Raw genomic sequence first — 72,089 nt, forward strand, 5'->3', positions numbered from 1 at the left:
CAGCAGACAATTCCTGCTCGTGTCTGCCGAGCATCGCTCCCTGGAACTCGAGAGTAGAGTAGAGAGAATCCATAGTCGCTGGGTCCATTCTTGGTCGGATCCTTCTGTTATGCAGGTGAATGAGGACCCAAAAGCGACTTGGCGAAAACAGAGTCTTTAATCCAGTAAAGTAAAAATACAATCAAATAAAACAATTTCCACTCGTAATGACGAGAACCGACTGGAGACTTGATCTTGAACTGCAGGTTGCCTCGGGAAGGCACTTGAACTTAGCAGACTCAGACACCTGCTCACCACGCAGCATCTGAGGGAAACACGACACGACAGGGCGATACATAGACACAGCACGGTGAACAATAGACAAGGATCCGACAGGGCAGAAACGGAAAACAAGGGGAGAAATAGGGACTCTAATCAGGGGGAAAGATATGGAACAGGTGTGGGAAGACTAAATGATTGATTAGGGGAATAGGAACAGCTGGGAGCAGGAACGGAACGATAGAGAGAAGAGAGAGAGGAAGGGAGAGAGAAAAAGGGGAACGAACCTAAAAAGACCAGCAGGGGGAAAACGAACAGAAGGAAAAGCAAAATGACAAGATGATATAAGACAAAACATGACATGCACCATCGTGAGCATCTTGACCGGTTGCATCAACGCCTGGTATGGCAGCTGCTCGGCATCTGAACGTAAGGCACTACACGTGCGGCCCATTACATCACTGAGGCCAAGCTTCCTTACATCCAGGACATATATATACTAGGCGGTGTCAGAGGAAGGCCCTAAAAATTGTCAGACTCCAGTCACCCAAGTTAAAGACTGTTCTCTCTGCTACCGGACCGGTACATTACAGCAATGTAATAATGCTGTCCCAATCATAACGGTGCTGAAATTATGGTTGACCACACACGGCTATTGCTTAAAAGTATTTAAACCGGTTGGATGACTTTGGGAGTTTCAGTAAGGGATTTACAGAATGATTACCTGGAGGGAAATGGGTGAAGGATCATGCTTAGGGTTTAGTTATTTTTGAAATGTAGTCCAGGGGAGGGTCATGTCATTTGTTATTGATGAAATGTCAATATTTCTCAGTGTTTTAGAATTGGTTGCTTATTAGGCTATATATTGATGTGTTCCCGATGCCCGTCTCATCTCTGATTCTCCGCTGGGCACACAATATCAAATGTGCCTATAGGCTATTTAGTGTGGTCTCAATCAAATGATCCATAGCCTATGTTTAGAACTGCCACGAGGATGGTAACAGCCTAGTAATGGGCGCTGCCTAGCAACCATCATTATGATGCCTCAAATCTCATGAAAGGGATAACGGGTACCTACGCATATTGCTTACATCGGACTTAGCTACGACTAGTCTTATTTTTGGTTGGTGCAACAGGTGTAAATTCTGATCCTAAAATCGGACATAGCTACGCCTGACCTAGCAATTAAGACTAAATGTTTTCCGCCCAACTGGTGCAAACGGTCATTGATTGTTAAAGTAAGGATGGGAGTAGGGTAAGCTGATCCTAGATCTCTGCCTATAGGATCACTTTCTACCCAGAGCCCATACTAAAGGGCTGCTTTCTCAACTGGTTATTGAAGCGCACTTCCCATTTGCCATTCAAGTGCATGAGCATCTAGGCAGGCTTTAGCGAGTCACACACCACTTTGCAATGAGCTGTTTTTTATATTTTTTAAATGTATTTTTATTTAACCAGGCAAGTCAGTTTTAAGAACAAATTCTTATTTACATAGACGTCCTACCCTGGCCAAACCCTAACCCAGACGTTGCTGGGCCAATTGTGTGCCGCCCTACGGGACTCCACATCACGGCCGGTTGTGATACAGCCTGGAATCAAACCAGGGTCTGTAGTGACACATCTAGCACTGAGATGCAGTGCCTTAGACCGCTGCACCACTCGGGAGCAGGTGATCTGGAGGCAGTATGCATTTTAAAAATATATACTTAATATATTTGAAACTTGAAAGCTTTACTACATATAATGAGGCATGTCTTACCTTGCTTCAAAGTAGCCAAAATCCAACCAAACGTGCAGGCCATTATTTTATAAAGACATGTTCTATCGCTATTCAAATCTACTTTCTTTCATTGTCCAGTAGACAAAGGCACAATCCTAGTCATATTAGCAACCCATGTTGTTGCATCTTTAGATCGCCAGGCTTTCTACATTTTGATCTCTGTTTCATGAAATCGCTCGCATGTGCGGTGCGCTTTTGACAACAGTGTTTTCTGGCTAATTGCATTATGGAATGAAGCCTACTGCCTTGTGCACATTGCTGCACATTTTAAGCTAAACATTCTGCTCTGTTGCATGAGCCTCCTTGGTTTTTAACGTTTATTTTTATGTGGCCGACTGGTTGTATGAATTTGGGATCTATCGTTCCACAAATGTCCCAAGAGTCTGTTTGGAATAGGCTAGCTTATCCCTTTCTCAAACAGAATGACAAGCTGACCAATAGAATAGGCAAACGTTTCTACTACGGGGGATAGTAGATTGACATAGGCTAGGGATTTTTCTGTGTGTTACTCATCTTGTTGGTTGAGGAAAAGTTAATGTGGACAGTTATTCTATCATCTTTGTGCATAGGAATTTGGTAAGGATGCATACGGGGCTGGTAAATTAAAATGCTGCCGGTCAAATGTCCAGAGCCACATTTTCCTAACAGAAACCCTGGTGTATGTGTGTGTGTGTGTGTGTGCATTTCATCAGAGCAGAGATGCTATTAGCTGATCAAAGCGTCATCTGATCCCAGGGATGTGCCCTTTGAGCAGACGCTGTGTTTGTCTACATAACTGACTATGACTAACCCACCAGCATGACCCAGTCTCCCAGCTCTGCTCAGACAAGATTGGTCTTGATGGACCCCATTGCAACAAATCATCTTCCAATTAACTGATCCATTTGATTACATTTTTGCAACTTCTCTCAAGTGGGCCCCAAAAATGAACACATTTATGAAATGTGTTGCCGAGACATTCACCCACATGTTGCTTAACTTGGTTTTTACACGAATGTCCCTTCAGGTCAATTACTTTGACCTTGTCACCCAACAAGGTCAGATCCCAGCAGGTTTCATGAGCTGTACGAAGACAACTCGATTGACTGATTGATTGGTTGGTTTAATTTCCTTTCGATGTAACACATGGGCATTGTCATGCCTGCTCCCGCTCTTCCCCCCTGGAGCTCGAGGGTGCCAGGCTCCCCAGCATTGCTCACTCTGCCCACCATCATTATGCACACTGGCCTTCCGCCCGTCACGTGCATCAGCGATTATTGGACTCACCTGGTCTTTATCACCTCTGTCATTACCATCCCTATATGTGTCTGGTCCCCGCTCTGTTCCCGGCTTCAGTAATGATTGTCGTATGTCCCTGTTTACCTGTGTGCCTGTCTTGTTAACGTTTTGTTCCTGACTAAATGTTGCCTCCGTGTACCTGCTTCTCATCTCCGGCGTCGGTTCTAATAGAATGCTGAAGCCACCATAGGAAGCATCGGGGAGGGCTGGCGTTCCGGTTGGTGGTGACGTCTCGTCCGGGGGCCGACACCGATGGAACCGAGGGTACCTAAGCCAGCTCGTCGGGATGTCATACCACCCTATATGGATCAAAAGGTTCTTGCCCCGGTTGGCTCCGAAGGCACTCTTCCCACGTCGGGCCTCAGGTTTTTACGCCCAGCCGGCTTGTCAGACTGCTACGTCTCCGCCAGTTCATTGGACTCCCACGCCGCAGCGGGATCGACAGCCATTCAAGTCTCATCCGGATTGTTGGGATCATATGCCTCAGCTGGCTTGCTAGGCTCCCATGCCTCTGCCGGTTCGTTGGGAGTTAACGCCCAGCCGGCTTGCCCAGCGGGATCAACAGCCATTCACGCCTCAGCTGGATTGTCGGGATCCTATGCCTTAGCCGGCTTGCCACGGTCCCATGCCTCTGCCGGTTCGTCGGGAGTTTACGCCCAGCCGGCTTGCCCCCTGGAGCTCGAGGGCGCCGGGCTCCCAAGCATCGCGGAACTGACCCAAACTTGGCAAGAGAGAAAGAGGTTGATAAAGCGTTCACAACAACTAATAATGTCAGGCTACATCAAGGGTTTACAGAAATGCTATTGACTACAGGAGGTTGGTGGCACCTTAATTGGGGAGGGCAGGCTCGTGGTAATGGCTGGAGTGAAATAATTGGAATGGTATCAAACATGGTTTCTATTCCATTTGCACCATTCCAGGCATTATTATAAGCCGTTCTTCCTTCAGTAGCCTCCACCGCTATTGCCGTAGACTGTAACTAAACAATCAAAACCACAACATTTTACAGATTTGTGAGGCGGCTGGAAGTGCTCCCCCTTTAAACAAACCCTCAGAGTGTGGAAATGACAATAATCCATCGCCAAACTCTATGGCGGGGTTAATCTATTAATAATGAGCATCTGGTTTGGGCTGTCTACCACATGATGTCCTGAATGCCAAAAACAATAATCAGTTCTTGCAGGGGTGTAAGGGGCTTTAGATAGACTTAAATATTCTAAACACCACAACATTGAGAACCCCTGGTGAGTAAGGTCACTTCCACCATTGAAATAGTGTAATTTATAATTGAGGTGTTCTATCGGTGCTGTCTGGGGTAACACTGGTGTTATGCAGGTGAAGGAGGACCCAAACGCGACTTAACAGAAACAGAGTTTATTAATGCTCAAAACCGAATAACTGAAATCCTCTAGATAGTAGAGGGGAAAACAACTGGAGAAGCGGCCACAGACTGCAGGTCGCTTCGGGTAGGCGCAGGCCGTAGTCAACTGAGACACCTGCTCACACGCAGCGTCTGAAGAAGGCACAAAACACGACAGGACAGGGTGATACACAATCACGGCAAAAAACACGACAGGACAGGGCGAAACGCAATTACAGCATGGAATACAAAACAAGGAACCGATGGAACAGGAACGGATCACAAAGGAATAAATAGGGAGTCTAATCAGGGAAAGGATCGGGAACAGGTGTGGGAAGACTAAATGATGATTAGGGGAATAGGAACAGCTGGGAGCAGGAACGGAACGACAGAGAGAAGAGAGAGCGAGAGAGTGAAAGGGGGAGGGGGAGAGAGAGGGATAGAACCAAACAAGACCAGCAGAGGGAAACGAATAGCATGGGGAGCACAGGGACAAGACATGACAATAAATGACAAACATGACAGTACCCCCCACTCACCGAGCGCCTCCTGGCGCACTCGAGGAGGAATCCTGGCGGCAACGGAGGAAATCATCGATGAGCGAACGGTCCAGCACGTCCCGAGACGGAACCCAACTCCTCTCCTCAGGACCGTAACCCTCCCAATCCACTAGGTATTGGTGACCCCGTCCCCGAGAACGCATGTCCATAATTTTATGTACCTTGTAAATAGGTGCGCTCTCGACAAGGACGGGAGGGGGGAGGGAAGACGAACGGGGGTGCGAAGAAAGGGCTTAACACAGGAGACATGGAAGACAGGATGGACGCGACGAAGATGTCGCGGAAGAAGCAGTCGCACAGCGACAGGATTGACGACCTGGGAGACACGGAACGGACCAATGAACCGCGGAGTCAACTTACGAGAAGCTGTCGTAAGAGGAAGGTTGCGAGTGGAAAGCCACACTCTCTGGCCGCAACAATACCTTGGACTCTTAATCCTGCGTTTATTGGCGGCTCTCACCGTCTGTGCCCTGTAACGGCAAAGTGCAGACCTCACCCTCCTCCAGGTGCGCTCACAACGTTGGACAAACGCTTGAGCGGAGGGAACGCTGGACTCGGCAAGCTGGGATGAGAACAGAGGAGGCTGGTAACCCAGACTACTCTGAAACGGAGATAACCCGGTAGCAGACGAAGGAAGCGAATTGTGAGCGTATTCTGCCCAGGGGAGCTGTTCTGCCCAAGACGCAGGGTTCCTGAAAGAAAGGCTGCGTAGTATGCGACCAATCGTCTGATTGGCCCTCTCTGCTTGACCGTTAGACTGGGGATGAAACCCGGAAGAGAGACTGACGGACGCACCAATCAAACGACAGAACTCCCTCCAAAACTGTGACGTGAATTGCGGACCTCTGTCTGAAACGGCGTCTAACGGGAGGCCATGAATTCTGAATACATTCTCAATAATGATTTGTGCCGTCTCCTTAGCGGAAGGAAGTTTAGCGAGGGGAATGAAATGTGCCGCCTTAGAGAACCTATCGACAACCGTCAGAATCACAGTCTTCCCCGCAGACAAAGGCAGACCGGTAATGAAGTCTAAGGCAATGTGAGACCATGGTCGAGAAGGAATGGGGAGCGGTCTGAGACGACCGGCAGGAGGAGAGTTACCCGACTTAGTCTGCGCGCAGTCCGAACAGGCAGCCACGAAACGGCGCGTGTCACGCTCCTGAGTCGGCCACCAAAAGCGCTGGCGAATAGACGCAAGAGTGCCTCGAACACCGGGATGACCCGCTAACTTGGCAGAGTGAGCCCACTGAAGAACAGCCAGACGAGTGGAAACAGGAACGAAAAGGAGGTTACTAGGACAAGCGCGCGGCGACGCAGTGTGCGTGAGTGCTTGCTTAACCTGTCTTTCAATTCCCCAGACTGTTAACCCGACAACACGCCCATAAGGAAGAATCCCCTCGGGATCAGTAGAAGCCACAGAAGAACTAAACAGACGGGATAAGGCATCAGGCTTGGTGTTCTTGCTACCCGGACGGTAAGAAATCACAAACTCGAAACGAGCGAAAAACAACGCCCAACGAGCTTGACGGGCATTAAGTCGTTTGGCAGAACGGATGTACTCAAGGTTCTTATGGTCTGTCCAAACGACAAAAGGAACGGTCGCCCCCTCCAACCACTGTCGCCATTCGCCTAGGGCTAAGCGGATGGCGAGCAGTTCACGGTTACCCACATCATAGTTGCGCTCAGATGGCGACAGGCGATGAGAAAAATAAGCGCAAGGATGAACCTTATCGTCAGACTGGAAGCGCTGGGATAGAATGGCTCCCACGCCTACCTCTGAAGCGTCAACCTCGACAATGAATTGTCTAGTGACGTCAGGAGTAACGAGGATAGGAGCGGACGTAAAACGTTCTTTTAGAAGATCAAAAGCTCCCTGGGCGGAACCGGACCACTTAAAACACGTCTTGACAGAAGTAAGAGCTGTGAGAGGGGCAGCAACTTGACCGAAATTACGAATGAAACGCCGATAGAAATTAGCGAAACCTAAAAAGCGCTGCAACTCGACACGTGACCTTGGAACGGGCCAATCACTGACAGCTTGGACCTTAGCGGAATCCATCTGAATGCCTTCAGCGGAAATAACGGAACCGAGAAAAGTAACGGAGGAGACATGAAAAGAGCACTTCTCAGCCTTTACATAGAGACAATTCTCTAAAAGGCGCTGTAGAACACGTCGAACGTGCTGAACATGAATCTCGAGTGACGGAGAAAAAAATCAGGATATCGTCAAGATAGACAAAAACGAAAATGTTCAGCATGTCTCTCAGAACATCATTAACTAATGCCTGAAAAACAGCTGGCGCATTGGCGAGACCGAACGGCAGAACCCGGTACTCAAAATGCCCTAACGGAGTATTAAACGCCGTTTTCCACTCGTCCCCCTCTCTGATGCGCACGAGATGGTAAGCGTTACGAAGGTCCAACTTAGTAAAGCACCTGGCTCCCTGCAGAATCTCGAAGGCTGATGACATAAGGGGAAGCGGATAACGATTCTTAACCGTTATGTCATTCAGCCCTCGATAATCCACGCAGGGGCGCAGAGTACCGTCCTTCTTCTTAACAAAAAGAACCCCGCCCCGGCCGGAGAGGAAGAAGGCACTATGGTACCGGCGTCAAGAGACACAGACAAATAATCCTCGAGAGCCTTACGTTCGGGAGCCGACAGAGAGTATAGTCTACCTCGAGGAGGAGTGGTCCCCGGAAGGAGATCAATACTACAATCATACGACCGGTGAGGAGGAAGGGAGTTGGCTCGGGACCGACTGAAGACCGTGCGCAGATCATGATATTCCTCCGGCACTCCTGTCAAATCGCCAGGTTCCTCCTGAGAAGTAGGGACAGAAGAAACGGGAGGGATGGCAGACATTAAACACTTCACATGACAAGAAACGTTCCAGGATAGGATAGAATTACTAGACCAATTAATAGAAGGATTATGACATACTAGCCAGGGATGACCCAAAACAACAGGTGTAAACGGTGAACGGAAAATCAAAAAAGAAATAGTCTCACTGTGGTTACCAGATACTGTGAGGGTTAAAGGTAGTGTCTCAAATCTGATACTGGGAAGATGACTACCATCTAAGGCGAACATGGGCGTAGGCTTATCTAACTCTCTGAAAGGAATGTCATGTTTCCGAACCCATGCTTCGTCCATGAAACAACCCTCAGCCCCAGAGTCTATCAAGGCACTACATGTAGCGCCCGAACCGGTCCAGCGTAGGTGGACCGACAAAGTAGTACAGGACTTTGATGGAGAGACTTGAGTAGTTGCGCTCACCTGTAGCCCTCCGCTTACAGATGAGCTCTGGCTTTACTGGACATGAATTAACGAAATGTCCAGCAACTCCACAATAGAGGCACAGGCGGTTGGTGATCCTCCGTTCCCTCTCCTTATTCGAGATGCGAATCCCTCCCAGCTGCATGGGCTCAGTCTCAAAGCCAGAGGGGGGAGATGGCTGCGATGCGGAGCAGGGAAACACCGTTGATGCGAGCTCTCTTCCACGAGCCCGGTGACGAAGATCTACCCGTCGTTCTATGCGGATGGCGAGAGCAATCAAAGAGTCCACATCTGAAGGAACCTCCCGGGAGAGAATCTCATCCTTAACCACAGCGTGGAGTCCCTCCAGAAAACGAGCGAGCAGCGCCGGCTCGTTCCACTCACTAGAGGCAGCAAGAGTGCGAAACTCAATGGAATAATCCGTTATGGACCGTTCACCTTGGCATAAGGAAGCCAGGGCCCTAGAAGCCTCCCCACCAAAAACTGAACGGTCAAAAAACCCGAATCATCTCCTCTTTAAAGTTCTGGAAATCGTTAGAGCAAACAGCCCTTGCCTCCCAGATAGCTGTGCCCCATTCTCGAGCCCGGCCAGTGAGGAGTGAGATGACGTAAGCAACCCGAGCTCTCTCTCTAGAGTATGTGTTGGGTTGGAGAGAGAACACAATCTCACACTGCGTGAGAAAGGAGCGGCACTCAGTGGGCTGCCCGGAGTAGCAAGGTGGGTTATTAACCCTAGGTTCTGGAGGCTCGGCAGGCCAGGAAGTAACAGGTGGCACGAGACGTAGACTCTGGAACTGTCCAGAGAGGTCGGAAACCTGAGCAGCCAGGTTTTCCACGGCCTGGCGAGCAGCGGACAATTCCTGCTCGTGTCTGCCGAGCATGGCTCCTTGGATCTCGACGGCAGTGTAACGAGCGTCAGAAGTCGCTGGGTCCATTCTGTGATCGGTTCCTTCTGTTATGCAGGTGAAGGAGGACCCAAACGCGACTTAACAGAAACAGAGTTTATTAATGCTCAAAACCGAATAACTGAAATCCTCTAGATAGTAGAGGGGAAAACAACTGGAGAAGCGGCCACAGACTGCAGGTCGCTTCGGGTAGGCGCAGGCCGTAGTCAACTGAGACACCTGCTCACACGCAGCGTCTGAAGAAGGCACAAAACACGACAGGACAGGGTGATACACAATCACGGCAAAAAACACGACAGGACAGGGCGAAACGCAATTACAGCATGGAATACAAAACAAGGAACCGATGGAACAGGAACGGATCACAAAGGAATAAATAGGGAGTCTAATCAGGGGAAAGGATCGGGAACAGGTGTGGGAAGACTAAATGATGATTAGGGGAATAGGAACAGCTGGGAGCAGGAACGGAACGACAGAGAGAAGAGAGAGCGAGAGAGTGAAAGGGGGAGGGGGAGAGAGAGGGATAGAACCAAACAAGACCAGCAGAGGGAAACGAATAGCATGGGGAGCACAGGGACAAGACATGACAATAAATGACAAACATGACAACTGGTACATGTAAAGCATTGAATGGAGAATGCAGGCCCTTAGTTGGGTACGGAATTCATACTGAAATGCAGTGTATTTAGAGACAGTGGTCAAATAAACATAATTTCTGTAAGTAAAGTTACAACAGACATCTTCTCACATGATCATCATTGGCTAGCAACATATAAAGTATGTTACCCAGCAGGAGATGCTGTACTCACCATATAAAGTATGTTACCCAGCAGGAGATGCTGCATTCACCATGAGCAGTATGTTACCCAGTAGGAGATGCTGTATTCACCATATAAAGTATGTTACCCAGCAGGAGATGCTGCATTCACCATATAAAGTATGTTACCCAGCAGGAGATGCTGTACTCACCATATAAAGTATGTTACCCAGTAGGAGATGCTGTATTCACCATATAAAGTATGTTACCCAGTAGGAGATTCTGTACTCACCATATAAAGTATGTTACCCAGCAGGAGATGCTGCATTCACCATATAAATTATGTTACCCAGCAGGAGATACTGTATTCACCATGAGCAGTATGTTACCTAGCAGGAGATGCTGTATTCACCATATAAAGTATGTTACCCAGCAGGAGATGCTGTATTCACCATATAAAGTATGTTACCCAGCAGGAGATGCTGTACTCACCATATAAAGTATGTTACCCAGCAGGAGATGCTGCATTCACCATATAAAGTATGTTACCCAGCAGGAGATGCTGTATTCAACATGTACATTATGTTACCCAGCAGGAGATGCTCTATTCACTATGTACATTATGTTACCCAGCAGGAGATGCTGTATTCACTCTTTACATTATGTTACCCAGCAGGAGATGCTGTATTCAACATGTACATTATGTTACCCAGCAGGAGATGCTCTATTCACTATGTACATTATGTTACCCAGCAGGAGATGCTGTATTCACTCTTTACATTATGTTACCCAGTAGGAGATGCTGTATTCACCATATAAAGTATGTTACCCAGCAGGAGATGCTGCATTCACCATGAGCAGTATGTTACCCAGCAGGAGATGCTGTATTCACCATATAAAGTATGTTACCCAGCAGGAGATGCTGTATTCACCATGAGCAGTATGTTACCCAGCAGGAGATGCTGTATTCACCATATAAAGTATGTTACCCAGCAGGAGATGCTGCATTCACCATATAAAGTATGTTACTCAGCAGGAGATGCTGTACTCACCATATAAAGTATGTTACCCAGTAGGAGATGCTGTATTCACCATATAAAGTATGTTACCCAGTAGGAGATTCTGTACTCACCATATAAAGTATGTTACCCAGCAGGAAATGCTGCATTCACCATATAAAGTATGTTACCCAGCAGGAGATGCTGTATTCACCATGAGCAGTATGTTACCCAGCAGGAGATGCTGTATTCACCATATAAAGTATGTTACCCAGCAGGAGATGCTGTATTCACCATATAAAGTATGTTACCCAGCAGGAGATGCTGTACTCACCATATAAAGTATGTTACCCAGCAGGAGATGCTGCATTCACCATATAAAGTATGTTACCCAGCAAGAGATGCTGTATTCACTCTGTACATTGTTACCCAGCAGGAGATGGCTGTATTCCAGGTCAATACAAAAGACCTGACTGTGATAGATCTTGAGCCAGTGGAGGAACCTGCCGAGATTAATGACCTATTGAGTATGTGTGTGTGTGAGAGAGAGAGAGAGAGAGAGAGAGAGAGAGAGAGAGAGAGAGAGAGAGAGAGAGAGAGAGAGAGAGAGAGAGAGAGAGAGAGAGAGAGAGAGTGTGTGTGTGTGTGTGTGTGTGTGTGTGTGTGTGTGTGTGTGTGTGTGTGTGTGTGTGTGTGTGTGTGTGTGTGTGTGTGTGTGTGTGTGTGTGTGTGTGTGTGTGTGTGTGTGTGTGTGTGTGTGTGTGTCGTACCGATGGATTCCATTCAGAAGCTGATCTGCTTAGCAGGCTCTTTCTCGCCTGTATTTCTGTCTCCTTCTCTTCGTCGACCCAGGGGTGTGTAGGAGGCTGATGGGCACAGCAGTCATAGACAAGGAGCAGGGCGCATTAATAATTCATGGACAGGGCTGAGCGTTAGCTGAGCATCAGCACTGCAGAGCGCTCATGATTGGGGGAAACCCTCTCCCACTGAGCAGAATGGGATGAATGCTAATAGGCTAATGTGCTAAGTTATTAGCAACGCGCTAGGCTATGCCACGCTAGCTGGGCTAGCATTGGTTTTCCCCTCCATTTTGGTTGTATTTCTCAAATCTGCCAAATATACTAGCTGCCCGTCTTGTGATATGAAGGCATGTGGGTGTTGTCAAGTTGCACATTTCCCCTGCAGAGTCCAATCAATACTTTGTTTCACCAGATCCTGCTGTAGCTTCCTACATTATGCGTGTTGCTGTGGGTCTGGGGGAATCGTATATCCATATGAGCGCTTGTGGGAATTAACGTGGCCAATGTGTGCATTCCTTCCAAGGTCATTGCAAGCATTGGCGATTTTGATGCCAGATAGTATGTCTAGACTATGTTGTAGCTCTTTCTGTCCGGAAATGATTTAATCGAAGGGGGTATATCAGACTATTACAGAATTGCTTCAGTAGTGTTAAATGATACACAGTAGATATCAATTAACTTTGAGGAGCACGAGCAGAAATGTGACCTGTTACTTACCACGTGTACATGGTCGGAGGAAGTCGTTTGGGGGTGGGGGTGCTGCAATTTTCTGCAATTTCTGGGGGGCGGCTGTATCAGACCACTAATACAGGTCTAGTAAAGCCCCAGGGCACAACTTCCATGAGATTTTTTGTTGTCCCTCTCATAGAATATTGTTTAATTAATATATTTTTTAAATTAAGATTTTTCAGGCTCAGCACCCTTACATCCCGTGGCACGTATAGCTTATCTTAGTCTAGCTACAATGGGCCAAAAGCTCTGGTCTTTAGTCAATATCTACTAAAGTGTTCTCCTCCTATTGCAAAAAGCAAGTTTTGTTTAGTAATGGTAGACCAGTGGCCTAGCATGAGTAATACACTGTATAGAATATTATTGCTGTCAATTGTTGCGTGTAAAAAAACGGGGTGGATATCCATCATACATCCCATACTGTATTGTACATGCAAGCACATTACTCTTCATATTGATCGAAACTAGTTAATGTAAATCAATATTATTGGGATTTTCACCACCCATATACCAACAACCCCTCCCCCCAAATAATACTATCTGTCTGGGAAGCATGCATGTTTGTCCCCTATGATAATCATTGATTAAACTATACTCTGCAAATCCCTGCATAATCCTATTTGAGGCAGATTATGCTCTTTGGTCCTGCCAGCGCTAGATTGACTGATAGTTCCTGAGAGGCCTCTTCACCAAGGCAGGCCGAATGGAAGAGGGGCATTGATCCTGTCCTGCAGCCGCCTCCATTCTACACACTGATAGCTCGGTGACTGCACAGCTGGCTTGCGCTAATGTTACTGGTGTATAGCCCATTAAGAATCCATCTGCATGTAGTTAGCAGGCGCTAAGGCTAAGCTAGTGGAGTGCAAACATGTTAAGTATCTATCTACAGGGATGCTATCTATCACTAATGCTAGCATGAAGCGTATTTTATTTATTTAACCTTTATTTAACTAGGCAAGTCAGTTAAGAACTAATTCTTACTTACAATGACGGCCTACCAAAAGGCAAAAGGCCTCCAGTGGGGACAGGGGCCTGGGATTTTAAAAAACAAAACAATATAAATATAGGACAAAACACACATCACGACAAGAGAGACAACACAACACTACATAAAGAGAGACCTAAGTGAACAACATAGCAAGGCAGCAACACATGACAGCACAGCATGGTAGCAACACAACATAACAACAGAATGGTAGCAACACAACATGGTAGCAGCACAAAACATGGTGCAAACATTATTGAGCACAGACAACAGCACAAAGGGCAAGAAGGTAGAGACAACAATACATCACACAAAGCAGCCACAACTGTCAGTAAGAGTGCCCATGATTGAGTCTTTGAATGAAGAGATTGAGATTAAACTGCCCAGTTTGAGTGTTTGTTGCAGCTCATTCCAGTTGCAAGCTGCAGCGAACTGAAAAGAGGAGCTACCCAGGGATGTGTGTGCTTTGGGAACCTTTAACATAATGTGATTGGCAGAACAGGTGTTGTATGTGGAGGATGAGGGCTGCAGTAGATGTCTCAGATAGGGGGGAGTGAGGTCTAAGAGGGTTTAAAAAATAAACATCAACAAGTGGGTCTTGCGACGTGTATACAGGTATGACCAGTTTACAGAGGAGTATAGAGTGCAGTGATGTGTCCTATAAGGAGCATTGGTGGCAAATCTTATGGCCGAATGGTAAAGGACATCTAGCCGCTCGAAAGCAACCTTAAGTACTGATCTATAAACTATGTCTCCGTAATCTAGCATGGGTAGGATGGTCATCTGAGTCAGGGTTAGTTTGGCAGCTGGGGTGAAAGAGGAGCGATTACGATAGAGGAAACCAAGTCTAAATTTATCTTTAGCTTGCAGCTTTGATATGTGCTGAGAGAAGGACAGTGCACTGTCTAGCCATACTCCCAAGTACTTGTATGAGGTGACTACCTCAAGCTCTAAACCCTCAGAGGTTGTAATAACACCTGTGGAAAGAGGGGCATTCTTCTTACCAAACCACATGAGCTTTGTTTTGGAGGTGTTCAGAACAAGGTTAAGGGTAGAGAAAGCTTGTTGGAGAGCATTTAACACAAAATCCGGGGAGGGGCCAGCTGAGTATAAGACTGTATCATCTGCATATAAATGGATGAGAGAGCTTCCTACTGCCTGAGCTATTTTGTTGATGTAAATTGAGAAGAGCGTGGGGCCTAGGATTGAGCCTTGGGGAACTCCCTTGGTGACAGGCAGCAGCAGAGACAGCATATTTTCTGTCTTAATACACTGCACTCTTTGAGAGAGGTAGTTAGCAAACCAGACCAAAGACCCCTCAGAGACACCAATACTCCTTAGCCGGTCCACAAGAATGGAATTGTCTACCGTATCGAAAGCTTTGGCCAAGTCAATAAAAATAGCAGCACAACATTGCTTAAACTCAATGGCAATGGTGACATCATTGAGGACAGTTAAGGCTACAGTGACACATCCAAAACCTGAGCAGAAACCAGATTGCATACCTGAAAGAATACTATAGACATCAAGAAAGCCAGTCAGTTGATAATTGACAAGTTTTTCCAACACTTTTGATAAACATCGCAAAATAGAAATAGGCCTATAACGTTAAGATCAGCTTGATCTCCCCCTTTAAATGAAGGACGAAGCGTGGCTGCCTTTCAAGCAATGGGAATCTCCCCAGAAAGGAGAGACAGGTTAAAAAGGTTGGAGATAGGCTTGGTGATGATAGGGGCAGCAACCTTAAAGAAGAAAGGGTTTAAACCATCTGACCCAGATGTTTTTTGGGGGCCAAGTTTAAGGAGCTCCTTTAGCACCTCGGACTCAGTGACTGCCTGCAGGGAGAAACGTTGTAGTGGGACAGTGGAAAAAGAGGGAGAAGCATCGGGGATAGTTGCATTAGAAGGGGTGGGAGATGAGGAAATGTTGGACAGGCAAGGAGGCATGACTGAGTCAAATAGGAATCCTGACTTAATGAAATGGTGATTAAAGAGCTCAGCGATGTGCTTCTTGTCAGTAACAACCACATCATCAACATTAAGGGACATGGGCAGCTGTGAGGAGGAGGGTTTATTCTCCAGGTCTTTAACCGTTTTCCAGAACTTCTTGGGATTAGACCTACAGAGAGAGAACTGCTCCTTAAGTTAAGGATACCCCCCCACTTTGTGCAATTTCCGCCTGAAGACATACCCTATTCTAACAGCTTGTAGCTCAGGCCCAGAAGCAAGGATATGCATATTCTTGTTACCATTTGATTAAAAACACTCTGAAGTTTGTGTAAATGTGAATTGAATGTAGGAGAATATAACACAATAGATCTGGTAGAAGAAAATACAAGGAAATAAACAGGCGTTTTTCAGTTATTTTATTGTTGTAGCATCTTTAAAATCAACTAGAACATCAACATATTCAGTTATGATACTCTGGATACTTTTACATGAGAGAATAACCAGGCAACAGTATTTCCCCAAAGTTTCAGACAGATGCCTCTAGGAATGAGTGAGGTACATGCCATTGGGTATGTAGTCACCCAGGTGTCCCTCACAAGTTTCCCAAATGTACCCAAGTGGCCGAATTGGTACATGGGTACATTGCTGAAAATAACTATATACAAAATTAAAAAAAAATATTCACACATACCCGGAAACATATATTTTGGAAAATTGAAGAAAAAAATGAAGATTTCCAAAATGTTTCGGTTAGGCTATAGAAATGGATTATATGAACAAAACAACCCTTTATTGTTTTGTGGTGACCTTTACTGTTGCCAAAAGAAGAAGATATTCAAAGGTAATTGATTAATTTTAGTGAAATTTTTTACTTTTGTGAAAAATGTACTTTGCTGTAACTTACCCAATGTGTTGTCTACTGATCAATAAGCAGATTGGCTGGAATTTTTTTTTAAATCTGACATGGTGACTGGATTAGCAAGAGGTTTAGCTTTCCTTTGGTGTGCTGCATTTCTGATTTAATTGAAGTTAAATATTTTTGATAATTACATATTAGGCAATTTATGTAGAAACGTTCCCAACTGGGAACGGGTTTCCCCAACAGGTTAAAGTAACTAACTTTGGCCTTCTGGATAGCCTGAATGCACTTTTTTTCTCAATTGCCTGAACGAGAGCCAGTCAGCCTGAGTATGTGTGTGCCGAGCCTTTCGCCAAATGCAATTCTTGAGGGGGAGTAACTCTGCAAGATCACGGTCGACCAGGGGCTGAACCTGTTTCTAATTCTCATTTTCTTTATGGGTGTGTGTTTGTTATCAATACCACTGAAAATATAAAAAAAGAAGGTCCAAGCGTCTTCGACAGAGCGGATCAAACTGATTCTATACCATTTTACAGAGGCCAGTTCATGAAGGAAGGCTTGCTCATTAAAGTTTTTTAGCAAGCGTCTATGACAAATCAGGACAGGTTGTTTCAATGATCAGCCATTACAAACACAGGATGTAAAACAGTGATCACTAAGGTCATTACAGAAAACACCAGACTGATACCCATCATGATAATTTGTGAGGATAACATCGAGGAGAGTTGCCTTTTCTGGGTGTTTGGAGTCATACTATGTTGGATTTGTAATAATCTGAAAAAGGTTATAACCAGAAAGGTGAACATCAGTATTCAAACAACTCTTCCTTAACCACATCTCAGTAATGACCAACACATCTGGATTGAAGCTGTGAAACCACACTTTCAATTGATCCATTTTAGGTAATAAGCTTCTACTGTTAACGTGCTGAAAACCCAGACTTTTATGAGAGCAGAAATCAGTGAAGCAGATATCAGAGCACAAGTCAGAATTGGGGCTAGCAACAGTAGGTGGGCCAGGGTGTACATGCACATTTACAGATATCATCAACAGTAGGTGGGCCAGGGTGTACATGCACATTTCCAGATACTGTATCATCAAAATAGGTGGGCCAAGGTGTACATGCACATTTACAGATACTGTATCATCAAAATAGGTGGGCCAAGGTGTACATGCACATTTACAGATATCATCAACAGTAGGTGGGCCAGGGTGTACATGCACATTTACAGATATCATCAACAGTAATACAGTCAAGGCACGGCATAGGACAGGGAGAGATCCGCATTGCCGATTTATGACATCTGAATGTGCATCAGATGGCAACAAGATCATATTGTACAGCAATTGCATCAGGTAACATGAATACAAAGCTGGCGGGAGGTGGTTAGAATAGGATGGGAGGCCAAGAGTCTATGTAACAAATAGAGAGTCAGAGTACCGAGTGTGGGAACAAACGATGTCTGTTCCACGGTTGGGTAAAGAAAGTTTGTAGTCAACAAAGTATGCAGGAGTCATGAGGCAAATAGCAAAATGCAAAATGCACAAGAACAAAATTAAATATAGCCTTGGGGCTAGCCATTGGGAGCTCAGTCACTCGCACCAACAGTGCAGATTTCTTGTAGAAAATGCCAGTGAATGGTCTTTGAACATCATGCGGGGGCTTCAGAGGACGCTTCAAAGACTCCTGCCACTTGTTGGTCCAAAAGGCCTCGACACCTTTTACTTCACACCTTAGTGCTAAGTGAAGTTGTATCTTGTCTGTCCTTGCAAGAATGGCAGCCTTAACTCAGCATTCAGTCCCCATAAAGTCAAATATATCATTGTAATGTCCTTTTTAAAAATATATATATATTCTTGTCTTTCAAAATAGCATCAGACCAAACACTACTCACTCAATTCCAGGTTGGATGGTGTCCACAGGTCTCTGCTGTTTGTTTTGTCTAGTGCACCCTCCGTATAGCTTGGAAAAAGGAAACCTTGGAAGCAGTAATCTCTCCGGGTTAATTTTGGTCAAAATGAGGTTGTAGGTTTGGAGTATGATACCCCGATAAGATTATATCTGCATGGTGACATGCAGGGCACTGCAATATTAGGTCAAATACGGTTTATGGGTTTAAGAAAACATTGGGATAAGTTTGATATGATGCATTTATCGCATATTGTGGAACAACGATTAGGTAGGAAACCAACAGCCTACATGTACTTAACTATGTATTGTTGTGTACATTCATTATCAATTACATATTTGTATTTTCCATGCAAAATAAAGAATCTATTGCATCATGACTGTAGAAATGAGAGCCTAGAAAATAATCACATTACTGTACAATGAGAGCCCTGAAGGCCTTGGCAAATCCATGTAATCTCCACAAAACACAGCAAACATGGGAGAAATTCTCCCTGGGAATTTGAGAAGTCAATACTAGCAATAGGTAGACATGAACTCACTGGCATGGTAACTGATAAACCAGCATAGCAACTGATAAACCAGCATAGCAACTGATAAACCAGCATAGCAACTGATAAGCCAGCCCTTAAATTGAAGTATCTACCACCCACTTAGAACCCTGAAATTCTTGTGATTTGAATTGAAGAGAGATTCAACGCAGCATGAAGTCATCCACATTTCATAAATTACGTTGTCATAAATAATTCCATTTGAACCGAACAAAATGCATTTTAAAGTGTTACATTTAAAAGCACAATTTTTTTCCTCCTTTTTTGAATGAAAGAGAGGGCATGAAAATTGGAAACCCTAAGGTCATTCTATTCAAACAGTAATGAGTGATCGGGATACAGTAGTACACGCACGCACACACACACACACACACACACACACACACACACACACACACACACACACACACACACACACACACACACACACACACACACACACACACACACACACACACACACACACACACACACACACACACACACACACACACACACACACACACACACACCGCAAGGACGGGAGGCAATCTTCTTCCATTGTAGACATGCACACACACACACTCTCTCTCTCTCACACACACACACACACACACACACACACACACACACACACACAACCCACCCCACTGTGGTAGACCCTCAGTCAAACAGGCACAAATCACTTGTTTAATGGCCTGTTAAAGGAGGTGCTCTCCTGTTTGTGTTTCTCCTAGGTGTTGTAAACCTGGATTGTCCAACCATCGAAAGATCTACTATCACTTTGAGATAATTCACACTTGAATCAAATAAGGAGACGCTAAAGGAAATACCTCGATCCAGACTAGTCTCCCAGTCCCTGCCGCTGAAAAACATCCCAACAGCATGATGCTGCCACCATGCTTCATCGTAGGGATGGTGCCAGGTTTCCTTGAGATGTGATGCTTGGCATTCAGGCCAAAGAGTTCAATCATGGTTTCATCAGACCAGATAATCTTGTTTCTCATGGTCAGAGTCCTTTATGTGCCTTTTGGTAAACTCCAAGCGGGCTGTCATGTGCCTTTTACTGAGGAGTAGCTTCCCCCCCCCTTAAGTTTTAGATGCACTATTGTTAAGTGACTGTCCCACTGGATGTCATAAGGTGAATGCACCAATTTGTAAGTCGCTCTGGATAAGAGCGTCTGCTAAATGACTTAAATGTAATGTAATGTTAATGGCCACTCTACCATAAAGGCCTGATTGGTGGAGTGCTGCAGAGATGGTTGTCCTTCTGGATGGTTCTCCCATCTCCAAAGAGGAACTCTGGAGCTCTGTCAGAGTGACCATCGGGTTCTTGGTCACCTCCCTGACCAAGGCCCTTCTCCCACGATTGCTCAGTTTGCCCGGGCGGCCATCTCTAGGAAGAGTCTTGGTGGTTCCAATCTTCTTCCGTTTAAGAATGATGGAGGCCACTGTGTTCTTTGGGACCTTCAATGCTGCAGAAATGTTTTGGTACCCTTCCCCTGATCTGTACCCTTCCCCTGATCCGATACAATCCTGTCTCGGAGCTCTACGGACAATTTATTCGACCTCATGGCTTGGTTTTTGCTCTGACATGCACTGTCAACTGTGGGACCTTATATAGACAGGTATGTGCCTTTCCAAATAATGTCCAATCAATTGAATTTACCACAGGTACACTCCAATCAAGTTGTAGAAACATCACAAGGATGATCAATGGAAACAGGATGCACCTGAGCTCATTCTCATAGTAAAGGGTCTGAATACTTATGTAAATAAGATATTTCTGTTTTTGTTTTTTATAAATCTGCAAACATTTCTAAAAACCTGTTTTCACTTTGTCATTATGGGATATTGTGTGTAGATTGATGAGGGAAAAAAGTATTGTATCCATTTAAGAATGATGCTGTAATGTAAAAAAATGTGGAAAAAGTCAAGGGGTCTGAATACTTTCCAAATGCACTGTATATAGAGGTTAAACAGCTACAGTAAAATATATTGATGGACAGCATCTTCAACATTATTTATGGTGAAACCTCAAAGTATGGACATTACTATGTTTCAGCATCCTACTACTGCACTTCTAAGGAACAATCAGAAGCCTGGTTTATAGTTCCCGGAAGCATGCAGGACAATATGAAAGGACAATAACAGGCCAGCGCGGTACAGTTTGGGTCGGCGCTAGTCTGAATCAGGTATAAGAGTCAGCATGTTAACTATTGTCTCAACAGCTACACAAACCCCAGAGAGGGATTACTCATCCCAATTACTTTTCTTACTAATAGAGTAACCTGCTGGCACAGTGGTGTGTGTCCTAGACTAGATGGACAGGCAGAGGCTAAGTAATATATACAGTGCCTTGCGAAAGTATTCGGCCCCCTTGAACTTTGCGACCTTTTGCCACATTTCAGGCTTCAAACAGAAAAATATAAAACTGTATTTTTTTGTGAAGAATCAACAACAAGTGGGACACAATCATGAAGTGGAATGACATTTATTGGATATTTCAAGCTTTTTTAACAAATAAAAAACTGAAAAATTGGGCGTGCAAAATTATTCAGCCCCTTTACTTTCAGTGCAGCAAACTCTCTCCAGAAGTTCAGTGAGGATCTCTGAATGATCCAATGTTGACCTAAATGACTAATGATGATAAATACAATCCACCTGTGTGTAATCAAGTCTCCGTATAAATACACCTGCACTGTGATAGTCTCAGAGGTCCGTTAAAAGCGCAGAGAGCATCATGAAGAACAAGGAACAAACCAGGCAGGTCCGAGATACTGTTGTGAAGAAGTACTGTGCAAGCGATAATATTGAAATGGAAGGAGTATCAGACCACTGCAAATCTACCAAGACCTGGCCGTCCCTCTAAACTTTCAGCTCATACAAGGAGAAGACTGATCAGAGATGCAGCCAAGAGGCCCATGATCACTCTGGATGAACTGCAGAGATCAACAGCTGAGGTGGGAGACTCTGTCCATAGGACAACAATCAGTCGTATATTGCACAAATCTGGCCTTTATGGAAGAGTGGCAAGAAGAAAGTCATTTCTTAAAGATATCCATAAAAAGTGTTGTTTAAAGTTTACCACAAGTCACCTGGGAGACACACCAATCATGTGGAAGAAGGTGCTCTGGTCAGATGAAACCAAAATTGAACTTTTTGGCAACAATGCAAACAATGCAAAATGTTATGAAATGAGTTTCCATTTCTAAAAACCCATATCTAAACAGAATCAGAAGGCAGACACGATTTATTTTAAGCTGTGAAACAGTGAGCTCAGATTCCATCGTTGATTCCCTTTGTGTGAATGTTTGTAACATTATTGACATTGTTGAAATTAGGCATAATGTTGTTTTGGAGTCTAGACATAAAAACGTGACATTTCATTTGCTTTGTTTTATCAGGAAATATCACTTATTTCAACAAATACTCTTGAACAGGGAATGTTCAGTTCAATTTTTTTGCAATCAGAACATACCATGTGTCTCTTTAAGGTCAAGGCTTACAAACCACTGTACTAGCTGACACTTTACACTGCTGTTGGTAACCATGCTGCAGAAATAACATAGTCCATTGGGATATACTCCAAGTTGACACTCCATGACCAGCAGTAAGCTCCTCAATCACAATAACCCTTTACATCTTGCTCTCCTGGGTAAGATGTACAATCATGGTCATGGAAACTATCTTAAACTCCACTATGGATATTGTTAAACAAACACCAAGAACAAAACACACTTACAGGAATATAGTTCGATTTACCATGCCAATGACTGCACCTCTTCTTCCTTGGCTTTATATTCAAAGACCCTCCACCTTAGACTCAGTCCTCCAAAAAATGTAGGGCGATACTTTAAAAGAAATAGTATATAATGTATGCTTGTATCTTTAAGTAATTAATCAAGTTCAATAATTACATTGATGAGCGAGATCATGAGGCAATCATTATAAATGTAACCATGTACAAATGTGGCCTACAGTCCTGTCATTATACATATTTATTATGAAGGCTATATAATACATCTACGAAATGTATGCCTAGAATTAGAAAATGTCAAGGTTGATTGTCATGCTGTCGATAGCACATAGGTCTAACATCAGTACTAGATGTTATATAGATAGGTCCTTGGATGAGCAGTAATAATGTAGTGCGTCAGTGTAGCGGTAGCCTAGCGTGTAGTCTCTCTCTTTTGCACACACACACACACACACACACACACACACACACACACACACACACACACACACACACACACACACACACACACACACACACACACACACACACACACACACACACACACACACACACACACACACACACACACACACACACACACACACACACACACACACACACACACACACACACACACACACACACACACACACACACGCGAATCGGCACGCCCCTTTTAAATGCATATTAGACGCATTGCAAGCCCCGGGTGCAGGTAGTGTGTAGTCAGTCATCCATCGTAGGCTAGATGGTGCAGAGCATACGCAGAAATCCACTAGCAGTTGGGAAAGAAGGAAGAGTAGTACATGGTTCACCGATAAGGCGGATTACAGTTCTACCTCTAAAGATGCTCGATGTCGTCATTGTGTAGCAGCATTGCATCCCTGTCAAAAATGGACAAGCATTCGCTTGGAATATGGACTAAAGCGGTAAGAGTCACGTTATTGGTTCTTCACGGTTCTTTCAACAGATATCGGCATAAGAAAATACATTTCAGGGGGTGTAACATTCTATAGTTGTCTATCCTAAACTATCGTTTGCATCTCAAGCGTCCTCTGTCCCCGCATCCCCATTTTCTAGCGTTCATCTACTCATTGGCAAACTATGGATGCATGCTTAAACTAATCACGGAAAGGACAGATCATCACGCAATGATTTTGAGCGCGCTACACATAGCGACTGCATCCATACTCCATACTGGATCGATTACAATTCATTTACGTTTTAAAATCAATTTTACACTTTGGTAGCCAAACGCAATTTCGATGTGCTTAAAATGCGCATCAAATGTGTTTGAACTCTACCATCATAACCTATAAGACCATCATTAATAGTCAGCATCTGTCCTATTCACAACCATATGGACTACCAACTCATATGTTTTCACCGAATATAGGCTAATGCTTACTGCTGCATTTTGCGTTCTTATAGAGAGGTCAAATATCATTAAATATAGCATTCTTCCTCCACAATAAAACCATCTGGTTCCCGCAATAGCCTGTTTCACATCTGGAATTGATAACGTGGGACCTCACAACTCGACGAATTCAAAGCATGTGCTGTCATGGTAATAACCTTATCATCCCCCAAGCACGTAGCTTTACTACACTGTTACTACACAGTAACCACGTGACTCGGGGAAAAAAACAAGCTTCATGGGTTTCCCAACTGAGATTAACCTCCAGCTAAGCATGATGAAATGGCCTGCTCAGGTCACGTGGCGCTGGATGCTGAGACTCAATGCATGCCTTGCCTTGCAACAAGAGCAGAGTGTTATAGGTCCATAATGCATTACTGGGTGCAGTCAATGAAGCATACAACTCCAGGAGGTATGATGCCTTTTTCTTGGCTCATCACTGTTGAGTACAAATTATTACATGTTTAGGCTACAATTGAGAGATCCGTTATAAGGATAGGTTTGTAGAAAAGGTGTGTAGCAGTAAGGTAGCCTAGTGGTTAGAGTGTTGGACTAGTAACCGAAAGGTTGCAAGTTCAAATCCCCGAGCTGACAAGGTACAGGTCTCTCGTTCTGCCCCTGAACAGGCAGTTAACCCACTGTTCCTAGGCCGTCATTGAAAATAAGAATTTGTTCTTAACTGACTTCCCTACTTAAATAAAGGTAAAATACATTTTAAAAAACATCCACAGGCAGTATTGCTGTTGACCGTGAAATTATATTTGTATAAAATATGCAATATGAATAAATATACTCAATGCCATTATTAGGGATATGGAATGAATGGTCTGTGGTATTTAAGAAAGGGCCAGGCCAGCTTGAATCAGTGGCAGTGGACTGGCCTGGTCCCAGATCTGTTTGTGCTGTCTTTGCATCTCCAATGGTCATTGTTTGGCCTGACAACAACCATAGGAGTTGGCAAGATAAAACAAACGGATCTGTGACCAGGCTAACAGTGAACAATCATCAATGTGAAGTGACAAATGGCACAGGGCCAACATTGCATTGGACCTTCCTAGAGTAAGTGAAGTCCTAATATCGATCACTAATCACTCTTATGAATTAAGTGATACTTAAAGTCACACACACACGCCACAGCCAGCATGCTTTTTTTGTAGGGTGCCGTGCACACCTTTCACTGTGGATGAAGAGTAGATATCATTTGTCTTGAGCAGGGACAGATAACCGAATGGGCACGCAGCGTTGGGGCCCCCCTGGAAGTCGGGGGGCCCTCAGAGAGCATATAGAATTACAGGAAATGAGCTTTTAAACTGCAACATTTTCTCTCATCCTCATGGCAAAATGTGTGTAATAGCAGGAAATGCACTTATTTCCAAAAATAATAGTAAAAAACAAGCAAAAAATTGAAGTATTTTTTGGGGGGGGAGGGGGGTCGGTGTCATGGGGCCCCAAATGTTGTAGTCCAGCCCTGGTCTTGAGTTATTTTTGTAAAGTTTGTTAAAATTCATAAATAATATTTTTATCATAATATGCCTAAGTGGTAGATGGTATTATTAGTCTGTTTCTCTGGACTCAAAGTGTGCCTTGAGGTTGGCATGTGAAAAATGATTGTTCTTTATGTACACTACACATTGACCAGCCATGCTTACATGAACTCACACGTGGCATGTGACAGACACACACACACACACACACACACACACACACACACACACACACACACACACACACACACACACACACACACACACACACACACACACACACACACACACACACACACACACACACACACACACACACACACACTGCTTTTGAGGGATTCCTTATGATTCCCTATGTAACCCAAAGTGTAATCCATAGAAAAGTCCTTTTGGAGGAAGAATTGTTGACACATGTTTGACATTTGTATATAAAAGCATAATTGAGAAATAATTAAAGTTGGCATATTAATGACATTTTAGCCTTACCCAGGCCTCTTTTAAGACTCCATAATGTTTCCTCTGTTGATGTTACAAAGAAAAAATTGGTGTCATAAGAAACTTTACATCTTGCTTTTTTTACACCTTTATTTAATCTTTATTTAACTAGACAAGTCAGTTAAAAACACATTCTTATTTTCAATGACGGCCTAGGAACGGTGGGTTAACTACCTCGTTCAGGGGCAGAACGACAGATTTTCACCTTGTCAGCTCGGGGGATTAAATCTTGCAACCTTACAGTTAACTAGTCCTTGTGCACTCCACAAGGAGACTGCCTGTTACGCGAATGCAGTAAGCCAATGTTAGTTGCTAGCTAGCATTACACTTATCTTATAAAAACAATCAATCAATCATAATCACTAGTTAACTACACATGGTTGATGATATTACTAGATATTATCTAGCGTGTCCTGTGTTGCATATAATCTGACTGAGCATACAAGTATCTAAGTATCTGACTGAGTGGTGGTAGGCAGAATCAGACGGGTAAACATTCATTCAAACAGCACTTTCGTGCGTTTTGCCAGCAGCTCTTCCTTGTGCGTTAAGCATCACGCTGTTTATGATGAGGCTGGTGTAACTGAAGTGAAATGGCTAGCTAGTTAGTGCGCGCTAATAGCGTTTCAAACGTCACTCGCTCTGAGCCTGTAGTTGTTCCCCTTGCTCTGCATGGGTAACTCGGCTTCGAGGGTGGCTGTTGCCGTTGTGTTCCTGGTTCGAGCCAAGGGAGGAGCGAGGACAGGGACGGAAACTATACTGGCAGTACTAAAGTACCTATAAGAACATCCAATAGTCAAAGGTTAATGAAATACAAATGGTATAGAGAGAAATAGTCCTCTAATTTCTATAATAAGTACAACCTAAAACTTCTTACCTGGAAATATTGAAGACTCATGTTAAAAGGAACCACCAGCTTTCATATGTTCTCATGTTCTGAACAAGGAACTGAAACGTTAGCTTTCTTACATGGCACTTTTACTTTCTTCTCCAACACTTTGTTTGTCATTATTTAAACCAAATTGAACATGTTTCGTTATTTATTTGAGGCTAAATTGATTTTATTGATGTATTATATTAAGTTAAAATAAGTGTTCATTCAGTATTGTTGTAATTGTCATCATGATAAATACATTTTCAAATAATCGGCCGATTCATCGGTATCTGGTTTTTTGGGTCCTCCAATAATTGGTATTGGTATCGGCGCTGAAAAATCATAATCGGCCGACCTCTAATATAAACTCAGCAAAAAAAGAAACGTCTCTTTTTAAGGAACCTATCTTTCAAAGATAATTCGTAAAAATCAAAATAACTTCACAGATCTTCATTGTAAAGGGTTTTAACACTGTTTCCCATGCTTGTTCATTGAACCATAAACAATTAATGAACATGAACCTGTGGAACGGTTGTTAAGACACTAACAGTTTACAGACGGTAGGCAATTAAGGTCACAGTTATGAACATTTAGGACACTAAAGAGGCCTTTCTACTGCCTGAAAAACACCAAAAGAAAGATGCCCAGGGTCCCTGCTCATCTGCGTGAACGTGCCTTAGGCATGCTGCAAGGTGGCATGAGGACTGCAGATGTGGCCAGGGCAATAAATTGCAATGCCCGTTCTGTAAGACTCCTAAGACAGCGCTACAGGGAGACTCGCAGTGGCAGACCACGTGTAACAGCACCTGCACAGGATCGGTACATCCGAACATCACACCTGCGGGACAGGTACAGGAGGGCAACAACAACTGCCCAAGTTACACCGGGAATGCACAATCCCTCCATCAGTGCTCAGACTGTCCGCAATAGGCTGAAAGAGGCTGGACTGAGGGCTTGTAGGCCTGTTGTAAGGCAGGACCTCACCAAATATCACCGGCAACACTGTCGCCTATGGGCACAAACCCATTGTCACTGGACCAGACAGGACTGGCAAAAAGTGCTCTTCACTGACGAGTCGCGTTTTTGTCTCACGTGGGGTGATGGTCAGATTCGTGTTTATTGTTGAAGGAATGAAAGTTACACCGAGGCCTGTACTCTGGAGTGGGATCGATTTTGAGGTGGAGGGTCCATCATAGCATCATTGGACTGAGCTTGTTGCAGGCAATCTCAACGCTGTGTGTTACAGGGAAGACATCCTCCTCTCACATGTGGTACCCTTCCTGCAGGCTCATCCTGACATGACCCTCCAGCATGACAATGCCACCAGCCATACTGCTTGTTCTGTGCATGATTTCCTGCAAGACAGGAATGTCAGTGTTCTACCATGGCCAGCGAAGAGCCCGGACCTCAATCCCATTGAGCACGTCTGGGACCTGTTGGATCGGAGGATGAGGGCTAGTGCCATTCCACACAGAAATGTCTGGGAACTTGCAGGTGCCTTGGTGGAAGAGTGGGGCAACATCTCACAGCAAGAACTGGCAAATCTGGCTCAGTCCATGAGAAGGAGATGCAGTACAGTACTTAATGCAGCTGGTGGCCACACCAGATACTGACTGTTACTTTTTATTTTGACCCCCCTTTGTTCAGGGACACATTATTTCATTTCTGTTAGTCACATGTCTGTGGAATTTGTTCAGTTTATGTCTCAGTTGTTGAATCTTGTTATGTTCATACAAATATTTACACATTTTAAGTTTGCTGAAAATAAACTCAGTCGACAGTGTGAGGACGTTTGTTGTTTTGCTGTGTTCATGAATATACAAATATGAAATAGTTAATTTGGCAAATTTTCCAATATATTGTTTAACATAATGTACTCTACGGGCATATCAAAGTTCTCAATACTTCTCAACTCACGACCAGTAATACATGATGTACTTTAACACCTTAGAATTAACATAGGCCTAACCTCTTGGAAACCCAAGACGACCAAGTGATCTTGAACATAGCCTCACTGTACAGCTGTGATGACTTATTTTTCAGTCATTCATTCCTTCATCCATGTTGGCCTAGATATCACTGTCTCACACATAGCCCAGTACATGAAAGCCCTGATATTTCCCCATGTAGCTGGCCATGTCTTTATGTTCAGCTCAAAGGATCATGGAGCACTGGCAATGTTAGGTTGACTGCATGGCTAAATTAAAATGGGCTTCACTCACTTGACCTACACTATCCACGTGTAGCATGTTGCTAAGTATCCATACTATTTATTTGAGTACAGCTCAGTTGCTAATGGTTAGCCGCTAGCCTGACTCACTAGGCCAGCTGATCTGCCCTGAGGGCTGGAGTATGCCATGTAATGTGTGTTTCTACAAATTGAAAAACATGGCCTTCTGTGTCCTTCGCCCCTACCCTACCGTGGCCTAATAACAATGACACATCCCCACTGTTTACAAGCTTTATCACTGGGCAAAATGTTTCCATATCAGGGGATATCTTTACATGACACATTTGTGATATTCTACAGAATACAGACCATTTCCAATGCATATTTTACATTTGTGGATTTGCACCATATCCTGACAAATTCTGAATCTAGATGTGTCTTTTAGACATATATGATATTGGGATTACTCCCAATATCGCACATGGGCATTTCCTGTGACTCATTGAATATCCTGAGATATGAGACATCCTATGTTCTCTCTTCATGTTGACGAATATCGACTGTATACATCGCATATCTTGGTTTTCTCAACACAATCAAGATATGAAGCTAGATTGATTCCAGATATGCTTCCCTTGGCTGAGGTCCATATCTGGATATTGATATGCTTTTTGATATGCTGAAAATGAGCACATGCTCAATCCATATTTTTCTTTAATGCACAAATCAGTTTTAGATTCCCATTGGATATCATACATGGTATGGGCGGATATTGACTCATTAGATATCTTGTGATAGGCCTATGTGGACATTTTATTACTGACAGTAAGTCTACAAATACTGACAGTAGGCCTACATCGTATATTTTCTCAGAACATACAATGCATATTCTCTTGACTGAGGACCATATTAGGGTCTTGATATGCATTTCGATTAGCTAAATACATTTCTGATGGTTATTTGAGTTGACGACATCGTCAGTAATATGACCAATATGACATTCATATAATTCTTTCAGACACTAGCTATAATGTTTGTTTTCCCCTCTGGATAAAGAGTGCACAAACCTCAAGCTAAAAGCATTGTAACTGGTAGCCTAGCAACAAGAGTTCCAACTGTCAATATTGGGGCGCCACAAATTAGTGTGTAAATGGTGTGTGCTCAAACTGAGGACTGGAGAAACAAAGAAGTGAGAAGCTGTTCAGAAAATACCTCACCTAACGCTAAAGTGAGATGTTTTTTTTATTTTAGTAAATAGAATCAAGAAATGTAGCTAAATTGGCCAGCAGCCAGTAGGGAGAGCTAGCTATCCAGACTTGTTTGGGAAGTAAAAGCTAACTGGTAGCCTAGCTAGCTAACAAATAACAAAATACGTGACAGCTAACATTTAATTACTGGTTAATATTGTATTACTGGTTTTTGTATTGCTGGTTAATATAAGATAGCTAGCTTGTTCCAGTTAGCTTTCTCATCATGAATGAAGCAGGTAGATGGTTATGTGAAATTACAATATTTTCTTGCAATATCGACACAATTTGGATTAATGTTTTAGGCATTGACAGTTTGGAGTGGATCACAGACAAACACTACCACCCCACGTTGGATCTGGACTGCGAGGGACCATCTCTGACGACCCAATCTGCATCCATAACAAACAGGGTAGACAGGGGGATTGAGGGTGTGCAACTTTTATTTTCTGTTAAATAAATTAAATACATTTTTAGCAAAGATTGGCCTACTTTTGCATCTTTACAGAAAACATGTTTTGATTGGAGCTCTGGATTTGCTATGCTGCATTTTTAAACAGAAATAGTGGTACTTTGGAAATATTTACTTAGATTAAATATGACAATGTTTGCCTTTCTGTGCCTTGTATAGCCTTTCTGTGCCTACTACACCATAGAGAAACAAAGGCTCTCTATGGTCAGGGCGTGACAGTACCCACCCCTAAGGTGCGGACTCCTGCCGCAAAACCTGAAACCAAATGGGGGGGTTAGGATGGGTGACTATTGTTGGTGGCGGCTCCGGTGCGGGTCGTAACCCCCCCCTAGACCCAGGATCCGACCAGAGGAGGCCTCTGGAGCTGGACTGGCCGCCATGCCTGGACTGGGCACCGGCGCAGAGGAAGGCTCCCGCCTTGGTGCTGGGCTGGTCGCTGTGCCTGGATGGCACCGGCGCTGAGGAAGGCTCCTGCCATGTAGCGGGACTAGATGCCGTGCCTGGACTGGGCATCGGTGCAGAGGAAGGCTCCGGCCTTGGAGCGGGACTGGATGCCTTGCCGGGAAGCTCCGTACCGTTGACCGTCGCCGGGAGGTTCCGGACCGTTGACCGTCGCCGGGAGGTTCCGGACCGTTGACCGTCGCCGGGAGGTTCCGGACCATTGACCGTCGCCGGGAGCTCTGGACCGTCGCTGGAAGCTCTGGACTGTGAACCGTCGCCGAAAGCTCTGCACTGTGAATGCGCACCTGGGGCCTAGTGCGTGGAGCCGGTACAGGTGGCACCGGACTGGTTACACGCACTTCAGGGCAAGTACCAGGAGCAGACACAGGACGTAATGGACTGGGGAGGCGCACTGGAGGCCTAGTGTGTGGAGCCGGTCCAGGTGGTACCGGACTGGTGACACGCACTTCAGGGCGAGTGCGGGAAGCTGACACAAGACGTACCGGACTGGGAAGGCGCAACCGGTTCATGAAACCGGTGCAGATGGCACTGGACTGGCGTCACGCTCTTCAGCACACCATTACGGCAGCATTCTCATCGCTACCACCTCTCTCCGGAATCTTTCTTCAAATTCCTCCTCCGACTCCCAAACAGGCTCTGGCACTCTCCGCTGCTCGACCGCCAGCTCCATGTCCCCCCCCCAAAAAAATCTTGGGGTTTCTGTGGCCGTGGTCCCCAGTGTCGTCGCTGTCCTTCCATGCTCCTTGGCGACTACTGCCAAGGAAGGCTCTCGTGCTCTCGAAGTCCAAAACTTCCTTACCTCATTTTCACGCTGCTTGGTCCTTTGTGGGTGGGATATTCTATCATGGTTGTCGTAAGAACGGGACCACGGCGCAGCGGATGTTGAGTTCCACATGTTTATTGCAAAGTGAAACAAATAAAAAAATATATAAATCAATAAACAAACAACTAAACATGACTACGTGGTGCACATGCACAAACACAAAACAATATCCCACAAACACAGGTGGGAAAAATAGCTACTTAAATATGATCCCCAATTAGAGACAACGATAACCAGCTGCCTCTAATTGGGAATCATACAAAACACCAACATAGAAAATATAAACTAGAACACAACATAGAAATTATAAACTAGAACACCCCCTGTCACGCCCTGACCTACTACACCATAGAGAAACAAGGGCTCTCTATGGTCAGAGCGTGACAACTACTGAATATGGTGCAAATGTATGCTCAGATACATCACCTTCTTGTGAAGAAGGACTATGATTTTTGGCACCTGAACAGGTAAAATAATTTGGCTGGACATTTCATAATTTCGATTTAGACATATGAGGATGAATAGTACATATCATGTAACTATTTCTGTTGAAATTATTATTTTGGGGGGGGGGGGTTCAAATACTTAAATGATCAGGTAATGATACATTTCTGAAAATATGTGGATTTGTTCATGCCTAATTGTAAAGGCTTAGATATGCACCTAGTGGCGCAGCGGTCTAAGGCACTGCAGTTCAGTGCAAGACTCATCACTATAGTTCCTGGTGTGAATTTTTTTTATTTCACCTTTATTTAACCAGGTAGGCTAGTTGAGAACAAGTTCTCATTTGCAACTGCGACCTGGCCAAGATAAAGCATAGCAATTTGACACATACAACAACACAGAGTTACACATGGAATAAACAAAACATAGTCAATAATACAGTAGATCAAAAGAAAACAAAAAGTCTATAAACAGTGAGTGCAAATGAGGTAAGATAAGGTAGTTAAGGCAATAAATAGGCATTGGCTGCGAAGTAATTACATTATAGCAATTAAACACTGGAATGGTAGATGTGCATAAGATGAATGTGCAAGTAGAGTTACTGGGGTGCAAAGGAGCAAGATTTAAAAAAAATACTGTATGGGGATGAGGTAGGTAGATAGATGGGCTGTTTCCAGATGGGCTATGTACAGGTGCAGTGATCTGTGAGCTGCTCTGACAGATGGTGCTTAAAGCTAGTTAGGGAGAGTCTCCAGCTTCAGAGATTTTTGCAGTTTGTTCCAGTCATTGGCAGCAGAGAACTGGAAGAAAAGACGACCAAAGTAGCAATTGGCTTTGACCAGTGAGATATACCTGCTGGAGCGTGTGCTACGAGTGGTTACTGCTATGGTGACCAGTGAGCTGAGATAAGGCGGGGCTTTACCTAGCAGAGACTTGTAGATAACCTGTAGCCAGTGGGTTTGGCGACGAGTATGAAGCAAGGGCCAACCAACGAGAGCGTACAGGTCGCAATGGTGGGTAGTGTATGGTGCTTTGGTGACAAAACAGATGGCACTGTGATAGACTGCATCCAGTTTGTTGAGTAGAATGTTGGAGGCTATTTTATAGATGACATCACCGAAGTCGAGGATTGGTAGGATGGTCAGTTTTACGAGGGTATGTTTGACAGCATGAGTGAAGGATGCTTTGTTGCGATATAGGAAGCCAATTCTAGATTTCATTTTGGATTGGAGATGCTTAATGTAAGTCTGGAAGGAGAGTTTACAGTCTAACCAGACACCTAGGTATTTGTCGTTGTCCACGTATTCTAAGTCAGAGCCATCCAGAGTAGTTATGCTGGACGTGCGAGCAAGTGCGGGCAGTGATCGGTTGAATAGCATGAATCCAGGCTGTATCACATCCGGCCGTGATTGGAAGTCTCGTAGGGCGGTGCACAATTGGGACAGTGTTGTCCAGGTTTGGCTGGGGTAGGCCGTCATTGTGAATTAGAATGAGTTCTTAACTGACTTGCCTAGTGAAATAAAGGTTCAATAAAAAATATATATCAGCAAACCTACAGGATGGTTGCTCTCCAGGAACAGGGTTGGAGAGCCCTGATGTAGAACCATCATAAAGTAAATGTGGATATTTTCTATCAGTCTTTAAAATGTGTCAGCCTTTATCGATTCACAGAAGATATTTATACAGTATAAGCATGGCTCTGTAGCACCAAACAGATGCTAGACATTCAGATTGACAAATAAACAAACGTTCTTTGGGATTTCTAAAACACGAGTGTACACTATGTAATGCTAACTCAACAACAATGTTAAATGGTACAAGTAACATACAAAACCATTTATATGAACACTAGTTCAGTGTGTCCGAGTGTGTCTCAGTTGTAGAGACACAAGCGCAGAGAACTGTAGCTACAGATTGTTACACCAGATAATGTGATTTACCCAAAGATTTTTGCAGACATCTGGTCTATTTCATGTCTTCTTTCATTGATCGAGACAGGTGGGTGTCCACCCCAAAGGGCTGCATGTCATGATGCCAGAGGCCTGTCTTGATCAATGAGTGAGAAGTCTTGAAATAGACACGATAGCGGCACACATGTTATTGGATTACTTTATGGAGCAAAACATGTATTTTCATAATGGAGAATTTTCTAAATTCTAACTGACCCCCTGCAGCTGGTCACATACATTTTATGAGACTCCTGTTTCCAAAAAACCGAGGCCAACGTTAAATCACATTATCTGGTGTAACAATCTGTAGCTAAGAGAACTGGTGATCAGCAGATGATGGGAGAGGTGGTCATGATGAATTTGCCATTCCAAAGAAACATACAGTAAGTTCAGGGGATACTTGTAAAGCTGTGGGAGGAGTGTTATGATCAAGCTGCCATTCAGCTCCTTGTGAGTCATCTGCTTGAAAAATTGAGCATAATGTCTAATCCCTCGAGAGGGATACAGTTCACAGGACACAGTTCTGCTACAATGGCACACCCAGTTAAAGGAATTATGTTTCTGTATCTAGAATCCACTCCAGGAAGATGCCCAGGCACCACACGGTATTGTCTGTAAGACAAAAAACAAAACAAATGATACTCTATTATACAGTTTGGACAACAGTTTAACCATGCCAGCATAATGTCAACCCCAGGGTAGACTAGTGCACATGCATACATGTGCACACACACAGAGATTACATGTACAACAATATCTAGACTAATAGAAAGAGATAGGGCATAACCCTCAACCTTTGCACAGTGACCAGACCGTACAAATGAGCTTAGGTAGGTAGGCAGACAGTATCTACCTACAGCTATGTCTATCAGGCATGCTTAGGCAATGATTTTTAAAGTAATACCAGCTACAATTTTAGAGGTTTATAACTGTAAATTGTTGTCTTATTTTTTCTCCTCACTGTTTGCTAGTAAACTTAGCTAGCTTGCTGGATATACATTCATTGTTATTTACATCTGTTTGGAATCGTATCTTGCGTCATGCCTATAATTTTGTGATTGAAATAATAATCATAATCATAACCAATGTCAACCCTTGTCAATTGTGATACATAGCTAGCTAGTAAATTATTTAAAGTTGCTGATGTGAAATGTTTTCTAAAAAAGTTACAAATGCGAGGTGTGGCGCATTTGTTAGCAGGCGCCAGGCTAATTAGCTAGCCAACTCCAGTCATGTGCTATTGTTTGCTGGTAAACCTAGATTTAGTTGGCTGATTGTAATGTTGTAGCTTGCTGTTTGGTAGTTAGCCATATCTATGACTAAAAAGAGAGGAGGTTTTATAATCAACATACAAAATATATATTTTTAGTCATAGATATGGCTACCGGTAGTTGTTTAGCTAGCTAATTTAGCACTCTAGCTAGCTACAAAGCTGGCTGACTTATTTGATTTCCCCCCACTTTAACACAGCAGTATGTTAGCCAGCAATAGACGATATGGGTTTTAGCAGATAAACTAAAGTTAGCTATGTGGCTTTCAGGAAAAATAAATGACTTAGCTAGGCACCGTATTTGTCATCTGCCCGCTTGGTGCTGGCATCGGCTGTAGCTGAGCTTCAAACGTAAGCTAAATTTAACTCTTTGTTTCGATTCCTCTTAGCTAATAGATGCTTCATCATCAAATTTATGTTAATGAGAGGAATCACTTGAAGCCATTGCGACTGGTCAGTTCTTTCAGTTTTGCTCAAATTATTGTTGTTAGTGTCCACCTTTTATATAAAGGCCGTCTTGGGGGAGGGACGGGGGCCAGAGAACTGAAGACCTCCCAACACAAGCTGTAGCCTTTCAGAGACTGGAAAAAATATGTCTGCTTGTATATTTAGCAATGAATCCACCGATAGGAACATCGCTGAAAGAAGTCCAATGGCTCTATTGAACAAGGACAACATATCTACACCCACAAAACAATGTATAGTCCGATCCGTGTAACATAGAGCCTTCGCGAAATGCCACAAAGCAGTACTACATGTATTTTTAGATCTCGTCCCCATCCTTCAATACACCGGAAGCCGTCATAGGGTGTATCATTCAGCACGCGAAGCCCTGACCTGCCTTCCTTCAGGGCAAATATATGTGAAACACATCTCACTGTCCTAGAAATGCCTCAGATATGATGACAACAATCCCAGATTCCCCCAGGGTGAAATTCCCCTTGAAGTGTAGTGATGGATATCTGAACTACAAACATTTTGTGCAACATTTAATAACTGATTTGAGGTCTTTTGAACATACAGAAAATGACACATATTCTACATCTGGAATGTACAGTGCATTCAGAAAGTATTCAGACCCCTTGACTTTTTCCAGATTTTGTTACATTACAGCCTTATTAAATAAAAACATTTCCCTCATCAATCTACACACAATAGCCCATAATGACAAAGCGAAAACAGGTTTTTAGAAATGTTAGCAAATGTAAAAAATTGTGAGAAAAAAAATGAAGTATCACATTTACGTAAGTATTCAGACCCTACACTCAGTATTTTGTTGAAGCACCTTTGGCATCGATTACAGCCTCGAGACTTCTTGGGTATGACGCTACAAGCTTGGCACACCTACAAGATTGATTAAGGGGAAAGCTTGTAGATTGATAAAGGGGGGAAAAAACAATTTCATCAATTTTATAATAAGGCTATAATGTAACAAAATGTGGAAAAAGTCAATGGGTCTGAATACTTTCCGAATGCACTGTATAATTTTGAACTCCTTTCGAGGACAAATCCATTGACGCAGTCAGCATGAGCGATCACTAGGACTACCAGATGTAAAACTGATGCATTGCACCTTTGAGGATGGGAAACCCTGGAACAGAAGCATGGCTGAGGCCGCCGCAACGCTTTGGAAGAAAAACAATGTGGTGGTTAAAGTAAGAAGATGATTGGATCATGAGCTTGCCAACCTATACAGATGGAGAGAATATGATGTCAAAGTTGCGCCCATTAATATGTTGTCCCCTTTTTTTGTAAGAGATTTACCATTTGTATACCCCCCCACACATAGCTTCCACTGTAGTACACAGCACGACAGCTTGTGCTGTCCAGCTCTCACAGATAGAAAGGCTGAAACACACTTGTATTGTTGGGCTGCAGAATCAACAGCTCCATATCAGGATTATCACTACTAACATATAAAAAATGTATTATCACTTGGCTATAAAGAAGGTCCCAGCCTTAAATTGGCCATTGAAATCCTTTCAATGGACGAGCCTCCGACAGGGCAGATAGAATGCTGTCAGAGTGTCTGATTGCGATGGAATTAACGAGACCGGTTAGGGGCTATGAAAATGGGGCAACTGGGGAATGAGATGGGGGGGATAGATAAAGAGAGAAAGACAGGGATATGGTGATGGAAAGAGAGAGTGAAAGAGAGAGAGAGGCCTTTGGCAATGCATGGTAAACTGGACTGCTAGGCCACGAATGACGTCCCAACAGAACCTTTCGTAGAAAGACCATCCAGTGTGTCCTCTGCATGCTTAGCCCCAAACTCAACGTTGATCACTCATTCCCATCTGTTGTTACCCAGCCAGCGGTGACACAAAGCTGTAGCTCTTGTGATGAAGACAAGACGAAGAGGTGATGAATGCGTTGCATTGCTGTTCTGACGCATTCATTCACTAACAAAGGTGATAAGGGGGTTGAGGTTGATGTACTGCTTATAATAGTGCATCTCTACTCCAAGCTAAAAGTTCTCTATCAGGAGATCTCTATGTGGGTGATTCTCATGAAACACAAAACATGTTGATGTAGTTTGTCCATAAATCACATAAATTGTACAACAGTTGAAGTTTTCCTTAAACTATAATATTTATTATAATCAAACACAGTTTCTGTGGACATGTATGTCATTAACGTAATACTTTTTCAAGTTCCTGTAAAAACCAATCAGTTTTAAATAAAGTTTTATTTACCCATGATGCATCGTCTAGTGGAGTAGTAGAAGCTAAGTTAGTTTATTAATTTATATGCCTTCAGAATTTGGTTATTATTCTCTCATTATTCTTCACCCCACTTGGCTTCTCATTACTGAAATGGCTAAAAAAAGCTCAAATTTGGAAGAAAAAAAGTCTGATTTCATTTTAATAGAATTTCATTTGAAATATTTCTATTTTCTTTGTTATGTTTAACTCAGGCCTTTTCATTAGGGGAGCAATGTTTTAAAATATAAAACATTTATTTGTTTTTAACTATTTTGGACTGTTACATTAATGAAAATGTGGGGGAAATTGTGATAAAATGCACAATATTGGATCATTAATAATATATAATCTAAAAAAAAATAAGACTTCAGAATGATAGTAGCCTTGCATGTTGGGGGGGGGGGGAGGGTGGAGACAGCAGATGTCTTTTCGATTACAAATCATGCTACACCAATACACTTTAGAGTGACTGCCCCTGGACAGCTGTCGCAGTTAAGTGACATATTAAGCTCTAGTGATTGAACATTTCCCCTATCCTATATATGAGCCTAGCTCATCTAAAACTGTTTCGTGATCGAGTGGTACCTTTTCAGAAAGGCTCTCTCTGCTCCTCAGCAAGCAGTTTGTCCACTCTGTATGTGGACTACAGTCAACGTAACATCATGTGTTGTAATATTGCATGTGAGATGGCTAAGCAGAATGACAAGCAGCTGGAAGATGTTACACATCAAGACAGAAGTACTTCTCCAACTCACAACTTGACAAGACAGTCATACTGTAGCTGTGAAGGGCCAAGCTCATTGACATTACATGAGGCCAGGAGGGACTATTCTTGAGGGCACGATGTCACAGAAAGATCATATAGAGAAATACATGGTGTAGAACAGACATGCTTCACTGTCATTTAGAATGAAGAAGTGTCTCACCTCCATACATTAGCCTACATTCAGATCTGCATAATTCTCTGCACACCTGCTAGAGAAGTAGCAGGTGCAAAGAAGTCTCCGTGGAAAGGGAATACTCCACACTACACTACATCTTGCGGTGTTACCATGGTCAGAAGCTCAGACACTCAGGAGTTTTGATGAAAGCCACTGAATGAAAAACATGTCTCATTACAGTCTGTGTAATGTTGGAGGGAGATTTCCTTTTCCCAGTATCTGCAAAGCTCTGGAAAGTTGTATGCCACTGAAAAAGCCCCAGGTGTTATTAGGTAAACAAAGGTTTAGTTGTGTTGTTACTCTGATGTGGCTCAGTTGGTAACACATGGTACTTACAAATGCCAAGGTTGTGGGTTCAATTCCCACAGGAGACAATGTATGCACTCACTACTGTAAATTACTATGAGGTAAAGTGTCTGCTAATGTGCATTTGAGAATGTTGTGTGTGGTGAAGAAGAAGTCCCAGGTGGTCCCCTGAGTCAGGCAAGAGGTCAGATGAGGTTAAGGGTGTGGTGTTAGAGGGAGGTGTGGAGTGGCTGTGATTGGTCACCAGGCAGCTCAGCATGGCCAGATGGTCCTATGAAAGATCTGACAGGAGGGAGCCAATAATAGGAGGACATTGGAAAGGCACTTATCAGCCTTCCACTGATGGGACTCCAATAGTGTCCTCACAAAACATCCCGTTGCACCACTCACTTGTTTTTTGCTTCTTTCAAACGATTCCCACAAAATAGAATTGCATAGAATTGCAAATTCCCATACGACGAGGAAGTACTGCTAGTCCTTATTGTGCCCTCACTGTTTTGTACACAGTGAAGGTCCAGGTCATCGCACGTATATAGACAGTATGTTGTAATTGTGAGCAGGGCTTGGGTTCTATATGCCATTCACAAGGCTGGCCACATTTCTTACAAATGGGCGGGTTACACAGGAATTGCTGGAGCGCCAGGTCTTTCATGGAGCTGACCTATTACTTTGACACTCAGCTCATTTGGCAGAAAGAGGTTAGACAGTATGCAAGGCTGCATATGATTTAATAGGCAACACAGTGGCACCAGACAGAAACATGTGGATGAGGAAGTGATGATGGATGATTTATGATCCCACAATTAGCTATCCGCTGCTATCTCACCATTGTCATAGTAAGTAGTCAGTGCCGCCCACTTCTAGCGTTTTTTTGCAGTGTTAAAATGAATTACCTGTAATTCTACACATTTTGCCATGGTGTGTAAAGACAATGTTGCACATTTTCTAGAGGAGAAAATGTTGCCTTTAAAAAAACACAGTTTGCCTCGACTTATGCCATGTTCATATGATATCTGTGTGCAAGTGACTAACAAAATCAATGGGGGCCCCCTGCAGGTCAGGGACCCTGAACACCTGCCCTGCATGCCTGATGGGTAATTTGGTGATAATTAGGCCAAGGTTTAGATAGCTGGCTAGACTAACTTATTTTTGTATTTTTTTTGACATAGCTAGTTGAGTGACTGACATAACAAGTGGGAAACTGCTGATGCACTACCACATTTCAAAATGGCACCTTGTGTATTCAACTTTTCTAATTCAACAGTTCCCCCTCCAAAAGGGGGGGCTCTTGGCCCTACGCACAGCGCAATGTCTACTATAGGAAGAGGCAGCTCTGTAAGTAACTGTCAAGTGGTGGGGTTGACTTTGTTTGGACATTTTTTCGAGGTTAAGTTTCTTACATTCTGTTCTCATATTCATGAAATCACAGCTGACGTCTTGTTCAAAATGCAGGCTGCTAAGTCTAAATTTGGCCAAGATACAGTATATGAAAATATTTGTATCTTTAAAATTGGGGGGGGAGAGTTGCTACAATGCGTGTCACTCATACCACTTTATCTTTCCAGATCTGTTAAACAGCAGCTCATCAGTGTCTATTAGATTTGAATGAATGGTTGAATACAGAAACAGGTGAAGGCCGTAATACTATGGTTGGCAGGGGAAATGCTTAGGGAAACTGAATGCTCCAAGTGCACTAGTCTTTAAGTGTTACACATTCAGATGGATAAGGGGCTTTCATTGGAGCCATTGATTTGACTCCCTGGCTTTGAATCGTAACGGCCATTGCCTTTCAACAGGAACGTGATGCCTCTTGGTGACTTACAGTGCCTTGCGAAAGTATTCGGCCCCCTTGAACTTTGCAACCTTTTGCCACATTTCCGGCTTCAAACATAAAGATATACAACTGTATTTTTTTGTGAAGAATCAACAACAAGTGGGACACAATCATGAAGTGGAACGACATTTATTGGATATTTCAAACTTTTTTAACAAATCAAAAACTGAAAAATTGGGCGTGCAAAATTATTCAGCCCCTTTACTTTCAGTGCAGCAAACTCTCTCCAGAAGTTCAGTGAGGATCTCTGAATGATCCTATGTTGACCTAAATGACTAATGATGATAAATACAATCCACCTGTGTGTAATCAAGTCTCCGTATAAATGCACCTGCACTGTGATTGTCTCAGAGGTCCGTTAAAAGCGCAGAGAGCATCATGAAGAACAAGGAACACACCAGGCAGGTCCGAGATACTGTTGTGAAGAAGTTTAAAGCCGGATTTGGATACAAAAATATTTCCCGAGCTTTAAACATCCCAAGGAGCACTGTGCAAGCGATAATATTGAAATGGAAGGAGTATCAGACCACTGCAAATCTACCAAGACCTGGCCGTCTCTCTAAACTTTCAGCTCATACAAGGAGAAGACTGATCAGAGATGCAGCCAAGAGGCCCATGATCACTCTGGATGAACTGCAGAGATCTACAGCTGAGGTGGGAGACTCTGTCCATAGGACAACAATCAGTTGTATATTGCACAAATCTGGCCTTTATGGAAGAGTGGCAAGAAAAAAGCCATTTCTTAAAGATATCCATAAAAAGTGTTGTTTAAAGTTTGCCACAAGCCACCTGGGAGACACACCAAACATGTGGAAGAAGGTGCTCTGGTCAGATGAAACCAAAATTGAACTTTTTGGCAACAATGCAAAATGTTATGTTTGGCGTAAAAGCAACACAGCTCATCACCCTGAACACACCATCCCCACTGTCAAACATGGTGGTGGCAGCATCATGGTTTGGGCCTGCTTTTCTTCAGCAGGGACAGGGAAGATGGTTAAAATTGATGGGAAGATGGATGGAGCCAAATACAGGACCATTCTGGAAGAAAACCTGATGGAGTCTGCAAAAGACCTGCGACTGGGACGGAGATTTGTCTTCCAACAAGACATTGATCCATAACATAAAGCAAAATCTACAATGGAATGGTTCAAAAATAAACATATCCAGTTTTTAATTTGTTAAAAAAGTTTGAAATATCCAATAAATGTCGTTCCACTTCATGATTGTGTCCCACTTGTTGTTGATTCTTCACAAAAATATACAGTTTTATATCTTTATGTTTGAAGCCTGAAATGTGGTAAAAGGTTAAGTTCAAGGGGGCCGAATACTTTCGCAAGGCACTGTAAGTGCTTCTAGTGTCTTCACATACTGTAGTAGCACACAGCTGGGTTCAGCAAGTTGTGGAAGAGACCATTTAAACCTAGTCCTAAGCGCGTCCATTCTGGTCTGTATTTTCAGCTGGTGTTAACGAGGCGCAAGTGTCAAACGCACATTAGTTTGCATTTTCGACCAATTAAAGACAGCGATCTGCTATTTTCAAAAAGTTGCGCAAGGATTGGTAATTTACCTGTCTAATAGCAGCTCGTTTGTTCTCAGATAGGAGGGGTGGACCTATTTGAGGTGTGTCCTTAAGAACATTTTGAATTTTGACATTGGTAACGCAGCTTAACCAGTCTAGACACACACTGCCCATATGCACATGGCATAATATGCTTTTGGTGCTTGTATAATTCCTATTTAGAAACAGCTGCCTTTACCCCAGTCCTACTATAATCAAGGCTGGTTCATCAGCAATGGCCATGTTATGATATCATTACATTTCACATGTATTTATTGTTGTACAAAAATAAATATAAGATTTGTTTGTTTTAATTTATTACAACCAAACATATTAGAATGATTCACCTTGGTTTTATGGTGACGACGTCCGTGGCACGTGTACACATCAACTTCTGGAGTTGTGTGAATGGGATCTGATCTGTAAAATGGTTGCCATTATGTTCTTGAAACATATTTGGGAGCAGTGCAACAGTGATTGGACATTCTCCTTTTCTCTTTGTATTGGATCCTTGTCCAGCTACTGTGAAATGTTTGGATGTGCTTAAAACCCTCCATCGTCTGTTGTTTGAATATTAAATGCCCACATGGAGAAATGATGGTACCTGCAAGTGTGATATTTAAAACAAGTTGTTATTTCGTTTCTGTAAGCTATTTAACAAACTATAACGGCCTGACATTGGAATTGGAGTTGATTCCAAGGCAATACATAAAAGACCGTAAATACACAACTTGAAGCAACCACATATTTTCAGATGAAACACGTTCTGATTGGCCAACTTGTTTATTTATCAAAACTAAGCCCTTTTGCACCAATGCCAGCAAGTCCACCGACAATTGTGGTTGTGAAAATAGCCCAAATATTTCTGACACCCCCCACCCCGAACCTATAGCTCTACCACCAACGCTTAGATTGACCATTGCGTTAGGTTTGTGAAAATAGAGCCCTCTGTGACAATGCATAGGCCTATTTCTCCTTCCATGTGCTGAATGACGTGAACATCTGCTGAGTTCGCTTTACACACCACTGTTTGTTCACCAAAGTGACATCACTGCATTTCTTACCAAAGCTCGTTGTTTTACGTGGCCCCTTAAGATTGAGAGACAAGGCTCTTATTCATATCTTCGCTGTTTAGTTTGTTTGTTAGCTTGTTTTTCAAAAATGTTTGTGTCACATGCTATATGGGGACAATACTGTACAAAGAACCTGCCTGCATGAGCTTGGTACAGACATGGTGGCAATGCGGGTGCATTTTAATGTATCCATATGGCATTGAATACATTTTCAGCAGCAGACCACTTAGTTCTCTCTCCCAAAATAGCATTTTGGAACGACCAGGTTTGTTGTAATAATTGGCAAATAGGGACGGTGCACATGCCAGATCAGCGTAGCGATTGTATGAGCCATGTAAGGAATTTTGCTCATGAATGAACTGCACAGCCAGGAAGAATCTTAGCTGAATAATTCATGTCCATCTGCGCAGGCAGAAGTACGGGCAGGTAGGCTCAGCTGGCACCTGCAACCATTCACACACATTCACACGATCACGTCAGATGTGAAGACCCCAATAAAGCATAGTGCCGTGGAAGAGAAAGGTGGATGGAGAGGCCCAGTAGATGATAGAGTAGTGTGCCGTGGAAGAGAAAGGTGGATGGAGAGGCCCAGTAGATGATGGAGTAGTGTGCCGTGGAAGAGAAAGGTGGATGGAGAGGCCCAGTAGATGATAGAGTAGTGTGCCGTGGAAGAGAAAGGTGGATGGCGAGGCCCAGTAGATGATAGAGTAGTGTGCCGTGGTAGAGAAAGGTGGATGGAGAGGCTCAGTAGATGATAGAGTAGTGTGCCGTGGAAGAGAAAGGTGGATGGAGAGGCCCAGTAGATGATAGAGTAGTGTGCCGTGGAAGAGAAAGGTGGATGGAGAGGCCCAGTAGATGATAGAGTAGTGTGCCGTGGAAGAGAAAGGTGGATGGAGAGGCCCAGTAGTGCTATGATAGAGTAGTAATCGAATGACTAGACCTTAAAGGGATACATCGGGATTTTGGCAATGAATCCCTTTATTTAGTTCCCCAGAGTCAGATGAACTCATGGATACGATTGTTATGTCTCTGTATCCAGTATGAAGGAAGTTAGACGTAGTTTTGCGAACCAATGTTAACTAGCGCTAGCAAAATGACTGTAAGTCTATGGTATCTACTAGCATGCTAGCAGTTACCATAGGCTTCCAGTCATTGCACTAACGCTAGTTAGCTCCTTCCTGGAGGGGTCCGGGGGTAGAATCTGAGGAAGATATGTAACTTGTTGTAACTTGTCACTCTGATGTTAAAAGCGAGTCTTAGCAGAAACTAAATGTTTTTTTTAAATAATAATTGCAGTGGTGGCAACTAATTTAGTGGAAGCACTGACGTCACTACTAATACTATTACAGTGCATTTCTCTCTCTTTGCCAACTGCGTGTCTCTGTCATTCACTTTTATGTTCCAGTTGTGCTGAGCCATTTAAAACAGGGCGAGATAATCCTGTTACGAGAGCTGAGAATGCATCTCCCTTCCCGCGTTGGCACGTACACATGCAGCCGTATTCATGAAAGATCACGTGGGGATTCCGTTGTGGATCGGTGTGATGTATATAGGGTTGTTTTTAGACATTTTTATTTGCAGAGGTTGAGTGCTGTGGGCCACATGATGGTCACGTGATCTTGAGGGATCATGAGAAGCCGCCAAGTGAGACACACCACGGAACGGATGAACATAATCCTGTGGGGAACGGGTGTGATGCTTGATGGTCTTCATTTACATATCCCTGAGGTCGGACCAGACACACAAAACAATACGAGCCTCTTGTTCCTAACACTTGGGCGTGTTTTTAATGAATGCTGAAAACAGTTAACCCTTAAAGGATAGGGGGTTGGCTTGGTTTTAACCTCCCTCTATTGTAGACAGAGGACAGCGAATTTAATCCCGTTTTCTTTTTCATCTTGTGTGTCACAGGAACACAGTTGCAGCTTGTGGTTTGGCTGAAGGCATTAATAGGAGGTACATGACAAGTATTGTCTTATTTAACATTTAGCCATCAACTTCTATTAGTCTTTCTATAAGTCTTCACCTTACATCAAGCATTACTGCTTTTAACCATAGGTGTATCATGTGTATCATAGTGTGTCATGCTTTTTAATGTGCCAGCGAGGCGTTTCAGGTATATCTAGATGCTGTCTCTCAATCAACATGTACATTATACCACAACAACCGTGTGCCCTTTAGGTAGAATAATGCACCTTAGCAGCGGTAACCGTTTCTGGTTCTCTTACCTGGGGCCCCATAGGAGTCACAGAGCTGGTGTTGTTGCGGTGTTGCTACGTTGCAGGTGCCCATATGAACGTACAGCACATTTTTCACTGCATATCTGTCTAGACTGAGGAAATGGATTTTGCACCAAGCTGTGGGAACACCTGTATTTACACATCCCCTAATATAACTAAACCCCCATTGACTGGGAGCAAATGTTATCTGTAGGTCAAATCCTTAAAACATGCTATGCTTCCAAGTATTTAATTAAATCATAAATCCATTATCTTTGTCTGTTGTCAGATAGATTAGGTATGTTAGTGAGCTCAGTACTATTTCAGGCGTTTGTAAATCGATGGTGTTCTTGAATTTTGGTGTACTCTTGATGTCATGGTTGTTGTCGTTAGTAAATGAGATTGTTGTCCCGTCTCTGGCAGTGTTAGCAGCTTGGTCCCTTGACATTTAGCTAAGACGAGATGAAGTGAAAAGCCTCAAGGGAAACTATTTTGGGCCTTGAATCCATTTCTTGCTGTTCTGCTGTCAACTGTGATAAGAACAAGTAGTTGAGAAAAATGTTTTAATGAAGTTGTGCAAATGGAACATTTAGTGAGAGAAGTTACATCTTTTGAAATGGAGTATTTTAAGTTTAGGAATATACAGCAGTTTATATTAATTTGGGGATCAGATAAAAGTTTATAAAACAATCTACATTTATACACAAAATATGAATACTTTATGATAATGGAAAAACAGTTGCAGATGTAACACATTGATACCATTAATGTTCCATCCACACGGCTTTGATATTAGTAATTACGTAGTCATTACAGGCCTGTTATGAATCAAACCTACTATGCAATACTCAAACAACATTAAGATTAAAATGCATAAAGAAATGTTTACTAACCCTCTTATTATTTATGTCTATGGGGGGTTTTAACTGCCATTCTATTTACAAACATCCTTAACTCATCCGTAACTCATCCGTAACTCATCTGTAACCCATCCTTAACTCATCCGTAACGCATCCTTAACTCATCCGTAACTCATCCGTAACCAATCCTTAACTCATCCGTAACTCATCCGTAACTCATCCGTAACTCATCCTTAACTCATCCTTAACTCATCCTTAACTCATCCGTAACTCATCCGTAACTCATCCGTAACTCATCCGTAACTCATCCTTAACTCATCCGTAACTCATCCGTAACTCATCCTCATCCTTAACTCATCCTTAACTCATCCGTAACTCATCCTTAACTCATCCGTAACTCATCCTTAACTCATCCGTAACTCATCTGTAACTCATCCGTAACTCATTTCATCTTATTTGGGGATTTGACAGAATTATTTACGCTGGTTGATTTAGTGTGAAGCTTGTGTGGGTGTGTGTTAGCGTAAACAAGGCCCAGTTAGATAGACAGTGTTGACTGCTTGCTAGAGCTCTAATCGGTCTATCTATGGGGATCAGGATTAAGATAGCTCTGTGTGCTTCTCCTGTACACCATGGGCAAAAAGTGTTGAGTAATGTTTTATTTTAACCTTAGGGCTAGATGCAGTGTCAACAGCAAATGCATGTTGATCGAGGATATCTTTGATTTACCAGTAGAGATTTTCAATCTGTGGTAATTCCAGTTCTTTGTCTATGTGAGTGTACTATATAATGGTCCCACGTTTTACGTCAAGCTCTTCACCCTCTACTCTGACAATCATCCTTTATGAATTTGTATATTCAATACGTGTGATGCATATTACATTGCACACATGAACAAGAATTTTGCTTACACACGTTTCTTTCTTTTTACCTCTGCAGGGAACGTCAACCTTAAATCAGCTTGATGGGGAAAACTAGGAGAGTCCCTTTAAGATGACACGCACAGACCCGCCTGACATACTGGTATCGACTGTGTATAAAGATATAAAAGTGTTCCCTGTTTCTTCGCACTCCAAGTCCTCCCAACCCCCCGAACAATGTGATTCCCCAAACCGAAGCACACTGGACAACAATCAGGATAACAAGAGGCACTGCCGTACCTTTGACTACAAGTCACTGGAGTACCCTAAACACCACACATTCTCAATGGAGCACCCTTACAGGAGGGCTGACAGGCATGCTGCTAATCCAGACATGGCCTGGAATGCCTTGGGCCGCCAGCAGGGATACCGCTTTTCTGCACCGGACATTTTCAACCACAGACTGACCCCTCAGCCATTGGTCTCAGACATGGCTAGTGAGGTGGTTGTTCCAGTGCAAAGGAAAAGGACCAGGTCAAAAAGTGCCCCCAGAGTCCAAACTAACCTTACCCCTGTGTCCTTTGAGGAGTCCCCTTCCATGGGGAGGAGGGGTAGGGAGGCCCGGAGGGCACCTAGGGACCCTAACTGGAGACCAGAGGTGTCACCACGTAGGGAGTGCTCCTACGCAGCAACCAGGGCACTAATGCATGAGGTGCATCCCATCAAGCTCCAGCCACAGAGGAGTGATGCTAGCCGATATTCACCCCTCTATGTTGCTGAGAATGTAGAAGAGGGAGGGCCGGACAAGCCAGCCACCAGCCCTCACGTCAGGTGTCGGGTGGACATCAAACCAGATGTGGCTGTCTTGCAAAATACTGGACGGAAGCCTGCTACACCCAGAGTTGACATACCTTGGCAGAGGTACCCTAGTGGAGGAAGCAGGAGTCTGACAGTACCTCGCCATTTCACCTTCTCAAGGACCTCAACTCCCACTGACTCTTTTGGTGGTGAGTATGGGCAGGCATACCAGTATTCCCGCAGCATGCCAAATAGTTACATTCAGCCCATGGAGATGCCTCTGCAAAGAATGCCTTCCCCAGGTGATTACTATGGCAGGGAACGCAGGGCTCATTCCAGCCCCAATGTGCCAACCAAATTATTTTATGCAGACGACCCTGGGAGGTATGTGGCCACAGCCCCTCCCCAACCAAGGACTTACTATCAGGATGATCGCTATAGTATGCCAAGCCAAAACCTCACTCCCAAAATGCAGTATGTACAGGATCCAAGGACCCGCGTGGTGCATACTGTACCAGCCCGATCCTATTACACAGAGGTAGAATCTTACCCATACCCAGTTCAAGCTGCATATCCGAAAGCCTATGCAGCAAGTGAACCAGGGCCATATATCATTCAAACCCCGCCGGCAAGAACATTCTATGGAGATGATCTAAGGACTTATCAAATTCAGTCTGTTCCCCCGCGGATATATTACGCGAATGAGATGTATACACCTTCACAGGAGCATCACATTCCAGCAAGGGCATATTATACAGAGGGACGTCGACATGCACGAGTCGTCCAGCCTCAACCAGATGACTGGTACGGCTCTGAGGTGTCTGGTTATTCCACCCATCACCCTGCCTCGTATGGCTCTCAGGTCACCCCGACCAGAGCTGTTAGGCAAGAGCCAGCGCTAACGCCATGGTATGCTAACCCATGCATTGAGCCACCACGAATCGGCACCGATTCCAAACCTTACTCGAGGTCTTGGGATAATATCCTCAACTCCCGTGTGGAGAGGGAGCAGCCTATTCCAGTTCAGCGGGGTCGGAGTTATGAGAATCTTATTGCCCAAGCAAAGCGCACTGCGTCCGAAGATGACAGACCACAGCCAGTAGTTGTCAACCTTTCCAGTTCACCGAGACGTTATGCAGCCTTGTCTTTGTCTGATAACTCTCTAATTGACAAAAGCCCAACATCGGAGTCAGGGAAGACCACTTCTAGTAAGCTCTGGTTCGTCGCCCCTGAGATCACCATCACTGATAATGACATTCGACCAGGCAACCTTAACAAATTTGAGGCACGAAGAGCCAGCTGGGATGTTCTGCACTCTAAAAGTGCTGTGGTTCCAGAAGCTTCTCAGCCAGACACTATGTCCTGCTCTGTGGACTCTACCAAAGAAAAGACGCACAACAGCGCCTCTCTACAGCAAAGCCTGGAGCAACTTGATGAGCTTCTAGCTGATCTTGTTACTGACTACAAACCCCCTGCCACTAGGAGGCCAAGTGAGGATTTGCTGGACCAACTCAAGAAGCTGATCGATGAAGAAGAAGCAGCATCTCTGTCTAGAAAAGGTTCAAAGGCAGGGTCAGAGGAACCACCCCTGGACAAGCAACCCACCTCTATTAGAATGAACCCCGACGCCCTTCGAGATATGGACTGCAGCAGTGATGCCCTGAGGAGTGGAGACGAGTGCTCCCCAGACCAGAGCCCAGACGAGGACGACAGCATGATGTGCTCAAACAACAAATGCCGACGGACAGAGACCCTATTCAATGCTTGCCTCTACTTCAAATCCTGCCACAGCTGCTACACTTACTACTGCTCCCGCAACTGCCGCAGGGAGGACTGGGACATTCACAAAGAGAGTTGCCTGTATGGCCGAATTGGCAGCGTGTGCCGCCATATCATCAAGCACTGCCGGGAGACTGTCGAGGTCCACAAAGCCTTCTCGCGCATTGCCAAAGTTGGCTTCCTTTCCCGGGGAAGGGGAGTGCTCTTCCTGGGATTCCCAAACCCAGGGCTGTCCGGTAACTTCCTACAGTATGGCCTGGAGAGCCTCCAGATGTCCCCGACTTACCTGTCTCTACGGGAGCTGGACGGCTTCAAGGACAACCTGGGGGAGTATTGCAAGGAGCTCCAGGAGGCAGGCAAGGACTATGACCCAAACGAATGTTTCCTCTTGAATGTATCCATTGCCGTTGGCGAACAAATGCCTGACGGACCTTCACCAAGGAATCAAGCCCCAACTGTCAGGAAATATGCCAAGGTGGCGCTCGCCTCCTACAGCCCGGAGAAGAGTAAGGTTCTTAAGAAAGAGAGGGATATGGAGACGTTGATCCTCACGCCACCCCCTGGAATGGCTGACATCGACAATGAGGGAGAGGAGGGCAGGAAGGCCAGGGAGATCTGCTTCATCAACATCCAGCGGGAGCTGCGAATTCGAGGAGTTTTTCTACGCCACGAATATCCAAAGGTATACCAGCAGCTCTGCGAGTTTGTGGAACGTAACAGGAGGTTCACCCCCACAACCATCTACCCGATTGACAAGAGGACTGGTAAGCAGTTCATGTGCATGATCATGGCTGCTTCTGAGCCCAGAACACTGGACTGGGTAGGCACCCCCCATCTCCTCGATGACATTATTTAAGTGCACCTTTGGTTGTACATATATATGTATAGAAATACATATATATTGTTATACATATCTATATATCAAGCCTATTTATTATAAATGTTTGTAGATATGTATTTTACTATTCAAAAGAGATATATTCATGTCTGTGTGGTCAGTATTATTCATTCTTGGAATATTGCCTGTCAGATGCGAATATGAGTACAATCGGCTCCATTATTTATTTATTTTAATCTTTGAACTTAATTCACCACTTAGTAAATGTATTCACAACATTAATCATTTATTGGTGCACCGGTCATTTTCTATTCTATTATTCTGCATTATTCGTTTTGGGGCAGGACTTTTGGTAGTAAAACCTTTTTTTTGTATTAATTAAACATTTCTAAATGCATTATTTGAGGCTAAGTAACAAGTGACTAAGTAAAACATGACTATTTTTCATATCTGATTGAAGTGGCATATAATGCAGAACATTTTAAAACTTATTATTTTCTTAGCTACTCAAATACTTTCTATGCAAAGGAAAATGCTTAATAGGATCATTTCCACATTCTAGTAAAACTGTTATTTGCGCTTGATAAAAGGATACAGAAATACTATTTATATTATATTATACAATATTATATTATATTATCCAGTATCCACAGGACATAACTATCCTTCTTTTAGAATTTCACATATTTTATTAAACTCTAACAAAAATAAACAGTTTTTGATGTAATTGAAATGAATGAGATGAACAAAATACAATACTTTGGGTGGATTTAAACTACTAGTTCCTCAGAATGCTCAGAAAGACACTGTTTAATGAAAAAAAGGAAAGCTGTGCTAATCTAATTGTCTTAGAAAGGGGTTTCAAAGTCTCACTGCTTAGATTGGTAGTGCTGTAAATGGTTACCTTATTCCTGAAAGGGGTTTCAAAGTCTCACTGCTTAGATTGGTAGTGCTGTAAATGGTTACCTTATTCCTGAAAGGGGTTTTATTGACGTGAGTTTCATTATTTCATTGGTGCTTTAATGTATGCTTGGTAGAATTACTGGAGCAATAACAGACTTGAAGATAAACGTTCAATGATTGATATGGTACCAGTCGTGTGTTATACACAATAGGTGTTGGCTTGTACTGTTCAATTTGAAACACTGTGAATAGTAAAATAAGTCAATCATTCATCAACTTTAGACATGGTTGGTACCGTGGAATCATGCAATCTCTCATAAGCTAGTTTATAAATTGCTATTTTTACATAATTTACAGAGCATAATATATATGAATTAGCGAGCGAGATTTGTTACTGTTATTGTCCTTAGAAAAAGGTGAGCCAGGTTTGGCAACAGTAGCTGTATGGTATGTAAAGTTTAAATGCTTGAAGAAGTTAGTTGTGTATTTGTGCTGCACTAGGTTTATTACGTGTGTGATATTTTTTGTATGAGAATGAGAACCTTCAAAAAGAAAATGGGATATGAACAGCTATGTTGTCTCATAATTATAATTTTATTTAGCCTTAGTTTGCAGATTAAAATATCGAACAAAACCTCAGTATCCAGGACATGTTACAAAGAGAACATTTATCTAAAATGTTATTTTAGACAGATCTCTTTGACAAGGGACTCACATACATATATATTGTTTCTGCGTGAAATTGACAATTTTTCATTACTCTATGAATTCTACAGTTTATTTTAAACCAATGTTCAGTATCTACTGCTCTTTTGAGCTCAACTATCTGTCAGCAGCAGGTTTACATAGAGTTCATTCATATCATAGCTCAACACTTTCTGAGGAAGGACTATTGTTTATAGCCTGTAGCACATATTTCAGATACACTTGTTTGGCTGACTGGATGTGTACAGATGCAATGAGAACGAACTGACTGCATGTCGTTGCATTTCTTTTCCTCAGCTTTATCATAACCTCAATGATGACAAAATACAATAACCTGCTTGATGATTTGATATTTAAACATGGTTGAGAACTATTATACTATAGAAAAAAATATTGATATTTTTGATTGTGTCAGCCATTCAAGTTAAAAACAAGGAAATAAAGAGACCTCAAATTAAAAAATGTTTAGCAAATGTTGTTTGTTGTATTTTTTCTACTTTCATCATATGTATCTGAGTATGTGATATTTATAAACGTATCTAATAAATGGAATGGGAACACTGGTCAATGCTCTCTGACTGTTTTTTAGGTGGAAATACAACCACGTGATTCTGGTGTGATGGGCCACATCACTTTGGCTAAAATATTGTTTGTGAGTTTGTGTATGTGTGTGCGTGCAAGTGTGTCCGCTTCAGTCACTGAAAAAATAAAGAGCTCCTTTCAGCTCGGTCTCACACCAGCCAATAGCATGCCAAGCAAACCAGTTACCACTTTTACCCGTTGCACCATTTACCCTTGCTCCCCTGCAAAGCTACCATAGATATCCCCAAGTGGCTGATCACTAAGTGGATGGCCACTGGGAGTGAGGTAAAAATGCAAGTAGAGGGTTAAGCTAAGTGCAGGCTGGCAGGGGGCACTAGTCCCACTCATTAGTACATGAAAGGAAGTGAACCCGTTTGATCAACAGTGGCCCATATGTGACAATGTGTGTGTGTGTGGGGGGGGGGGGGGGGGGGGGGCAGGGTCCCCAGAGTATGGGTGAGGGATGCCTGAGAGGATCTGGGCCAGAAGAACAGCCCATTCAATTGCCTTTGAAACTCATGCAGTAAGTGTACTGGGCCCATTCCTTTCATGAGCCTCCCTAGGCTATGTCCTATTTCAAGTATCCAACATTTGCCGAGTTTTGGAGAGGTAAGTTGCCTGAAGACGTAGCACTATAAATGATGTTTGAGATGTAGTGGAAAAATGTCACTACTGATACATGATGATTAATGTACTCAAATAGAGACTGTTCCTATATTAATGTTATATGATATTATACATTGTAATATAATATATTAATGTTATATAATATATAATATTAATGTTATAATATATCATATTAAGTCAAGACACCAGTAAAATGTAGATTCCCTTGCCTATGAAGAGCCTGGTTTGGTCATTGTACTACACCAAGTTCTTTATACAGTTCAAGGTTGTTGTTTTTTTCACCTTTATTTAACCAGGTAGGCCAGTTGAGAACAAGTTCTCATTTACAACTGCGACCTGGCCAAGATAAAGCAAAGGAGTGTGACACAAACAACAACAGTCCCTAGCCACGTCCTTCCTAGCCGAGTCCTCAGAGCATGCGCAGACCATCTGACTGGTGTGTTTACGGACATATTCAATCAATCCCTATCACAGTCTGCTGTTCCCACATGCTGCAAGAGGGCCACCAGTGTTCCTGTTCCCAAGAAAACTAAGGCAACTGAGCTAAATGACTATCGCCCCGTAGCGGTCACTTCCGTCATCATGAAGTGCTTTGAGAGACTAGTCAAGGACCATATCACCTCCAACCTACCTGACACCCTAGACCCACTGCAATTTGCTTACCCACTCCAATAGGTCCACAGACGACGCAATCACACTGCACACTGCCCTAACCTGTCATGTTTGTCATTTATTATCATGTCTCGTCCCTGTGCTCCCCATTCTATTCGTTTCCCTCTGCTGGTCTTATTTGGTTCTTTCCCTCCTTCTATCCCTCTCTCTCCCCCTCCCTCTCTCACTCTCTCGCTCTCTCTTCTCTCTATCGTTCCGTTCCTGCTCCCAGCTGTTCCTATTCCCCTAATCATCATTTAGTCTTCCCACACCTGTTCCCGATCCTTTCCCCTGATTAGAGTCCCTATTTATTCCTTTGTGTTCCGTTCCTGTCCCGTCGGTTCCTTGTTTAGTATTCACCATGCTGTGATTGCGTTTCGCCCTGTCCTGTCGTGTTTTTGCTGTGATGGTGTATCGCCCTGTCCTGTCGTGTTTTTTGCCTTCATCAGATGCTGCGTGTGAGCAGGTGTCTCTGTCAACTACGGCCTGCGCCTACCCGAAGCGACCTGCAGTCTGTGGCCGCTTCTCCAGTTATTCCCCTCTACAGACTAGAGGATTTTTGTTATTCCCTGTTTGGACTTAAATAAACTCTGTTTCTGTTAAGTCGCTTTTGGGTCCTCTTTCACCTGCATGACAGAAGGAACCGACCAAGGAATGGACCCAGCGACTACAGACGCTCGTTACACTGCCGTCAAGATCCAAGGAGCCATGCTCGGCAGACACGAGCAGGAATTGTCTGCTGCTCGCCATGCCGTGGAGAACCTGTCCGCTCAGGTTTCCGACCTCTCTGGACAGTTCCAGAGTCTACGTCTCGTGCCACCTGTTACTTCCTGGCCTGCCGAGCCTCCAGAACCTAGGGTTAATAACCCACCTTGCTACTCCGGGCAGCCCACTGAGTGCCGCTCCTTTCTCACGCAGTGTGAGATTGTGTTCTCTCTCCAACCCAACACATACTCTAGAGAGAGCTCGGGTTGCTTACGTCATTTCACTCCTTACTGGCCGGGCTCGAGAATGGGGCACAGCTATCTGGGAGGCAAGGGCTGATTGCTCTAACAAATTCCAGAACTTTAAAGAGGAGATGATTCGGGTTTTTGACCGTTTAGTTTTTGGTAGGGAGGCTTCTAGGGCCCTGGCTTCCTTATGCCAAGGTGAACGGTCCATAACGGATTATTCTATTGAGTTTCGCACTCTTGCTGCCTCTAGTGAGTGGAACGAGCCGGCGCTGCTCGCTCGTTTTCTGGAGGGACTCCACGCAGTGGTTAAGGATGAGATTCTCTCCCGGGAGGTTCCATCAGATGTGGATTCTTTGATTGCTCTCGCCATCCGCATAGAACGACGGGTAGATCTTCGTCACCGGGCTCGTGGAAGAGAGCTCGCATCAACGGTGTTTCCCTGCTCCGCATCGCAACCATCTCCCTCCTCTGGCTTTGAGACTGAGCCCATGCAGCTGGGAGGGATTCGCATCTCGAATAAGGAGAGGGAACGGAGGATCACCAACCGCCTGTGCCTCTATTGCGGAGTTGCTGGACATTTTGTTAATTCATGTCCAGTAAGAGGCCAGAGCCCATCAGTAAGCGGAGGGCTACTGGTGAGCGCTACTACTCAGGTCCCTTCATCTAGATCTTGTACTACTATGTCGGTCCATCTACGCTGGACCGGTTCGGGTGCTACATGCAGTGCTTTGATTGACTCTGGGGCTGAGGGTTGTTTCATGGACGAAGCATGGGTTCGGAAACATAACATTCCTTTCAGACCGTTAGACAGGCCTACGCCCATGTTTGCCTTAGATGGTAGTCATCTTCCCAGTATCAAATTTGAGACACTACCTTTAACTCTCACAGTATCTGGTAACCACAGTGAGACTATTTCTTTTTTGATTTTCCGTTCACCGTTTACACCTGTTGTTTTGGGTCATCCCTGGCTAGTATGTCATAATCCTTCTATTAATTGGTCTAGTAATTCTATCCTATCCTGGAACGTTTCTTGTCATGTGAAGTGTTTAATGTCTGCCATCCCTCCCGTTTCTTCTGTCCCTACTTCTCAGGAGGAACCTGGCGATTTGACAGGAGTGCCGGAGGAATATCATGATCTGCGCACGGTCTTCAGTCGGTCCCGAGCCAACTCCCTTCCTCCTCACCGGTCGTATGATTGTAGTATTGATCTCCTTCCGGGGACCACTCCTCCTCGAGGTAGACTATACTCTCTGTCGGCTCCCGAACGTAAGGCTCTCGAGGATTATTTGTCTGTGTCTCTTGACGCCGGTACCATAGTGCCTTCTTCTTCTCCGGCCGGGGCGGGGTTCTTTTTGTTAAAAGAAGGACGGTACTCTGCGCCCCTGCGTGGATTATCGAGGCTGAATGACATAACGGTTAAGAATCGTTATCCGCTTCCCCTTATGTCATCAGCCTTCGAGATTCTGCAGGGAGCCAGGTGCTTTACTAAGTTGGACCTTCGTAACGCTTACCATCTCGTGCGCATCAGAGAGGGGGACGAGTGGAAAACGGCGTTTAACACTCCGTTAGGGCATTTTGAGTACCGGGTTCTGCCGTTCGGTCTCGCCAATGCGCCAGCTGTTTTTCAGGCATTAGTTAATGATGTTCTGAGAGACATGCTGAACATTTTTGTTTTTGTCTATCTTGACGATATCCTGATTTTTTCTCCGTCACTCGAGATTCATGTTCAGCACGTTCGACGTGTTCTACAGCGCCTTTTAGAGAATTGTCTCTACGTAAAGGCTGAGAAGTGCTCTTTTCATGTCTCCTCCGTTACTTTTCTCGGTTCCGTTATTTCCGCTGAAGGCATTCAGATGGATTCCGCTAAGGTCCAAGCTGTCAGTGATTGGCCCGTTCCAAGGTCACGTGTCGAGTTGCAGCGCTTTTTAGGTTTCGCTAATTTCTATCGGCGTTTCATTCGTAATTTCGGTCAAGTTGCTGCCCCTCTCACAGCTCTTACTTCTGTCAAGACGTGTTTTAAGTGGTCCGGTTCCGCCCAGGGAGCTTTTGATCTTCTAAAAGAACGTTTTACGTCCGCTCCTATCCTCGTTACTCCTGACGTCACTAGACAATTCATTGTCGAGGTTGACGCTTCAGAGGTAGGCGTGGGAGCCATCCTATCCCAGCGCTTCCAGTCTGACGATAAGGTTCATCCTTGCGCTTATTTTTCTCATCGCCTGTCGCCATCTGAGCGCAACTATGATGTGGGTAACCGTGAACTGCTCGCCATCCGCTTAGCCCTAGGCGAATGGCGACAGTGGTTGGAGGGGGCGACCGTTCCTTTTGTCGTTTGGACAGACCATAAGAACCTTGAGTACATCCGTTCTGCCAAACGACTTAATGCCCGTCAAGCTCGTTGGGCGTTGTTTTTCGCTCGTTTCGAGTTTGTGATTTCTTACCGTCCGGGTAGCAAGAACACCAAGCCTGATGCCTTATCCCGTCTGTTTAGTTCTTCTGTGGCTTCTACTGATCCCGAGGGGATTCTTCCTTATGGGCGTGTTGTCGGGTTAACAGTCTGGGGAATTGAAAGACAGGTTAAGCAAGCACTCACGCACACTGCGTCGCCGCGCGCTTGTCCTAGTAACCTCCTTTTCGTTCCTGTTTCCACTCGTCTGGCTGTTCTTCAGTGGGCTCACTCTGCCAAGTTAGCTGGTCATCCCGGTGTTCGAGGCACTCTTGCGTCTATTCGCCAGCGCTTTTGGTGGCCGACTCAGGAGCGTGACACGCGCCGTTTCGTGGCTGCTTGTTCGGACTGCGCGCAGACTAAGTCGGGTAACTCTCCTCCTGCCGGTCGTCTCAGACCGCTCCCCATTCCTTCTCGACCATGGTCTCACATTGCCTTAGACTTCATTACCGGTCTGCCTTTGTCTGCGGGGAAGACTGTGATTCTGACGGTTGTCGATAGGTTCTCTAAGGCGGCACATTTCATTCCCCTCGCTAAACTTCCTTCCGCTAAGGAGACGGCACAAATCATTATTGAGAATGTATTCAGAATTCATGGCCTCCCGTTAGACGCCGTTTCAGACAGAGGCCCGCAATTCACGTCACAGTTTTGGAGGGAGTTCTGTCGTTTGATTGGTGCGTCCGTCAGTCTCTCTTCCGGGTTTCATCCCCAGTCTAACGGTCAAGCAGAGAGGGCCAATCAGACGATTGGTCGCATACTACGCAGCCTTTCTTTCAGAAACCCTGCGTCTTGGGCAGAACAGCTCCCTGGGCAGAATACGCTCACAATTCGCTTCCTTCGTCTGCTACCGGGTTATCTCCGTTTCAGAGTAGTCTGGGTTACCAGCCTCCTCTGTTCTCATCCCAGCTTGCCGAGTCCAGCGTTCCCTCCGCTCAAGCGTTTGTCCAACGTTGTGAGCGCACCTGGAGGAGGGTGAGGTCTGCACTTTGCCGTTACAGGGCACAGACGGTGAGAGCCGCCAATAAACGCAGGATTAAGAGTCCAAGGTATTGTTGCGGCCAGAGAGTGTGGCTTTCCACTCGCAACCTTCCTCTTACGACAGCTTCTCGTAAGTTGACTCCATGGTTCATTGGTCCGTTCCGTGTCTCCCAGGTCGTCAATCCTGTCGCTGTGCGACTGCTTCTTCCGCGACATCTTCGTCGCGTCCATCCTGTCTTCCATGTCTCCTGTGTTAAGCCCTTTCTTCGCACCCCCGTTCGTCTTCCCTCCCCCCTCCCGTCCTTGTCGAGAGCGCACCTATTTACAAGGTACATAAGATCATGGACATGCGTTCTCGGGGACGGGGTCACCAATACTTAGTGGATTGGGAGGGTTACGGTCCTGAGGAGAGGAGTTGGGTTCCGTCTCGGGACGTGCTGGACCGTTCACTCATCGATGATTTCCTCCGTTGCCGCCAGGATTCCTCCTCGAGTGCGCCAGGAGGCGCTCGGTGAGTGGGGGGTACTGTCATGTTTGTCATTTATTATCATGTCTCGTCCCTGTGCTCCCCATTCTATTCGTTTCCCTCTGCTGGTCTTATTTGGTTATTTCCCTCCTTCTATCCCTCTCTCTCCCCCTCCCTCTCTCACTCTCTCGCTCTCTCTTCTCTCTATCGTTCCGTTCCTGCTCCCAGCTGTTCCTATTCCCCTAATCATCATTTAGTCTTCCCACACCTGTTCCCGATCCTTTCCCCTGATTAGAGTCCCTATTTATTCCTTTGTGTTCCGTTCCTGTCCCGTCGGTTCCTTGTTTAGTATTCACCATGCTGTGATTGCGTTTCGCCCTGTCCTGTCGTGTTTTTGCTGTGATGGTGTATCGCCCTGTCCTGTCGTGTTTTTTGCCTTCATCAGATGCTGCGTGTGAGCAGGTGTCTCTGTCAACTACGGCCTGCGCCTACCCGAAGCGACCTGCAGTCTGTGGCCGCTTCTCCAGTTATTCCCCTCTACAGACTAGAGGATTTTTGTTATTCCCTGTTTGGACTTAAATAAACTCTGTTTCTGTTAAGTCGCTTTTGGGTCCTCTTTCACCTGCATGACATAACCCATCTGGACAATAGGAATACCTATGTAAGAATGTTGTTCATCGATTACAGCTCAGCATTTAACACCATAGTAAACTCCAAACCTGTCATTAAGCTCAAGACCCTGGGTCTCAACCCCGCCCTGTGCAACTGGGTCCTGGACTTTCTGACGGGCGGCCCCAGGTGGTGAAGGTAGGAAACAACATCTCCACCCCACTGATCCTCATGACTGGGGTCCCACAAGGGTGCGTTCTCAGCCCTCTCCTGTACTCCCTGTTCACCCATGACTGCGTGGCCATGCACGCCTCCAACTCAATCATAAAGTTTGCAGATGACACTACAGTGGTAGGCTTGATTACCAACAACGATGAGACACCTACACCACCCGATGTCACAGGAAGGCCATAAAGATCATCAAGGACAGCAACCACCCGAGCCACTGCCTGTTCACCCCGCTATCATCCAGAAGGCGAGGTCAGTACAGGTGCATCAAAGCAGGGACCGAAAGACTGAAAAACAGCTTCTATCTCAAGGCCATCAGACTGTTAAACAGCCACCACTAACATTGAGTGGCTGCTGCCAACACACTGACTCAACTCCAGCCACTTTAATAATGGGAATTGATGGGAAATGATGTAAAATATATCACTAGCCACTTTAAACAATGCTACCTAATATAATGTTTACATACCCTACATTATTCATCTCATATGTATACGTATATACTGTACTCTATATCATCTACTGCATCCTTATGTAATACATGTATCACTAGCCACTTTAACTATGCCACTTTGTTTACATACTCATCTCATATGTATATACTGCACTCAATACCATCTACTGCATCTTGCCTATGTTGCTCTGTACCATCACTCATTCATATATCCTTATGTACATATTATATATCCCCTTACACTGTGTATAAGACCGTAGTTTTGGAATTGTTAGCTAGATTACTTGTTGGTTATTACTGCATTGTCGGAACTAGAAGCACAAGCATTTCGCTACACTCGCACTAACATCTGCTAACCATGTGTATGTGACAAATAAAATTTTATTTGATTTGATTTGAACCCTCCAGAGTAGTGGTGCTAGGCGGGCGGGCATGTGCAGGCAGCGATCGGTTGAAGACCATGCATTTAGTTTTACTTGCATTTATGAGCAGTTGGAGGCCACAGAAGGAGTGTTGTATGGCATTGAAGCTCGTCTGGAGGTTAGTTAACACAGTGTCCAAAGAAGGGCCAGATGTATACAGGATGGTGTCGTCTGTGTAGAGGTGGATCAGAGAATCACCAGCCGCAAGAGCGACACCATTGATGTATACAGAGAAAAGAGTCAGCCCGAGAATTGAACCCTGTGGCACCCCCATAGAGACTGCCAGAGGTCCAGACAACAGGCTCTCCGATTTAACACACTGAACTCTATCTGAGAAGAAGTTGGTGAACCAGGCGAGGCAGTAATTTGAGAAACCAAGGTCGACGTGCAAACTAAACGAGGCATTAAACAAGCACACCCACTGGTCACATGAAACACTGCATCGAATGCGAACTACTGGAATGTCGTTTTTACACTTATATTCTTACTGTGACAAACAATACACAACTCAGTCTTCCAAAGTATTTTTTTGCTGTTAAGGTTTTGCGTAAATTGTAATAATATGGTATATTAGTTCACCGCTCAAAGGTTTGGTCCTTGGTTTAAACACAGCACTGGCCCAACGCCTTACATTTCAGACATGAGAGAAAAGTCAATACTGACGTGTATCATACACCAATTTGGGATTAAATCTGGTTGGAAGTAATTTTCTTATTTGCATTGCTGGGATATTTATGTTTGTGTTATGGGACTTTGGCACCCCCTGGTGGTAGAATCACTAACAGGTTTTTACACAACCAGAGAAGATACAATACATGTTCCCATCTTTGCAACACACCCCAGGTCAGGTGTTACCAAACTTGTTTGGCCCACGACTCTATTTTGATATCAGAAAAGTATTGCGACCATGTAAAAAAAACCCAGCAAGTGTTTATTTTTATTTGGGGCAATGACAGTTATAACAAGTCAGTCTGACAGTATTTTTGACAGTATTTCAATCTGAAGGAAAATACGTTTGAAAAAATTATGAAATGCAGCCAAGAGGTCATGGGAAGATCCACGTCTAATTTTGATTCACATATGACTGAGTCGTCTAATGGGAATTGAACGTTAAAAAAAAAAAAAAAACCTTGTCATTAGATTTAGATTCAAAGTTGGGTAAAAAAAAGACAAACATTCTTAAAATTCCTTTACAGTGATGACTGTGTGCAAATCCTATCAGTTTTCCACATTGATCGAATGTCATCACATTGAATATTTTTTTTGTAGTTGAAATTTGATTGTTTTAATTTCAATATTAGACGTACATGGAGGACAGCGACAGTGATCATTTATAGATTGAGCTTGATAGTTTAGCTGCATCTGAGTAGAAACCTGATGACAGTGACAGCTTGAGTTCCACATGTTCTCCACAGAAAAGGGATTCAATCAGTTTGTGCCCACTGGTTTTTACTTCCAACCGTTCAAAAGTAAGAGACAAATTTGTAGGAAGTTAACAGAAACCGTTTCGTTCGTCCCAACCGCTTTCTCCGGTGACCCCATTTTCAAATTAGGACCCTTTTGTTTGGGTAATGTTGCCCTATAGGGGTGATAGGTTGCCTAGTGGTTAGAGCATTGGGCCAGTAAATGAAAGGTTACTAGATTGTCACGTCCGTCGTTTGATGGATTGGACCAAGGTGCAGCATGGTAGGCATTTATCCTTTATTTTAAATGACACAAAAAAAATACAAAAACGAATGTAAAAGCTACATGCAGTGCAGAACGCAACTACACACTAACAGAGTCAGAATCCCACAACTAAAGGTGAAAAAAAAGAAGGCTGCCTAAGTATGATCCCCAATCAGAGACAACGATAGACAGCTGCCTCTGATTGGGAACCATACCCGGCCAACAAAGAAATAGAAAAACTAGAATGCCCAACCTAACTAAATAGAGAAATAAACAGGATCTCTAAGGTCAGCGCGTGACATAGATTGAATCCCCAAGCTGTTCCTAGGCTGTCATTGTAACTGATTTGCCAAGTTAAATAATGGTTCAATAAAATAGGGTCCTCTTTTCCCATTCCGGTCCAGTGTAATTTGTATATAGAATGTATTTGTTGTAGTTATGATTGATGTTATCATGTCTTTATATTTTTGTATTTTTTGTTTTACTGCTGGTGACATGTTGCCCTACCTAGTTTTACCCAATTGGAGACCAGCCCTTTGTGTGCATGTATTACTTATTTAGGACTTTACAGTGATCTTTTATTTAATTAATTTATTTTCTGTGCCTTATTCTAATTTGCATGAATTTCTATGGTTTGCTGTACCTCTTCATCTTTTTGTGTTTTGTAATTGACATATTGTAGACTCCTCCCCCTTGGCTGGTCTCCTTGGAGACAGGAGTTAGTCCAGGTCTGCCACATCTGGGCCTGATCAACTAACAACTAGCTAACTGAGCTCCTTAAAATGGTGGTCAGCTGCTGGAGGAGAATGACTAGCTTCGAACCACTGCTGTCACTATCTTGTGACTTTGATTATCTGAATGTGCTGGTGGACTTCTGTTAAGAACACTTTTGTGATGGGAAATGGCACTCATCCAAGCTCTAGGCCTCAGCCAGAAGAGGTAGTGAAGAGCAATTTACATTGCTTCTCTGTAGCCAAACACCAGGATCATTTTTGCAGAGGAAGTCAGCTGGTCACACCAGCGCTTCATAGTGAGGGATGGAGACACTACTAAAGCTTTGTCGCCAGGGATGGAGAGGTCTTAGATCAGGCAGTATCAGGGAGGTCTTCCTAGATGAATACAGAAATTGAATTTACATAAGTATTCACACCCCTTTGCTATTACAGTCCAAATTGAGCTTGGGTGCATTCAATTTCCTTTGATCATCCTTGAGATGTCGCTACAACTTGATTGGAGTCCGCCTGTGGGCCAATTAAATTGTTTGGACTTGATTAAGAAAGAAACACACCTGTCTATATAAGGTCCCACAGTAGACAGTGCATGTCAGAGCAGTCCAAGCAACTGTCTGTAGATCTCCAAGATAGAATTGTGACTAAGCATATATCTGGGGAAGGGTATTAAACAATTTCAAGAGTGTTGAAAGTTTCCAAGAGCACAGTGGTCTCCATCATTGAGAAATTTTGAAAGTATTTGCATCCCTGCATAGAGCTGGCTGTCCAACCAAATTGAGCAACTGGGCAAGAAGGACCTTGGTCAGAAAGGTGACCAATAACCCAATGACCACTCTGACAGAACTATAGAGTTCCTTGGCTGAGATGGAAGACCCTGCCAGAAGGACAACCGTCACTACAGCAATGAAACAATCTGGGCTTTTTGGGAGAGTGGCCAGACGGAAGCCACTCACGACAGCAAGCCTGGAGTTTGCAAAAAGGCACGTGAAAGACTGAGATCATAAGGCAAAAGATTTTGTTGTCTGAGGAGACAAAAATGTAACTGTTTGGCCTGAATGCAAAGAGCTGTCTGGTGAAAACCAGGCACAGTTCATCACCCATTTAACACCACCCCTTTTTTATTTTATTTTTTATTTGATTTATTTTACCTTTATTTAACTAGGCAAGTCAGTTAAGAACAAATTCTTATTTTCAATGACGGCCTAGGAATAGTGGGTTAATTGCCTGTTCAGGGGCAGAACGACAGATTTGTACCTTGTCAGCTCTGGGATTTGAACTTGCAACCTTTTGGTTACTAGCGTAAAGCATGGTGGTCTCAGCATAATGCTATGGGGATGCTTTTCAGCATCAGGGACTGGAAGACTGGTAAGGATAGAGGGGACAATGAACCCTAGACCCACTACAATTTGCATACCGCACCAACAGATCCACAGATCCACAGATCCTTCTGTAGCTCAGTTGGTAGAGCATGGCGCTTGTAACGCCAGGGTAGTGGGTTCGATCCCCGGGACCACCCATACGTAGAATGTATGCACACATGACTGTAAGTCGCTTTGGATAAAAGCGTCTGCTAAATGGCATATATTATTATTATTATTATATTATTATTATATTATTATTATTATTTATTATTATTATTATTATATTATTATTATATTATTATTATATTATTATTATTATTTATTATTATTATTATATTATTATTTATTATTATTATATTATTATTATTATTTATTATTATTATTATTTATATTATTATTATTATTATTATTATTATTATATATTAGATAATGCAATCTCTATTGCACTCCATACTACCCTCCCACCTAGACAAAAGGAACACCTATGTGAGAATGCTATTCCATGACTACAGCTCAGCGATCAGTCCCCTCAAAGCTCATCACTAAGCTAAGGACCCGGGGACTAAACACCTCCCTCTGCAACTGGATCCTGGACGTCCTGATGGGCCGCCCCCAGGTGGTAAGGGTAGGTAACAATACACCCGCCACACTGATCCTCAACAGGGGGTGCGTGCTCAGTCCCCTCCTGTACTCCCTGTTCACTCATGCCTGCATGGCCAGGTACAGCTCCAACACCATCATTAAGTTTGCTGATGACACAACAGTGGTAGGCCTGATCACCGACAATGATGAGACAGCCTATAGGGAGGAGGTCAGAGACCTGACAGTGTTATGCAAGGACAACAAACTCTCCCTCAATGTGATCAAGACAAAGGAGATGATTGTAGACTACAGGAAAAATAGGACCGAGCACGCCCCTATTCTCATTGACGGGGCTTTAGTGGAGCAGGTTGAGAGCTTCAAGTTCCTTGGCGTCCACATCACCAACAAACTAACATGGTTCAAGCACACCAAGACAGTTGTGAAGAGGGCACAACAAAACCTATTCCCCCTCAGGAGACTGAAAAGATTTGGCATGGGTCCTCATATCCTCAAAAGGTTTTACAGCTGTACCATTGAGAGCATCCTGACGAGTTGCATCACTGCCTGGTTGTCACGTAGAGTAGGCCAGAAGGCTAAACTGGATAACCTAACCTCTATCAAAATAAAAAGATGGCGGAGCCGCAAAAGTTCTTCTGTGCAAAGGTGTTTATTTACAAGTGATTCCGGAACAAAAAACAGTACTGCCATCAACATCTACCTTATGGGACAGCTTAAAAACAATGCTGCCCCATCCACAGCTCAATCCAAAAATGCCTCTCCATGACTGAAAGAGAGGCTCCTTTTGTAGGGCTAGCCCCTCCCCTCAGAACAATTAACCCTAATTAATTAATCAATTAACCATACAAACCTACATTTTCCATGAACTAAACATACTAAAGGATATACATTGCAACACGGTTTTAAACAATATCACAACATACCATTTACAACATTACATCACTACTGACAATATCTTTCAATATGCCCATATGCATTAATGAGCCATTTGGGACAGGCACTATAAAGCCAACCCAATTCCCTTAGCTCGGGTCCTTTTCAAGCATACCCGGAAGCTACAAAGATGGAGAGAGAGGAACAGAACAAACAAACAATGCACTCATCCACAACATTGATAAGTATAATAATTATTGTATCTCTCAAATATGAACATTGACAAGTGTGAAATGCATGCACCAAGACAGAAGTTAATTTGTGTGTCGACCCACATTGTTAACTTATCTTATAATGGCGCAGGGAGGAGTGATGAATATGTGTGTGCGTTAAAGAACCAAATGCTGCCCGCGGCCAGTGACGGACTTCTACGTCACACTGGTATGGCAACTGCTGGGCCTCCGACCGCAAGGCACTACAGAGGGTAGTGCGTACGGCCCAGTACATCACCGAGGCCAAGCTTCCTGCCATCTAGGACCTCTATACCAGGCGGTGTCAGAGGAAGGACCCCACCACTACGCTGCTGCTACTCTCTGTTATCATCTATGCATAGTCACTTTAATAACCCTACCCACATGTACATATTTACCTCAACTACCTCGACACCGGTGCCCCCGCCCGTTGACACATTGGCTCTGAACCGGTACCCCCTGTATATAGCCCCCTATTGTTATTTACTGCTGGTCTTTAATTTATTTATTTTTCTTATCTCTTACTTTTTTTTGGGGGTGTGGGTATTTTCTTAAAACTACATCGTTGGTTAAGGGCTTGTCAGTAAGCATTTCACTGTAAGGTCAACCTACACCTGTTGTATTCGGTGCATGTGACAACATTTGATTTGATTTGAAAGGACCCAAATACAGGCCAATTCTTGATGAGTACCTACTTCAGAGTGAAAACAAACTTAGACTGGAGTGAAAATGTACGTTCCAACAGGACAATGGCCCCAAGCATATAGCCAAAGCAATGCTGCAATGGTTTCGGAACAAGAATGTGAAAGTCCTTGAGTGGCCCAGCCAAAGCCCAAACTTCTATCCCATTGAAAATCTGTTGAAAGGCTTAAAGATTGCTGTTCACCGCCACTCTCCATCCAATTTAACCGAGCTTGAGAAAATCTGCAAGGAAGAATGGGAGAACAAAATAAACACAAATCCAGATGTGCAAAACTGGTACAGACATAAGATGACTCAAAGCTGTACTCTCTGAACTGGTACAGACATACCAAAGATGACTCAAAGCTGTACTCTCTGAACTGGTACAGACATACCAAAGATGACTCAAAGCTGTACTCTCTGAACTGGTACAGACATACCAAAGATGACTCAAAGCTGTACTCTCTGAACTGGTACAGACAGACCAAAGATGACTCAAAGCTGTACTCTCTGAACTGGTACAGACATACCAAAGATGACTCAAAGCTGTACTCTCTGAACTGGTACAGACATACCAAAAATGACTCAAAGCTGTACTCTCTGCAAAAGGTGCTTCTACAAAGTATCGACTCAGGGGTGTGATTATTTATGTAAATAAGATATTTCTATATTTAATTTTCAATAAATTAGCAAAAATGTCTAAACATGTTTTCACTTTGCCACTATGAGGTATTGTGTATAAATGGGTAACACAACAAAATGTGGAATAAGTCGAGGGGTATGACTACTTTCTAAAAGGCATGGTATATGGTCAGTTTAACAGTGGTAAGAGAGCACATAAGGAGAAATTATGGTGCTGAGAAAGAACACTTCTTTGGTGCAAATACTGATCGTCTCCTCATCACCATGGAAATAGAATTAGAATTGGACATGGATTCAATTTCTATGCTCATCACCTGGTACGATCAACCTGTCAGGTGAAAACAGAGGTCAGAGGCCGCCGGCTGATTTCTTTTTGACTGGATGGTCAGGGGCTGGAACATAATTACAAATATGAAAAATACTAAAGGCTCATCCGGGAGGACCATGTACACTGAACAAAAATATAAACGCAACATGTAAAGTGTTGGTCCCATGTTTCATGAGCTGCAATAAAACATCCCAGAAATGTTCCATACGCACAAAAAGCTTATTTCTCTAAAATGTTGTGCACAAATTTGTTTACATCCCTGCTATTGAGCATTTCTCCTTTGCCAAGATAATCCATCCACTTGGCAGGTGTGGAATATCAAGAAGCTGATTACAACAGCATGATCATTACACAGGTGCACTTTGTGCTGGGGACAATAAAAGGCCACTAAAATGTGCAGTTTTGTCACAGAAGACAATGCCACAGATGTCTCAAGATTTGAGGGAATGTGCAATTGGCATGCTGAATGCAGGAATGACCACCAGAGCTGTTCCAGATAATATTATGTTAATTTCTCTACCATAAGCCGCCTCCAATGTTGTTTTAGAGAATTTGGCAGTATGCTCAACCGGCCTCACGAGCGCAGACCATGTTTATGGCGTCGTGTGGGCGAGCGGTTTGCTGTTGTCAAAGTTATGAACATTGTGCCCCATGGTGGCAGTGGAGTTATGGTATGGGCAGGCATAAGCTATAGACAACGAACACAATTACATTTTATCGGTGGCAATTTGAATGCACAGAGACACCCTGACGAGATCCTGAGGCCCGTTGTCGTGCCATTTATCCACCGCCACCGCCATCACCTCATGTTTCATGTTCCATGTCGAAAGAATCTGTACACATTTCCTGGAAGCTGAAAATGTCCCTGTTCTTCCATGACCTGAATACTCACCAGACATGTCACCCATTGAGCCAGTTTGGGATGCTCTGGATCGACCTGTACGACAGCGTGTTCCAGTTCCGGCCAATATTTGGCAACTTCACACATTCATTGAAGAGGAGTGGCCACAGGCCACAAGTGCAAGGCCTGATCAACTTTATGTGAAGATGAGTCATGCTGTATGAGGCAACTGGTCACACTTGATACTGACTGGTTTTCTGATCCATGCCCCTATGTTTTATTTGAAGGTATCTGTATTCCCAGTCATGTGGAATCCATAGATTAGGGCCTAATGCATTTATTTCAATTGACTAATTTCCAAATATGACCTGTACTTCAGTAAAAATGTTGAAATTGTTGCATGTTGCGTTTATATGTTTGTTCAGTATAGAACAGGCAGTAATGAGACCTCTTAGGTGCTAATGGATAGGGTTCAGCCACCACAGGTCTGTCCGGCAAGACCAGGTCTTGAAAATGTTGTGAAACATTTGAAAAATATATGGCACACGGAAACCAAACAAGGGTGTGTGGTCTATAGTGATAGGTGGGATGGGTGTTGATGTATTCAGAACAGATTTATTCAGATGTGTTCACCACAACAAACTTCTTGAGTACTGACTGCTCACAGAAAGTGAGAGTGTAAAAGTGGTTCTATGGAAAGATAGGAGAAAACAATAACCATGAGTATAGGCTTACAAACAATATGCAGGCCCGGTAGATAGTGAGGGCATACATGCTAGTAACTACAATACATATGACATACACAAATAATGCAACAATATCTCATCTTCCTGTCGGACAAGGATTTACCCCACTTTCAAGAATCCCTGATCTAATCTCTACACATTTTGCTGAGACAAAGAAAGTGTTGCAGTTTTACAGCTAATTTCCTGTAAATAAATGTTTTTATCATGGTTTATGACGTTTTCATATGCTATATGGTGGCTAAATGTCACCATCGTGTGTGAAATATACAGACATACAACAAATAAGAGCAATGTGGCGATATTTTATTTATTGATTTGTATTAGGGAACGAAATAATCGAATGGATTTTGGAGACCGATGCATGTGATGAAAGCTGTCAATCAAAATAAATTTGGCGAGGAGTGCTGATTGTGACGTAAACTGGGTCCCCCATTCTATTTCTAGGGTTCCATAGACGCAACATTCTAAACGCGCTGGAAATTCCAGTGTTTTCCACACACTGGCTCATTAGCAAAGTTACATTTTCTGCTGCTACATCTGAGTTTAAAGATTGCAATAATTACTGTATGAATTGGCTAACAAGACTCGGGTAAGTAGAAGGCAACATTTGATTCAAAAAGCACGGGTTTAGTCGGGGTTATTCGACGTGTCATCTATGCTGATTTTAAACTTAAAAAATGCGAGAAAAGTTTCCAAGATGAATACTCAATCAGAAGAGAAATTGGTAAAAACTTGCTGTACGACCCAATGTTTGCCAAAGGTTGACACTGTTGTCCAGTTTTGTGCTTTAAGTAAGATGACGTTGCCCATGACAACACTGACCAAAGGTGGGTTTAGTTTAGGCCTGGCGTTTGAAATCAATCTCTCTTTATTTTTCTCAGTCATGTCTAGAAGAAGTGCAAGGCTTCTTAATGGAGGGTACTATGACCAGTCCTCTGATGATGAATCCTCTGGCTCCATTGTCTCCTACAAGGAAAGCCCTGTGCCTAGGTGTGTGAGTGAGAGAGTATCACTGTGTGTGCTATGATGCTTAGTGCACTTAACTGTGTGTATCAAATCAAAATGTATGTGTGTCTGTCTCTCTCAGGGTATTCAACAAGAGGAAAATGAGAACTGGGGGCCATAAGGGAATCCAAAATCCAAATCGGCCAATCAACGGCGATGAATTAATTGGTATTGCTCACATCACTTCCTGCCTGCGCTAGGGGTTGTCCAGATTGATAAACCCTATCTAGTCCCTTGTTCTGTCTTGCCAAATCCATAACAATGATCATATGAGTTGTGACAGCACAGGATTAAGTCCCTAGTCACTAGCCTGGGTTAGACACTTTTGTAGATTGGAAATACTATGCAATAATATGTTATGTATTCCTAAAGTTCTCCCTCCCTCACCCTCTCCATCTTGTTCCCTCCCTCTTCCCCTCTGTCAGGCATGGTGCCAAAAGTGAGGGCTGTCCAGAGAAGGCAGACCTTCCTGTCTCCTACTGTGATGCCTGTTCCTGTGACCCCTGCTGCCTCTGTGGCCCTGCAGCCCAGCATGAGCTCCTCCAGCATTGGCTTCACCAGAATTGACAGCTCTGGCTACTGCTCTGATTCTGAGGAGCCACTGAGGGCGAAGCCATGCTCCAGCGGGATAGGCACTAGGGCCAGCGCTAGCTGCAGTGAGTGCAGTGTGTCTATGAGAGACAACATTAGCTTGGCATTTGCATGTCTCTATATGCTTGTAAAAATAAGAAGAGAAAAAAGCCTTGTTTGTTATCATTAGCTTGGCATCAGTGTGTCTCCAATA

General features: G+C 43.8%; 2 protein-coding genes across 3 annotated transcripts in view; both read left to right on the forward strand.

Annotated features, from left to right (window-relative positions):
- The first annotated feature begins 23,340 nt into the window (after nucleotides 1–23,340).
- Nucleotides 23,341–53,722, forward strand: ajm1 (apical junction component 1 homolog). The gene is made up of 2 exons (XM_046368323.1): nucleotides 23,341–23,608; nucleotides 48,222–53,722. Exon 2 carries the CDS (start codon nucleotides 48,276–48,278, stop codon nucleotides 51,573–51,575), a length of 3,300 nt encoding a protein of 1,099 aa, XP_046224279.1. The 5' UTR covers nucleotides 23,341–23,608; nucleotides 48,222–48,275; the 3' UTR covers nucleotides 51,576–53,722.
- A 16,994-nt stretch (nucleotides 53,723–70,716) lies between these two features.
- LOC124047967 (SUN domain-containing protein 1-like) overlaps nucleotides 70,717–72,089 on the forward strand; it is a 7,485-nt gene continuing 6,112 nt past the window's right edge. For both annotated transcript variants that reach the window (XM_046368324.1, XM_046368325.1), the window contains exons 1-4: nucleotides 70,717–70,889; nucleotides 71,182–71,290; nucleotides 71,388–71,473; nucleotides 71,731–71,961. In XM_046368324.1, coding sequence (XP_046224280.1) covers nucleotides 71,184–71,290; nucleotides 71,388–71,473; nucleotides 71,731–71,961 — 424 coding nt within the window. In that variant the 5' untranslated portion in view covers nucleotides 70,717–70,889; nucleotides 71,182–71,183. The remainder of the gene's footprint in view (nucleotides 70,890–71,181; nucleotides 71,291–71,387; nucleotides 71,474–71,730; nucleotides 71,962–72,089) is intronic.

Source organism: Oncorhynchus gorbuscha, linkage group LG11 (assembly GCF_021184085.1).
Source record: "Oncorhynchus gorbuscha isolate QuinsamMale2020 ecotype Even-year linkage group LG11, OgorEven_v1.0, whole genome shotgun sequence".
NCBI lineage: Eukaryota > Metazoa > Chordata > Actinopteri > Salmoniformes > Salmonidae > Oncorhynchus > Oncorhynchus gorbuscha.

Bases quoted from the DNA above. Each gene is read 5' to 3' on its own strand.
- ajm1 (XM_046368323.1), top strand. From the start codon at position 48,276: ATGACACGCACAGACCCGCCTGACATACTGGTATCGACTGTGTATAAA.